Raw genomic sequence first — 56,109 nt, 5'->3', positions numbered from 1 at the left:
AATAGATTTTTAAAGTACACCATCCCTGTGTTCCTGCAATAAACCCTTCTTGGTCTCACACACACACACACACACACACGCACACACACTTGCACGGATTCTGCCAGATTCAGTTTGCTAATATTTTATTTAGGATTTTAATTTTATAAGTGTGACTGTCCCTCTTTCTCCATCGTCTGGGACAGACGTATTATAAATAAACAAATGGTTTGTAAGAGTTGGCAAAATAGGGATGTCTGGGTGGCTCAGTCTGTAGAGCTTGTGATTCTTGATTTCAAGATCGTGAGTTTCACATTAGGCGTAGAGTTTACTTTAAAAAAAAAGAGTTGGCAGAATAATACATCTGTAAAATGTGTGTGTGTGTTTTAACTTCTCATTCAATTTATTAGAATTTACAGATCTGTTCAGGTTTTCTGTTTCTTCTGAGTCAGCTTTGGCCGCTGTTCATCTAATTTCCCTACCTCTTCAGGACCAAAACCTCCTCTCCCATCCTTGGGTGGCTGGTAAAACATTTCTAAGTTAATAGAACCAATTCTCTCCCAGTCCCCTTCTAGCAACCATGGTCAGCTTATCCTCTGGCTTTCAGTTTTCTCTTCGTTTCTAGAACTTGGGATTTTATTTTTCTTTTGAAAACTCAGTCATGTTTACTTTCCCCCCATATTTTATCCAGTATTTCTAGGTGATGGTACATTTAGATTTTTAATTCCTCCATCTTGCTTGATTCTGTTCTCATTTTATAGGTAACAAAGCTTGGGTTCAGAGTGGTTCAAGAGCCTGAGAAAGGCCACACCACTAATACTTTTGAACACAGTAAGGTTCTGAATCCTGGGCTGTTGCCACATTATTCCATGCTGCCTTCTGCAGTCAATGAGGCAAGACCAGAAAAGGGGATTAAAAAGTTAAAAAGAAAGGATCTCATGGGCAAATGGAGGAGGCCTGGGAAGAAGCCGGGACTGTGGGGATGAATGATGCTAGGAAGTATGGAGGAAGTGATGGTGTTAAGAAAATGGCATATGGGACTCCCGGGCTGCATTGCTGGAGGGAGAATCGTGGCCTCAAACAATCCTCTCTGAGATTCTGAAATATGTAGCCCCCTTCTCCAGATCCTGGCACGCAGGCATCCATTAAGCCAATATTTCAACTCAATATTTATGGAGTGTCCAGTTCGAGGTCCCCTGCATATGACAAGAGCGAGCATCTGCAGACATGATCCCTGCCCTCAGAACACTTACATCTTCCAGGGAGACAGACATCCATCAAATAATGAACAAACACGGAACTGCAACTATGCCAACTGCCTCAGAGGAAAGGTACACCTTGGTGTGGGGGCTCAGAAGAGGGGGATTTGACCCAGGAAGGAAGGTCAGGGTAGTTTTCCTGAGGATTGGCAGAGGAGCTGAGATCTGAGGAATGAAGAGGAGCTAGCTGAAAGAGAAATGGGAGGAAGAGCCTTTCAGGCCTGAGGGCCTAGCCTGCACAAAGGCTGTCTGCGGGAGGAAGTGCAAAGCGGACAGGAAGTGGAGGCTTCAGACTGAGTGGAAATGTGGTGGGAGAGGAGTCCGGAAAGGCCCGCAGGATCACAGTAGGCAGGGCCTTCGAGGCCAGGTTAAGGACTTGTGTCTTTAACCTAAAATCAATGGGAAAGCACTGAATGGGTTTAAGCAGGGTGCCCGAAACAATCGGATTTGCATTTCAAAAAGGCCTAACAGGTATGCGGGCTTGTATTCTCGAAGGCCATTCCCAGCCTCTCCAGCTATTGCGGTGATTCAGAGGAGAGCCAGATGGTCCGGATGGTGGCTGGAACAGGGAGGTGGAAGGATGGACAAGAAGGGACAGACTTGAGACATATTTTAACGGATACAACTGATCAGACTAGAGGTGGATTCAGTATTGACATGCTCGCCATGAACACCTCTACGTCAAACTTTTCAAAGGCAGGGGCTACATCATAGGATGCCTGTTTGTAAGACCCAGGTCCCAGAACAGCCCCTGACAGGTGGTGTGGACTCAGTACACGCTTCCTGAAAAGGTGAAACTGACCAGCAGTCCCCCAAGTGATCCTTTTGCCTCTAAAGGTTCTTTCCTTGCTTCTTTTATGTGTCAATAATCAGCCTCTCTGACACATCATGGGGAGAAATCTGCCAAATTCTAAAGGGTATACTTAGGGGGGAGTTAACCCAAGAACTAAGGTCTACCTTTTCTTTTAACGTGAATGGTAACAATAAACTTACTGCAAGTGTTGCCCAAGGCAGCAACTCCCCCAACAGAACCTTCTAAAAGGGTGAATGGTAGGGGTGCCTGGGTGGCTCAGTCAAGTGTCCGACTTCGGCTCAGGTCACGATCTCACGGTTCGTGAGTTTGAGCCTCGAATCAAAATAGCTCGTGCTGATAGCTCAGAGGCTGGAGCCTGCGTCAGTTTCTGTGTCTCTCCCTCTCTGCCCCTTCCCCGCTCACACTGTTTGGCACGCTCTCTCTCATGAATGAACATAAATAAATAAAAATAAATAAATAAATAAATAGGTGAATGACAAATAAATAATAACAGCACCCTCCTCAGTGCCAGGCTGGGGCCAGAGGCACCATGGGGAGGGGACGCTTCCCAGCGTTTCCAGCACAAGAAGCAGCTTCCCAGCACAAGAAGAGGACATAAAGAAAACAATTTCATGAAATAAGTAGAGATAACAGGACAGAAAGTGCTTGTGTTGGGGCTTGACAACACTGGGGGGGAAGGCACACACTGAAGAAGACGTCCTTGGGACACTTGTACCTGAAGGAGTTCTAAGTTTTTCTGCACTCAGACACACGACCTGCCACGGTTTGGGGACTGAGAAGCCTGGGCGAGGAAAAAGGGGGGAGGTGGATGCGTAACAGAGAGAAAGAGAGAAATTGAGAGAGAGAGAGAGAGAGAGAGAGAGAGGAGAGAAATTGAGAGAGAGAGAGAGAGAGAGAGAGGAGAGAAATTGAGAGAGAGAGAGAGAGAGAGAGAGAGAGAGAGGTTTCCCCCCTCACCCCCCACCCCTTCCCCCACCCCTTCCCCCACCCAAGACTTTCTTCTTCCCTTCTCATTGATCCTGGCTGGCCTGGTCCCACCTCCCCTGTGAGGCCCTTCCTAACCACCCTACAGGCTCCCAGTGATCCCCCTGCTCCAGAGGTACGGAGCCCCTTCTAGGGACATTTGCCATTCACCCTATAAGGACAAAGCTAACATCTCATGGAGCACCTACAGCAGTGGTTCTTTGCCTTGGTGCACATCAGAATCACCTGGAAAGTTTGTTAGAACACAATGGCCCCACCTACAGAGTTTTATGTGTTAGGACCCTCAGTTTAAGTGGCGGGGTGAAGATTTCGTCCCAGGTCTCTCCGACTCTAGTAACCTTTCTTTCTCTATCTTGCTCCTTTGCATTGTTAGTTACCCTCCTGCAGGTATGTTGTTCCTCAACAAAATAGTCCATTGCTTTTTTGTATACTTTGTATCTCTTGCTTTGCCTAATCTATATAGGCAGGCTTAATTGAGAGAGGCTGAAAGATTTGGGGAACTAACCCAGGGAAGCTAGCGGTGCAACAGAATCTGAACTAACCCCCACCCCACAACACCTCCTTCTCCCAGCACTGGGGAGGGAGAACACCTGGTCAAGTAGGGTAGTTATTCTTTCCTTCCTGCGTGGGTGAAGGAGACTTACCTAGGGCAACGGTTTGTTAGGTCTCCCATATGATGTCACCCAAATAAACAGGCACATCTTCAAAGTTCAGTCATGGAGGCAGCAGAGAGGAGACAGGGGTCGAAATGTGAGAAGTGGACAGAAGGGGAGGGTGGGGTGGTGTTGACTGGGGAGCCGGGAGGGACAGAGGAGCCATAGGAAGGGAGATACAGGGGCCAGGGGCCGCTGGCTGTTCCAGAGTTCAGCAAGAGGGCGGGGGAACAGAGACCGAAGAGGCTGCGAGGGAATGAGCAACGTGAGGCTGCGCTGACGCTCCTGGCAGCGCCTGGAACCAGAAGAGAAGCCGGGTTCATTACATACGCATCAACTTCCACCTCGGTATCCTTCCATCCTTCCCGACTCCTCCGCATCTGTTTCTCTCTCTCTTCGAAACTTCAGGAGCAACGCCCACCTCTCCTCCCGCCCCACCCACCGTCCCGGGAGCTCCCCAGCCGCTGGATACCTGTGGTTGGAGAGGAGGGGAGCCAAGATCAGGGGTTCCGGGGAGCGGGCACAGAAAGAGGCTCCTACAAGGGTGAAGTGGGTGTTGTCTATTTCTGCAGGGCGAGAGGGCTCTGGGGGTGAGCTCCAGGCCACCAGGTCTGCGAGACTTGCTGGGGCTCGAGGTGCCCCTCAGTCGGTATTGAAGGTGTTAGGGACCAGGGGAAAAGAGAAATCCCAAGCGTGGGCTGGGATGCCCTCGGGTCTGTGGATCAGATCGAGAGGCTGACTTCTTTGCCAGCGGGGCGGAGAACCGAGCGAGCCGCAGGAATTTGGGGCGGGTCGGGTGGGGGCGCGAAGGGCAACGGAAACAGGAAGTGAGGGGCAGAGAGGCTGAAGGGGGTAGAAGGAGCATCAGTTACTCCTGGGGAGGCCCGGTCCTCCTCCCCGACCCCCGCAGTGCCCGAGACCCGGCGCGCAGCCGAGCACCTCGTCCCCCGCCCAGACTTGGGGCCCGGCTCGCTCGCGGAACTCGAAGCCCGGAGCCAGCGATGGCTTCACTTGACGCCCCCACCCCTCAGCTCTGGGCCGCTGCCTGGACAGGCACAGAACTACACCTCCCGCGCGGCCCTCCCTCCACTCAGCCCGCGGCTCGGCGGGCATCGGCTCGCTCACTCCTGGGAACTGTAGTCCCCGGCCGGGTCCGCCTTCTTTGGGAGGCGTCCGAGATGTCCAGCTCGGGGGGGTTCTGGCAGCGCTCCCCACTTCCCTCCCTCTTGTCTTTCCAGCTATGGAAACTAGCTTCTTGCAGTGAGGAAAAATTATCCTCCTTCCAAACATTACGGTGGGTCCCGTTGGAGTCTACCAACATACCTTCCTCTCGAGCCACTTTCCTGCTTTCCCTTTGGTATTTAAATCCTGGATCTCAAGCTGGGCGATTCAGCTTTTAGGGGGCAAGTTTGAGAAGACTTCAGACAACGCTTACCTCTTCACCCTGTCCCTTTCAACTTCATAGGTTGGTCCCCGCTAGTTTCGAACATATTTGCTGATTTGGGGACTCAGAAAAATGGGATTTACATACCGTGAATAACCGTTGACATTTCCTCCCCATTTCCAAGGTTGATTCCACATGATTTCCAGCTTGTCTCCCCAATCTCCCCCCACCCCTTCTAGTACACCCGTGATAAACACACACAGAACTGCAGGTTTCAAAGAGGAAAAGAAGCAAATTTGTTGTTGGTAGGGGAGCATGAAGGGGAGGGTTCTTCACCTTCCCCAACATCTTGTAGAGATGGGAGGTTGAGGGGCAATAGAAAAGGCAGTAGATGGGGGCGCATGCCCCACTCTGTACAATATAGAAGAATCTGATATAGACACTTTGTATAAAAGCCACTTGTCCTCATTTGTGTCCTCTTGCTGACTGGCTGGGCTGGGGGGCACTGGGGAACAAAGAAGCTGGGGTGGTAGGCCAGGACACAGGGACACCCCCTGGTCCCCATCCTCTGGCGTCCCCTTGTGGGGTCACTTTGGATCCTTGGTGGGGGCATAGCAAAGCTCCAGTGGCCGGGACACCTTCCAGAACTTCTCATTCACCAGTTCCAGGGTCAGCGAGCCATTCAGTGTCTACAGAGGGGGTAGAAGAGAGAGGCAGGGTAAGAAAAAGTTGGAGAAGGTGGTAAAGGATATGAATGAGAGGCAGAAAGTGACCAAGGGAGGAAGAAAAGAAAAAGAAATAATAAAAAAGGTGGGGTAAAGCAGGGGCATAGGGAGTGAGTAGGAAGAAGATAAGACACAGACGTGAGATGAGAGATGCAGAGGGAGAGTGGAGGGTGGGCTAGTTAGGTCAGGATCCAGGGTCTGTGTGGCCCCAGGCCATCCTCCCAGCCTCTCCCCTCTTATAGCACTGCCCTCAGAGGCTCTCACCGTGAAAGCTCCACCCCCGGGGGCGATGTAGATGGTGTACTGCTTTTCACTGACACCTTCCAGACTGGGCAAGGCAGGCTCCTCAGGGCCGTCACCTCCTCCGGTACCCCCACCCTCTCCACCACCCCCATCAGGTCCCCCGGCATCAGAGGCGCCCCCTCCAGGCCCTCCTGGCTCCCCGGCTTCTTGCTGCTGCCTCCGCTCAAGGGCAATACGCAGGGCCAAGTACTTGGAAAGATGGTCCACTGTAGCATTCCCAGTTGTCTTCACATACCTGAAGTGGGAAAGAAGGCACGTTTAGGGGACAGGAAGCCGCAAATGGAAAAGGGAAGTAGGGGATTTTCCAAAAGGGCTTCTGGGTTAGGGTTTCTTTCTGGGTTTGGGTGAAGCCCACTTCTGATGGACATCTATATGATCTTTTTGATTTCTCAGAGGTCAGGGGAAAGACAGGGCTCTCACCTAGTCTGGCAGTATTCTCCCTTCTCCACGAGCAGGGGGTGGGGCCGGAACACGAGCTCAATTTCTCCGCCTGGCTCCGGGGGACTGGGGGCCCCAGGAGGGCTTGGGGGGCCTAGGGTTCCCCCTCCCAAAGTCCCTCCCCGGTCACCAGAGTCTTCAGAACCGGCGCCCCCACCCACCCCGCCGGTGCCACCTCCCCCTGTCCCTACACTGCTCCCCCCTGCACCCCCGCCACGGGGTCGCTTGGGAGCAGGGCCTGGGGCAGAGTCAGGGGCAGAGTCTGAGCTCACATCCTCTCCATCCCCCTCTCCCTCCCCAGGCTCTCCTTCCCCCCCACTCATCGTGGTGGTCTGATCTGACCCGGGCATCGGCCGCCTCACACGCTGGGCCCTGTAGAAGCAAGTGGTTGAGGTTAGAAAGCACCACAGATAAGGGGTTTAAACTTTAAACTTAAGAGAACAAGAGATCAGGGAAATCTTAATGATGACACCTAATATTTATTAAACACTAACTACACGCCAAACACACTGCTAAGTATTTTGCACTGATCGCCTCACATAGTACAAATCTTAGAAGCAGGTGATTATATTCTATTTATGGTTGAGAAAACTGAGGCTTAGAAATGTTAGAAAACTTGTGTGCAACCACAGCCTCTTGCCTTTCCACATGGACTCCAAGAACCAGTCGCATAGGTTTGTACAAATGCAGAATTTCAGGCCCAACTCCAGACCTACTGAATTAGAATTTGCATTTTTCACAGACCCTCTGGTAATCTGGATGCTTACTAAAGACCGAGCAATGCTGGCCTAGAAGGTCATTTAATTCCCCGCAAGGTGAATCCAGAGTTTATGCTCAAAATCACTCCACTGTTCTAACTTCTAGAGAGTTAGAGGGTGAGATAATTTTTTCTTAAGAATAGCAGTACCAGTTGCTAACTAGGAAGCTGCAATTTACACCCCTGGCTTCCAGACCTTGACAATCAGGCTGTGGTTAGCTATTAAGATGCTAAGGTTTAGAAGCTGGCAGGCAGCAAAGACGGCACCAGGAGTCTGACCCACGGATCTGTCCCACCAGCCCTGCTATCGCCTCTCTCCCGGCCCGAACCTGTGCATGGCCTGCATACGCAGCCCCTCTTCAATGCTGGAGCTCAGTGCCTGTTGGTTGTGCAGGCGACTGAGGCGGATGAGCACCCGGTCTTGGTGGGCCTCATATTCCTCCCGGCTGGGATAGATCTTAGAGATCAGGGCATCAAAGTTGGGATCTGGCCGCAGAGACCGCTTGGATACCAGCTTCTTGCGGCAGGTAGGGCACTCCTTGTTCCTGGGGTGGGAGAGAGGAGGCCCTCAATGAGTCAGTCTCAGTTGCTAGGACACTGAGGCCCCAACTCTGTACCCTTCACCCCATCTCAAACACATCCCTCCCATTACCCGCTCCGCAGGGCCGTGACAATACAGTCAGAGCAGAATCGGTGGAGGCACTCCTTGGTGGTCATTGTATTCTTCAGCATGTCCAGGCAGATGGGGCACATGAGTTCTGAATGCAGTGACCGAGGGGAAACCGCAATCTCTGTGCCATCCATGATGGCTTCCTGGAGACATCAGTGAGTGGAAAGGTGATGGTGGGTTGGGGGGAAAGGGGTTTTAGAAACAGGTGGTCAATGGAATGGGAGTTTTGAGAAATACAGTGAAATAACAGACTCTGGGTACCCCGTGTTGACCACTTGAGGAAGACGGGAATTCTGAGAAAGAGGAGCTAGTGACTTGGAGAGAATGGAGAACAGAAAGGAGTAGTGTCCATTAACTGAAAGTAGGAGCTTTGCAACAGGAGGATCTGAGGTTTGGTCAGAGGTCTGGGGCAGAGGTGGCACAGATGTGGGGTTTGGGGAAGACTTTTTCAATCTAATTTCTTAAAGTGTGGTCTGGGTGCAACCTGTATCAGAATACCCTATGGTGCTTGTTTAAAACACAGATTCTGGGGCCCCATCTCATGGTATCAGAATATTGGCAAGGCGTGGTGAGGGGGTGGGTTGCGCAGGGGAGGGCTCCCTTTCTAGTAAACTTGGAAGGAAAGTCTTATATGCATTGACCTTTGACACTGAACTGAGGAACACTGAAGGTAATGTCTATGTGTTTACTATTTTTCAGATGAAGGCAGTCATAGTCGCCCTACATCTGTGGCAATAGCTGATGTGAGAATGAAACGAGATAAATGTGAAAGTGCTTGGAAAAGATTAAGGTGATTCAAAGGTGGGGTCAAGGGAGTCTGTGACATCCGGCAGGGTCGGCAGAATAGGGCGAAAAATGGAAAAGAGGCTGTGAGATAGGGGTCTGTTTGAAGGGTTTGGGGAAAGGGAGTAAGCTGTGAAAGGAAAGTCCCTATCACCTGCGGGGTCCGGTGGAGCTCGTATAGACTCAGTTCCCACGTTTTGCTGGCATTCTGGGCATTCGCCGGCGTCGTCATGGTGACAGGGCACAGACCCCCCACCCGGGCTCGGCAGCGGTGGAGGAGGAGAGGTAGGCTGGGGAAAGGGGGAAGGGGGGGAAGGGTGTTAGGGGGGCCGCCCTCGCGCAGACCCCGCCCCTCCTGTGGCTCCCCCCACAACCTCCGCCCCGCGCCGCGCTGCCCCTCACCGGGCTCCAGCCGTCCGCGCCCCGTTGCCGCAGCGCCTCTCACTGGGCCCGGGCTCTCAGCCCCAGTTCGCTCGGTCCGCAGCCGCTGCTCAGACAGCAGCTCCCGCCGCCGCCGCCGCCATGGCCCGGGCGCTGGGGCCCTACGTCACTTCCGTTTGTCCCTCCGCTACCCCCCCCCCCCGCCCCCGCCGGCGGAGACGTCACTCGCCACTCCGGGCTCGGGTGGGACGCGACGTGGGCTCCCGGGTTCCCCCGCCTTCGGGCGCGTCCGCCTCGCGTGAGGAGCCGGCGTCCCCGGAGTCCCCCGCTACGTGGGGACCGCGGTCTCAGTCCCCGGGCCGGCACCGTCGCGCTGCCAACCTTAGCCACCGTTCCCTTCCCGAGGTCCCCACCCGGGGCCTCCGCTCCGGAGGGCGGGGCCTGGGATCTCTTGGACCCCGGGAGAGTAGAGAGGGGTTGGAAAAGGGGCCACCTCCCCCACTCCGCGTCCCCTAGCGGCTCTGGGGGACAACTGCCCCCCTCCCCACAACTCCGTAACCCCAGCCCGGCATTCCGGGGAGGGGAGGGGGAAGGCTGGAAAGGATCTTCGGCCTTTTCAGTCCTCCAGTCCTGTGAACGCAACTAAATCCGGATGAGCCCGGGATTCCCCTTACCACCCTGGGGACTTGCTGCACCCTTCGCTTTGGCTCTCCCTAGACCCTCCGACCCGCTCTCCCCTCGAGGTTTGGGGACAGCGGCTCGGGACGTCCAGACTCAACTCTCGGCCGGAGCCATAGACTCGAGAATTGCGTTTGGACAATCAAGAGCCGCGGCCCGGGGCGGGGGAGGGAGGCGCACGGGAGGAACAGGGGAATGGAGACACCACGCGGAAGCAGGGACACACACACACACACACACACACACACACACACACACACACACACACGATGGGGCCCCTATAGGGGAGGGGGTGTGCGCGTGTGGGTGGGTGGGGGCACAAGGGGCAGAATGTCTGGAGTGGGAAGCGGACAGAAGCCTCCTCCAGGACTTTTCTGTAAAGGAAGGGGACAGGGAGGAAAGAGAAGAGGAAGGGGCAGAGCGATCCCCATTGAGGGCAGGGGATGAGATGTGGGGGGGCGGGGGCGAAAGACCGTAGTGGGCGTCCTGTCTCCTCCAGCCTGAGCTGGGGCTCCCGGACTTGGGCTGCAGCTGCCAGGGGGTAGCCTGTTTCTGGGACAAGGCAGCAGTGGGTCCCCTCGCCCCCTCCCCCAGTTCCCCCCTACTTCCCTGTCCTCTCCTTCAGTCCGTGGCCAGTCCTTATGTGGGCTCCAGAGTCGATTAGCGCGGACCCCCTCCCCTTCCTCCTCCTCCTCCCAGCCCCCTCCCTTCTGCTCTCCTCCAGCCCCTTTCATCGGCTGGTCCATTCCCCTAATCCTGGCCCCCTCCCCTAATCCCCCCCACCCGACCCCAGGCCGGCTGCAGCTATTGTAAGGTGGAGAGAAAGGGGGGGGGGACTCAGAAAAGGGAGGGGGTAGGGGAGGGCCACCTGTTCCAAGACCCCCTCCCAAGGCCAGACTGGACACCAGGATGGGGCCATGAACAAACCACCCTTGGGGACCATAAGGACCCAGGGAATTGGGGAGAGGGTACTGGGGCTGTAGGACCAGTGGAAGGGGGTGGGAGCAGAGACCCCCTCCCTCTATAAAGACCCAGAATGTCACGCATACACAGTGACATACACTCTCTCCTCTCACACCCGGCGGCGGGGGTTGCCCTGGGAGACCAGGCAGTGAAAGGGAACAATCCTTCGGGAAAGGGAAAGGAGGGGGAGGTGGGGAAGGGTCTGAGGGCTTAGACACAAGAAGAACCGGAGGTGGCAGGGAAGAGGATTTGGAATTTATTAGGGTCACAAGCACCCCTGCCTCCCATATTCAGCATTCCAGAGCCATACACTGCCACCCCTTTTGTAGCCTGGGAACTCAGAGTCCTCATCAGCAGGAGGCCGGGTGGAGTGGTGGGGGAGTGAGCAGAATCCAGGGTCCGTGAAGCAGTTACATGAAAAGACCTCCTGGGAGGGGCAGAAACATTTGGACAGATGCATAGGTGGAGACAAATGGGCTGGGGCGGGGGGGGTGCCCAGTTCAGTCCCTCGCCTATGGGAACTTCTGCTCTTCCCTTAGTGGCTCCAGACTCCCTTCTCTTGCTTTCTCTTATCATCTGGGTTCCACTTCTCTGCCTTCTCCCTCCCCATGATGGCCTCATACCAGTGACTTCCACTGAGGCCCCTGTGATGTATCCACTGTCTTCAGATGCCAAGAATGCGACCACATCTGCCACATCTATGGGAATGGTGGGGAAAAGGCAGAATCCTATTCACTTTCATAGATCCAAAGTCATCACCTCCGACCAGAACCCTTCCCCACCAACACACACACACACACACACACACACACACACACACACACACACCCCAACCACCAGTCCTGGTGAGATCCTTTCAGATCCCACAAAGTTTGGCATTTCTTCATTCAGGCCCCCTCCCTAACTCCTTTTCCTTATTCAGTGCTCACCCTCAGGATCCCCCAAATGCCCCATCGGGATCATTCCAGTCACCTGTAAGAAAACACTCATACATGTGTAAATGTTTCTTTTACTTTTTTTTTTTTTTTTGGTAGGCTGTCTGTGGCACCTTTTTCTTTTTTCATTCCTTGTACACTTATTGAATATCTACTATTTGTCAGGCCCTGTGCTCAGCATTCTCTCTGAATCCCAGAGAGATTGGGTGTCTGAATAACTCTGCCCTCTACCCACAGCCTCCTACCTTGTCCAGCACTTTCTGTGGCACTTTCTGTGTCATAGGTGTTGTAATGAACCCTGGGAGGACAGAGTTACAGCGGATCCCATGTCTGTGGAAGGGAGAGTGGCTGCTGACTCTGGAAAGGGCTCAACACGGACACACCCCCTCCCCAGACCTCCCACATGGCTCAGCAAATCCCTCTGTACCCCCAGCTGTGTCTGACTAACCGGCCAAGTTCTCGAGCTGCAGTCTGGGTCAGCCCAATCACTCCAGCCTTGGATGCTGCGTAGTTTGTCTGTCCCATGTTCCCCACCTATAGGTGAGTCAGAGATTTGGAATGAGTCAGGAGTCCCAAGGAGGGGCCCTCCTCTCTGTGCCCAATTGGCTGGCTGACCTTCTCCTAACTCAACCTGACCTTCCCTGTGATGCTACTGATGTTGATGATGGAACCATGACAACCACTGGACACCAGGAGTTGGGCTGCAGCTTGAGTGACTAGAAAGATGCCCTGGTGGGGAAAGAGCAACAAGGCAGAAAGGAACAGTTGGGTGACAGTCCTCCTCCAGCTCCCTCCCCCAGGCTAGAGAAACCAGAAGTCACAGGTTCAGAAGTCGCCACCTTGAGGTTGACAGCTATGACTTTGTCCCAGTCATCCTCAGACATGTGGAGCAGAAACTCATCCCTGGTGATCCCAGCACAGGACACAACGACGGACGGTGGGCGAGAAAAGCAGGCCTATGGAAGGGGGCGGTTACACACCAAAACCCAAGTAGAGCCGGGTTAGTGAAGACAATCAATGTTGGCTCTTAAAAGGGGGCGAGGTCGTCTCGCGTTCACCTGTACTTGTTCCAGCAGGCGCCTGACCGCCCCGGCCTCAGACACGTCAGCCTGGAAGGCTGCGTGGCCCCCGCAGGGCGCCACCTCCTCGCTACCCCGCCCGCCCAGCAGCCGCACCGTCTCGCTTGCTGCCGCCTCGTCCAGGTCGCAAGCGGCCACGGCGGCCCCCTCTCTGGCCAGGCGCACACTGACAGCTCGGCCGATGCCGCTACCCGCGCCTGAGGTGGGAGAGAACACACGGAGTGGGGGGAAGGGGGGAAAGGGAGGAGTAGGCGGGGTCAGGGGTCAACAGGGCGCAAAGTAGTAAAATTCGGACCAGGGGCCAGAGGTCACAGCGGCTGCAGACCCCAAGGGCGTCCCCGGACAACACTCCGGCACCCCGACCCGCCCTGGAAGAACATTCCCTCAACCTGTGACCAGGGCCAGCGCCGAGCGGAGACGGAGCTGAGACGCCATGTCCGCCGGCGGGTGGGCGGGCACTGAACCCAGCACTGAACCAATCCTAGCGCAGAGGAGGCGTGGCAAGAGCAAAGCCGCGCCAACCTAAGCCCGGCCAGCGTTGAGCCTTCGGAGGCCACCAGCACAGGCTGACCCTCCACCGCGGGGGCGTGGTCACGCGCCACCGCTTGGGGGCCTGGGGAATGGGAAGATGAGGGGCCCTCATTCTTTCAAAAAAGACAAAGACCGCGTTTGGGGCGGAAGATCAGAGGACTTTATTTCCGGTTACCACCCCTACCCCTCAATTCAGTGATATCAAAAGAATAGGAAAAAAAAATCAGGCCACGAGATTGGCAAGCCCACCTCCCCCCCCTCAATCACTCCCAAATCAGGACACACGATTGATGTTTAATTGATGTATATCCCCCACTCTTCCTGCTACCCACTCTGTCCAGGACTCTGGTCTTCCCTGAAGCTTCCACCAACAGGTGGGAAGGGAGGGTGGACCTTGGATAAACCTGCTCTTGGTAGCTTGGTTTTCTGCAAACAGGTTCGGTAGGGGACACGGGGTAGGCTGTCATCACCTCTCTTCTCCAGCCTTCTTCATGGCCCCATTTAACCCCCTAAACCCAACAACATGGTTAGCACATGACTAACACTATGGTCCCTCTGACTTCTCATTCTCACTTCTGCAGCTCTTATAAGACTGCAAAATCTTGATGGCCCTAATGCCAACGTTACCACTTCCCTAGCTTACAACTTCCTTCAGCAGACATCCCTGGCCAGGGTCCCCAACTTCCACAGACCCTGGACCTGGAAGGCTTACACACTAGAGATTTAGGGCTGGAGTGGGGACGGTTTACCCCACCTCTCACTCGAGGTGGGCAATCAGCACCATCATGACAACTCCCCCTAGCAGCCCCAGCACCTCCAGAAGTGACTGCAATGGTGATGCCTCCCTCAACAGCTCAGGCAACACGGACACCGTTGCTACATAGATGAAGCCACCTGCAGTGAATGGCAGAACCCAGCCAGGACCTGTACCACTTGCAACTTCACTGCCCACTGCCCCTCCTTCAGTTAGGAGGGCACAGGCTGTGCCTGCCAGTGCCCCTATTGCCGTCAGTAGTTGCAGACGCATCGCCTGGTGGGCAGAAAAGACAGAAAGGCATTCAACAACATCTAAAGATGATCAGTGGTTAGGCATGCTTGGTGGGGTACAGGTATATATGGGAAGGGTGCAAGTCTTTGGGACCTGAAGAATAAGGCAAAAAGAGGAGGATCTAGAATCGACACTTTCTGAAAAACCTAAAAATATCAGAGAGGTCCTTTCCACAGAACTTCTGACTCGGAAGGTCAGGGTGGGGGGCAGTGTAAAACACCCTCATAAACCATTCAGACGGTTTGTGGACTAGAATTCAAGAAATACTGAGCCACAGGACAAAGAAACAGAAGTTCTTCTCCCTCGTTTCTAGAGGCTGTATTGTTTCTAACAGTACCAACTGTCTGAAACTAATGCGAGGCGATCTTGGGTTTTGGGTGGGTGAACAGGAGAGGTAAAGACTGAGGCAATCGTGTCTCGCGCACATCATTACCAACCTGTTTTTTGCTGCACCCAGACTGGACCAGGATGGCAAAGTCCCCAACTTCATGGGGCACTTCATGTAGCAGAACAGTCATTGTGGTCAGGATCCCTAGCCCCCGACCTCCTCTAAATGAAGCACCAATAGCCAGACCATCTGTGAAGTTGTGTGCCAGGTCAGCAGCTAGATTCAGGTACCCTGATACACGCAGATCTTGTACAAGTAAAAAGGAAGACAATGGTTAGAGTCATCTACCACCCCTTGTCCCAGCCCTTCAGCCATTATCACATCTCCCCCCAGAGACCACTTCACATCCAGCCCCTTCACGTTTCTCAGACACCTGCCATTACCCACAGTGTATATTCCATGTGATTTGTGATATCCTTTGCCCAAGTTTATCCATAACCCTGGCCCTCACCTGAACCTTTTTTTTCCTCTTCAGAATTCTGAGGTCTCACTGGCCCATCTTTGAGCCCTGTGCTCCCTCCTCTCCTCTTCCGAGACCCACCTGCTTCCTTTTCTTCTTCCTCTGAGCTCTGTTTCTCCTTTGAAGAACGCTCTGAGGGAAGAAGTTAGTAGAGTGGAGAACAGAAATCTCCAGAAATGTCCTCAAAAGGGAAGTCCCCTCCTGCTGAAGAGCCGTAAGGTAAGGGGATTCTGCAGCAGGCAAGGTGGCTTTCAAGGAAAGCTGTTCCTGTACTCACCCTGTCTTCCATGCCCATGACCTCCCTGTGTGTGACCATGAGCGTGTCCACGTCCGTGACTGTGTCCATGTCCTCCTTTCACATGTCTCACAAATTTCTCCACCACAAGAAAGGCAACAATTCCACTGAGGACCCACAGTCCCACAGACAGAATGGGTCCCTGGCCTGGGAATAGAGACATTGAGACATTAAGGGAGATATGGATTCCAGACTCCTCCTCCCCAAGTGCAGGAAGAGAACAGGGAGGGAAAGATCTCGCTCAACATCCCAATACATCTCCATCCACCCCTTCCTCACCACTGTGGGAGTGTCCATGTCCAGGCTGCTCCAGAGGGTGGTGAGAATGAGGTTCTAGAGGAAGGGGGAGAAAAAGCCAGATGAGTGAATACCCTGCCCAAGGGGCATGCATTTGGGGGAATATTGGAAGGTCAAGGATCACAAAGGATGAAGAACCCTTCTGCCCAGAGAATAAAATATGTTAAGATTTGCAGTAGTGGCCAAAAATCACTTACCCAGGGCATGAGGAATGAGGTGCAGAAAGGCATCTCCCAGGAGCCCACCGGAAGCAAAACTGAGCAAGATCTGGAGCAGAGAGCGGTGCCGGGGGGAGTTTGATTCCACAGGGATAAGGAAGAGGACAAAAAATGGAGCTGCGGAGATCAGCACTGTGGCCCCCAGTGCCTGGTGAGGGGAGAGTCAGGGGTCAAGTGGTGTGGGGTTTCCCAACAATCCAGAACCGGCCCCTCTCTCTCCCATCCCCTGGGGACTCACATAGGCCCAGAGAGTGACAGTATCCAGGTCCTGCTTGATGCCTGGAGCCCCAGACTCCCCATAGCCTCCATGGCTGTGCTCATGGTCATGTCCATGTCCTCTGTGGTAGAGGGTCTCATGGGATTGGCCATGGCTATGGCCATGGTGCAAATCCTCATGTGAATGTCCATGTTCGTGACCGTGGGTATGCCCATGCCAGATGCTCTCGTGAGTGTGGCCATGGCCATGGGCATGACTGTGTCCATGGTGAAAATCCTCTTGTGAGCGCCTGTGGCTGTGGCCATGGAAGTCTTCGTGCAGGTCCTGGTGCAGGTCGCCATGACCCCCGTGTCCGGCCACTAGCAGCCCCAAGGCCGCCCAGGTCAGCAGTCCCATGGCCACCCAGTGGGGAGCCCCCAGGCCCCTGGCCATCACGCTGACCAGAGGGACAGAGATAGTGACTCCACTTGACCCTCAACTCTACACCTAGGCAGGGTCAGTTTTACTCCGTTCGTGCCCTCCGTCCACTTCTATGGGCCGCTCCCCCATTCCGTTCTGTCCCCACCCACATTGTTCCCAAGACTCGGTCTCTTTATCTCGAACCCCCTCCCGGATGTAGGGCCCTGGGACACCGCTCTAGGCTTTGATCCTCCACTTTACGGACTCTCTGGGCCCTAGTCTCTATGATCCACTAGAAGATGGAAAAGGTCTGGAAAGGACGGTAGGGTAAAGCAGGGAATTCTCACCGGCTTCAGGATCTTCTCCTTTCCCGGTTTGCTCGGACGTGGCAGTCCCGCCTCTGGCTCCCGCGAGAACAGGAAGTTCCGCTCCACCTCCGTCCCGATACCTTTACCAAGATGGCGACACACCAGTGGCGGCGAGGCCACGCTGCTCTGGCGCGCATGCGCAGGTGTGGAGGTTATTTGAGGGGAGGCTGGGCGAGGCCGGCTGACTGGGCTGAGGAGACCGCCTCCTCCGTTTCCAACTAGACGAGGGGGCGGGAACTAGCACGGAGACTTCCCGTCTATACCAAGATGGCTGCCATATCGGCGCTGTCATTTTGGTACAGAGCAGAGCGAAGCGCTTAATTTGACCCGGTTCAGGCCAGAGTCTTTTTCTCTGGGGCTTCCTCGTGCTCAGCTAGTCCCCCGGTCAATACGTGGGAATCCCTGGTACCTCTACGGTATCCTTGCACTCACCCAAGAGTCATGTCTTGGGCTGCTCGCCCGCCCTTCCTCCCCCAGCGGCATGCCGCAGGGCAGTGTGGGCCGGTGGGGGTGCGAAAAGAAATGCATTGTGGGGTCGCCTCCCGGTGGCGGCGGCGACGGCCCTGGCTGGATCCCGCGGCGGCGGCGGCGGCGGCAGCAGCCGGAGAACAACAAACCCCGGAGCCGGAGCCAGGGGAGGCTGGACGGGACGGGATGGGCGACAGCGGGCGGGGTGAGTGTCCTAGCGGACGGACCGGCGAACCAGTCACCGCGTTATCTGCGACCCCTCCCCCCCGTCCCCTGGAGCTCTTTCCCTGGCGCTCCCGCCCCCTTGTTTGTAAACATGCGTCCCCTCCCTCCCGAGGGCCTTAGCGCCCTCCCCCACCGGGGCGGGGCGGGGGAGCTTCCGCCCTCCTAGCTTTGGCTGTTTGAGGCCCTACAATCCAGAGGTCCCGGGCATGGGATTTGAGTCCTCGAGTTTGGGAACTCTGGTCGTTTGAAGGCAGATTCTGCGTCCTAAGAAGGGTCCCTTCCATCTGTTTTCCTTGCACGCTCTGGCTACACGCTGGGAATGGAGGGGCTGTCAGTTCCACCCCACGTGCTGCCCCACCCACATAAGACATGTCTGGCTTGGGGTGACCAAACGGATTGCTTGGAATTGGCCCTCACTTGAACTATCCTGCCTTTTGTTAACCCCCTCCCCTCACCACAATTAGGAGTTAAACCGTTGTTTGACAACAGGGTGTTTCTGGACTTGAGGATGGGTGGGGTGGGTTGGGTTGGGGTGGGGCCCGGCGGGGGATTAGAGAGAATTAAAGTCTCCAGTTGGATGATCTAAGACTCATTTTCTCTTTTTGTCTTTCTGTCTGTGTGTCTCTGTGCCTGTACGTACCCCTCCCTCAGACTCCCGAAGCCCAGACAGTTCCTCCCCGAATCCCCTTCCCCAGGGGGCCCCTCCCTCTTCTCCTCCTGGCCTACCCCTACCCCCTTCAGCAGCCCCAACCCTTGGAGGTTCCGGGGCCCCACCCCCACCCCCGATGCCACCCCCTCCACTGGGCTCCCCTTTCCCAGTCATCAGCTCTTCCATGGGGTCCCCTGGTCTGCCCCCTCCAGCTCCCCCAGGATTCTCCGGGCCTGTCAGCAGTCCCCAGGTGAGAGGTCGTGGCTCACTGACTGCCTCTCCACTTTCATTTCCTTGTTTTCCTTGTGACCCCAGATCCTTGTGTGAACTTCCCCATGGCCCACTGACCTTCCAGTCCTCTAATCCTGGCAGGCCTGTGGTCCTTGTGAGACCCCTTGCCCTTCCTGAGGTGACTGATCTTTCAGTGCATGCTTCCTTCCCAGCCCTATAAAACAACCCGATATTCTGATGTCCCTTTCATCTATCAGTTATTTTTCTGCCCTTTTTATCCCATCTGCCGTCCTGAGATATATGCCCTTCAGGGCCCCTGTGTTGCACAATTTCAAGGAGAACTGTATGTCTGATTTTTGGGGGGTTGTGCTCCAAGGGTGGCCCTTCACATAGACTGCAATGTAAATAATGTCCTCTGTGATGTGCAATGCAGGGCCCTGCCTAGGTGGTAGGGGATGATTTCCATGACCTCTGAGAGATTCTCCTTCCCAGTGAGTCTCCCTGTGACTTCCCTATTTCCCCCATCCCAGATTAACTCAACAGTGTCGCTCCCTGGGGGTGGGTCTGGCCCCCCTGAAGATGTGAAGCCACCAGTCTTAGGGGTCCGGGGCCTGCACTGTCCACCCCCTCCAGGTGGCCCTGGGGCTGGTAAACGGCTATGTGCAATCTGCGGGGACCGAAGCTCAGGTATGGGGCTCAGAGATCATCGGAAAGGAAGAAAGAGAGTATCTGACATTTACCATCACCTGTGGGATTCCCAGGGGCTCATGGGGTTGCATTGGAGCAAGTGGATGGGAGGAAGCCTGGTGATGACTAAGGGACCTGAAGCTCAGATGGGGGATGGGGGATGGTCAGGGGGAAGAGGGGGCTGGTATAGGGTTTTTGAACAGTAAGGAGAGTGGGACTGGGTCATCCCTCATGCCCTGGTTCCCCATCTGTGTGGATGGATTTAAACTAAGTTTGCTGGGAGGGAAGTTGGCAAGGGACTTGATTGTGAGGGGTCTACATGCGGCCTTGCTGTTGCTGTTCCCATCTCCTTCAAGGCAAACACTACGGGGTTTACAGCTGTGAGGGCTGCAAAGGCTTCTTCAAGCGTACCATCCGTAAGGACCTGACCTACTCGTGCCGGGACAACAAGGACTGCACAGTGGACAAGCGCCAGCGAAACCGCTGTCAGTACTGCCGTTATCAGAAGTGCCTGGCCACTGGCATGAAGAGGGAGGGTAAGGGCCTGCGTCAGCCGGGCTTCCTTAGCTACCCTATGGGAGAGGAGGGAGGAGGTGGAGGGAAGACTGCAGGAAACTGCAGACTGTACCTCTCAGGACTGGACTGTTCTCCCTCCTCCTCCAGAGGGCGATATTTGATTTCTCTCTTCCCTCCTCATCAGCTCTTGTCTCTCGAATTCTGCTCTGTTCTCTTGAGTTTCCTTTTTTTAATGGGGCTGCTTCTCTGTGTCCGGCACCCATGACCCCTCCCATCTGGTGCTAGGGTAGGATAACTATTCCTTACCCATGATGAGTTTCTCTGTCTCCCCTTCACTAACCTGAATAGTTCCTCCTCTTTTGACCAGTGCTTGTGTGCCTGTGATTTACCTCTCCCTCTCTCTCTGTCTCCCTGTTATCTGTGATTCCTCCTCCAAAGTCTGGGACTCTACTCTTTGAAGCTGCGGACTTTACTGAAGACCTCAGGGCTGCCTCCCCTTCTCTTTCTCTTATCTTCTTAAGTCTAATGCTGGAATTTTCAGACACTTTAAGGTATCTTGGTCCAATGCCTCATTTTAGAGAAGATGAGCCTGAGGCCTGGTTTTTCTGGGGTCATGCAACGAAAGAGGGGGCAGGGCTGCAATCAGAACCCACAAGTTTGAAGACCCGGGCCAGTGATCCTTTCACTGTGACTTTGTTGAATCGGAAGAGCACCAGATTTGCAGCCAGGCACACTTGGATTTAGATGGACCACTTGCTCTATGTTACGAGAACTTGGACAAGCTGTCTAACTTCTCCAAGCCCTAAAATTTTCATCTTTAATAACAAAGATAAGAGATCCTGGAATTTTCATGATAATTGAGTGAATGTTAAAATGTATTTGGCCCATTTCTTAGACCCTAGGTTTAAATGTTAGTTTTCTTCCTAATTCCTTTATCCTGCCTTCCTCTTCTCCTTCTTGGCTTATTTATATGCTCTTTTATAGCCCCTGCTTCCAGACTCCCTAGTCTACCATTTTTAGTGACTTCTCTAATTTCTATAAATATCTCCTAAGGGCCCTGAGAACCCTGATAAGGCCCTAAAGACATTTCAGAACCCTTCACGGCTGACTGTTGACTTTCCACTTTTTCTTCTCCTCCCCTCCCCCCACCCCAGCGGTACAGGAGGAACGTCAGCGGGGGAAGGACAAGGACGGGGATGGGGAGGGGGCTGGGGGAGCCCCCGAGGAGATGCCTGTGGACAGGATCCTGGAGGCAGAGCTTGCCGTGGAGCAGAAGAGTGACCAGGGCGTTGAGGGTCCTGGGGGAACCGGGGGTAGCGGCAGCAGCGTGAGTGATGGGGTCAATCCACTCTCTCTCCTGATGGGGGAGGGGGGACGGGAGTCTAGGTTGGTTCTATTTCCCTCTCCCCTCCCTTTACCCTCCATCCCCCCTAACACTGCCTGGGACTGGAAGTGCTGCCAAACAAGGTCTCTCAAACATCTGAGGTGGGTGTGATAGCTTTCTCTGTCCCCATCCCAAAACAACCCAGTGGTAGAACCATGGGCTAGTCCTAAATAAATAATTGTTTTCGCGAATGCCAGAAGAGAAGCCTGACTAATGGGGATTGGTTCAGATGGGTTTGAAGGGAGACTCTAGATAAGGAGGTGGTGTCAGAAACCTCTTACAAGGGGGGGACTTCCAGCGTACCTCCAGACCTTCCGTAACTCTTACCTCCCCATCCCCTGCAGCCAAATGACCCCGTGACTAACATCTGTCAGGCAGCTGACAAACAGCTATTCACGCTTGTTGAGTGGGCGAAGAGGATCCCACATTTTTCTTCCTTGCCTCTGGATGACCAGGTCATATTGCTACGGGCAGGTCAGTGACCTTGGATCCCCTTTACCTCTTGATATTTGATCCCTGTTTGACCTCTGACCTTCAGTGACCCCAGTGCATACTTACATACCAAGGGAGCCAAGTTCATTGATTTCCTCACTTCTTCTCTTCCCCTGATATGCTTTGAATCCCATGGTCTGAGCTCTGGCTCCTGACCCTTGCCGCCCCCCACGCAGGCTGGAACGAGCTCCTCATTGCTTCCTTCTCCCACCGATCCATTGATGTCCGAGATGGCATCCTCCTCGCCACAGGTCTTCATGTGCACCGCAACTCAGCCCATTCTGCAGGCGTGGGAGCCATCTTTGATCGGTCAGTGGCCTTCGGCTAGGCTGGCCTGTAGGTAGAGGGGGTGGGGCTATAGGCTGGTCCGTGTCCAAGGCTGGCTGAGCTGTGACCTTTGAGTGACCTGCAGGTCCCTCTCCAGGGTGCTGACAGAGCTAGTGTCCAAAATGCGTGACATGAGGATGGACAAGACAGAGCTTGGCTGCCTGAGGGCAATCATTCTGTTCAATCCAGGTAAGAGGAGGATTACCCCTGTTTCTCAAGACCAAGGCAACCTTGGAGCCTCCTCTTCTCCAGAGACTCCTAAGTTACCCAGCTATCCCCCTCAATCTGGAACTCTCCCAGCTGACCAAGAAAAACCCACATGCACTGATACGTTCCCCTTTGGCCCCATTCCACAACTTAGCCGGGCACCTGTTAAAGGGCCAGTAGGTGGGGCCCAAAAGGGACATCGTATGGGCCACATCTCCACATTTGTCCTGATTTGTCTTCTTCCTTCTCTCTTCCCTACCATCCCAGATGCCAAGGGTCTCTCCAACCCCAGTGAGGTGGAGGTTCTGAGGGAGAAAGTGTATGCATCACTGGAGACCTACTGCAAACAGAAGTACCCTGAGCAGCAGGGACGGTGAGATGGAGCTGTGGGGGTGTGGGGTTGGGGGGTGCCATGAAGTTGTGTTCAGAGCCCGTGTGGTTCCAGCTGTCTTCTTCCACCTCTGCTTCAGGTTTGCCAAGCTGCTGCTACGTCTTCCTGCCCTCAGGTCCATTGGCCTTAAGTGTCTAGAACATCTGTTTTTCTTCAAGCTCATTGGAGACACCCCCATTGACACCTTCCTCATGGAGATGCTTGAGGCTCCCCACCAGCTGGCCTGAGCCCAGACCTACACGTGGTGCTCCTCACACTTGAGGAGTACACATCTGAGAGGGACTCCAGCCTTGGGGGCACGGTGGGGAGGGGCCGTGTCCTAGAATCTTGGTGGGGTGAGGAGTACGGGGCAGAGTTGAGACCTCCAAGGGGATCCATAAACCCTCCAAGAGGTTTGCTTGATATCCCAAGTCAGAGGGGACCCCAGATCCTTGTGAGGGCTGGACCTCATCCTTCAGTGACCTTGAGTCTCTGAATTTGTCTTGGGTCTGTCATGATTTGGGGTGATTTCTTACCCCCTGCCTGGAACGATCTCTCCTTCCCCCAGCACAAAGCACTGGCCTTGCTCACAGGACCTTGCTTCCTTCTCATCTTGCCTCACTTAGCTACCCATGTGAAGAGAGAAAATGGGAACTCTCCCGGAGATGGATACTGGGGGGCAGGCCCCCCAAACTGATGGACATGGGAGTAGCACTCTGACAGGCTTTCCTCCAGGCCTTGACAGCCTTGACAGTAGCCCAGCAGGTGGGGGCTACTCTGGAAGAGGGAGGAGCCCTGTCACTGTCTCCTGTTCAGAGCCCCCCTCACACTTCACCTCCTGCTGCAGTCAGACTGAATAAAAAGGTGGTGGTGGTTAAGGGGTGGGTGAAGATGTAGGAACCGATCTGCTATTTTTAATTTCCTCTGAGGATAGAGACTTGCAGTTAGACTCAAAGAAGTACTGTACTTTCCCAGGTTGACTAAGAAATGCCAGTGGTGGAGGTGGTGTTTGGGAAAGGCAGGGCCCTGAGATGGTCTGTCCCTGGGGCCCTTCAAGCACTGGCCTTCCCTATCCCCTCCCCCGTCTCTTGTCTAACTTGGGGAAGGGGCCTGGGATGTGATGGCAGGGTGGTTTGGTGAGTAGTCCTCAGGCCCTTCCTTTCACAGCCTTCCCCCAGACCTGGGCACAGTGTAGACTGGGGACACAGGACCCTGGCCTGAGAATTGAGGGGGGGATGGTCAGCCTGCAGAGATAGGGTGCTGGGGCTGCATGATTTTTGCCTCGCAGCCCTTCTCTCTGGGTTTCCTTTCCCTTCTCTTTCACTCACACATAAAATAGCTTTCAAATTAAAATCAATGTTTTCTGGACTGAGGTGACTGTGTTGGGGGGGGGGGAGCAGCAACTGCGTTGGCCGCGTGTGTGTGGGGGGGGCATCCGGTCGGGAGCTCCGGACGAGCTCCCTTGACGCCGCCGCCGAGGTTCCCCGGGGCCTGAGAGGCGGGCACAGGGTGGGGGACACAAGGCGCGCTTTGTCGGGGAGGGGGGAGAGGGTGTGCCAGGCTGGGGGCGGGGCCGGCCGGAGGAGGAAGAGGGGGGCAGCTGATTCTCAAAGGCGCCTTGTTCGCTTGCGCCCTCCTAGCGCCAGCGGGCGGCGGCGCCTCGGCTCGCTCCTGTCTTCTCCGGCCGCGCCACGGGCTCCGGGCAGACCCGGCGCCGTGCCCGTCCGTGGGGGCGCACTGGGCGTTGAGCGCGGCGGCCTCCTCAGGCGTTGCCCGCCCGGAGGCGGCCTCTCGTCCCTGAGTGACCCTGTTTCCCCGGACTCTTCCAACTAGCGTCGATGGCCCCCTGAGTCCCTTGCCACCTGGGCTCCCGGACTCCCTGACCTCGTCCCCCCATTTTCATCTCCTTGGACGTGTTTATCCTGTGTGTGTCGGGCTGTACAGCCTCTGGCTCTCTCCGCCCCCAAACTAAGTCCCTCTGCCTCCCCTCTAACCACCTGGGGCCCCCCCCCCCCCCCCCCGCAGCCGTCGGGTTGCAGGTCTCCAGTCGCTATCTATAGCCTTGTCTATAAATACCCCCACCCCAGGCCGGCTCTGTAATTACACTGGGCGGGGCGAGGGGAAGTAATTATGGAGACCTGTTGGGGGGAGGTAGAGACCCCCAGGCCCGCCTCTCTCCTCCCACAGTGCCCTAAATCCCGCCCAGGACTGCTGAAACGGGGCTCTGGGCCCTTAACGGGGAGGGAATTGAGGTGGGGGCTTTGACTGGACGTCTGAGTCTTAGAAAAGGAAGGGGCAGAGGAAGAGATATTGGGGTTCCCGAAAAAGGAATCTGGGGTATAGGCCATTCAGCCTCTGCAAGGAGCAAGGGTCATTGAACGAGGGCTGCTGTCTCCCACCGCCCCCCCCCCCCCCAACCAGGTGGAGATCGAGGGTGGGGTTTCCCCTCGGTGGCTGTGGGCGGGCGGTTGGAGGCGGGGGCTGGGCCGGGGGCGGGGGCGGGGTGGGGGCTGTGGGCCGCCGGGGTGGCCGGGGACACACAGGAGCGGCGGCCACTGAGGAAGGAGCAGCGCCAGAGCCCCGACGGCGCCTCGTTGCATGGAGCTGGGCCGCTGAGAGCTGTTGCTACCCGACAGCCTCTGACCTCCACAGGACCCGGGCGTCCGAGGCTCAAAGCCTGCTCGCTCTCTCCTGTCAGCCTTGGGGGCGTTCAGCGTCTCCGGCCGCCCGTAGGTCCTTGGGACCGGGCGTTCGGGTCGCCAGCCATGGAGCGGTGCAGCCGCTGTCATCGCCTCCTCCTGCTGGTACCGCTGGTGCTGGGGCTGAGCGCCGTCCCTGCCTGGGCAGGTAAGAGGAGTCCGACGCCTGGGTTCTTGGAGTCAGGCTGCAGCTCTGAGTACCCCCCTGGGTAGGAGATAGCTGATGCCCGAGGCAGAGCTTCTAAGTTCAAAAAGGGGATTTAGGGGGCTAAGGGTCCAGACTCGAGGGCAGGTCACTCGGTTCCCTTGGAACAAAGATAGGGATCTCTTTGCCTCCTTGGAGTAACTGGGAGAGGGCAGGTAAAGCTGAAAGGTGGAGGCTCACCTAAAGAGGGGACTGGATGCTGAGGTACTCAGGGAGAGCCAAAGCTGGCCAAAGCTGGTGCAGTCCAGCCAATGCTGGGGTGGCCAGGTAGATGCCAGTGTTGATGGGTGAGGACGGTGTGTATATCTTCCGGGCTTTCTATCTATATGTCTGGGGTGAGGGGTGAGCATCTGTGGGTCAGAGCAGAGCCTAGTGAGTAGAGAAAGAAGGGATGCCTGGACTGTTTGTCCCACTGGCTTCCCCGACAGTATCCCCTTCCCCCTCCCTGTGCCCTCGATGCTGCCACGCGGCTGGCTCTGGGGAGCACTGGGGCTGGCTGCCAACAGGACGGCCGCTGGACAGGCTGGGATCAGGTGTCTGAGGCGAGAGCCAACTCTTTGCATTCCTGCCCCACCCCTCCCCCTCTGGCCAGCGGGGCTCCCCTGGGACCCTGGTGTCCACAACCCCAATCTTTTCCTTCTTTTTCCCAGGATCCAGAAGTCCTGGCACCTAGGAAAGGGATTTGATGTCAGACAGGAGGGGGCTGGGAGCACCTGGGTCCTAAGCAGGCAGGAGCCAGCCTCCCACTCATAGAAACACTAGAGGATAATTTGCATGTAACTCCACCATTCATTTCTTCTCCGATGTGGAGAGAAAATGGTCAGAATAGCAGCATAAAGGATTTAGATTAGATTACAGAAGGAAAAACTTTCAAGATGTGAGGAGGATGAGGCGGAGGGACTGGAAATTGAAGTGTGTGATGTTTCTGGACTCTTGGAATCTTTCTTAAGGAGGAAAGGAACCCTCTAGCATGGAGGCAGGGGATGGCTGAGATGACTGTCTCTTGTTTTGGGGCTGAGGGGCTAGAGATGGGACTCTGTAGGTAGATAGGCTAGTGTGGACTTCATTAGAGTAAAAAATGGGGCACTTGGGGGCCAAAGGTAGAATGGTGGGGGTGATGGGGCTACTAGTGGGGAGCGTGTGGGGCAGACTGAGGCTGGAGTCAGTGGGGCACGTATGTGGCCTGAGGTGGGCAGATGGGTGGGCAGTCCTGTGGGTAGACCGTCTATAGGATGGAACTGTACTCCTGTGGGGTTTGGTGAAAGGCGGGGGCCTCTGAGGTCTCCTTGGCCTGGGGTCTCTGTGAGTCTCTGTCTCTCTGTCTCACTCACCCTTCCTTTCTCAAAGCGGCCCTTGTGTGTTGGTGTTTGCGGAGCTGCCACACTCAGGGGCCAGGCTAGGGTGGGGGGGGGGGATGTTGGTGAAGGGGAGGGCACGGCCGTGGTTTCCCCGCGCCTGGACTCAAAGGGCCTTTTCTCTGCCTGTCCGCCCCACCTCACCCACCCCACCCAGCTCTCCTCTCCTGATCACTCTGGCCCCTGCCCTGCCCCATGCTTCTGTGAAAATTTTGCTGGACTTTTTTTTGGAATTTTTCCAATCTGGAGCTGATGGCGTGAGGAGTGCGAGGGAGAGGTGACCTTTGTCTTCCCGGGAGTGTGAGCCTTGGGAAGCTGAATTCAAGGTGGATAGGGCTGATGGCCTGGGTCTTGAATCTTTGGATCCAAGAGGTGGGGGTGGTGGGGCAGGGTTGAAGTTCCAGGTGTGGGGAGCTTGCCCGGGTTTTGGGCAAGGACTCTGATGGGATCCACAGATGTGTGGCTCAGGGCCCTGGACCTGCTCCGGCTCCTCGTGGCAGCTTCAGCTCCCACCCCCGCCCCCCCCCCCCCCAGCCCATCTCCCAGCCAGGGGTATAGACTCCTGGGGTGGCTCTTTCTGCTCTCTCCTTCCTCAGCGTGGTCCTCCCCACCTCCCCAAACACGGAACTGAAGCAGCCCGAAGCCCCGTTCCCTTAGATCTGCCTCTCTGCTCCCTGCCTGGTGGCCCCCCTGCACCTCCTGTGCCCAGGATGATCGATTGCCCAGATGTTGTTTGTGCTGGAGATATGGGAAAGAGGCCAGAGACCCAGGGACCAAGAGATACAGAAAGGGAGTGAGAGAGGGAGAAAGACAGGGAGACACAAAGATCAACAGATGTGGAGACAGGGAGAGTAAGACGGAGAGAGAGAAGGGGAGATGGTGGAGAGTAGAGAGAGATTCATAGGCTGAAAGACAAAGATCAGAGGAGACTGAGTGAGACACACTGAGAGGGAGAGGGGCAGGGGTCACATGGAGCTAAATACAGGGCCAGTGCTGCCCTTTCCCAGGTGACTCTGATTTCCCGTCCATTTAAGGGGCATTCAGAGACAAGTACGGAAGAGGTGACCTTTCTTTTCAGGGAGTTTGAGCCCCAGGAAGCTGAGTTCTAGATCCCAAATACCCCCATATCTTGGCCGTCCTGAGGGTGTGTCCCTTCTCCTGATCCTTATGGACTTTCCCAGGTGCACCCCCTGTGGATGTGCTCCGGGCCCTGAGGTTCCCCTCCCTTCCTGATGGTGTCCGGAGGGCGAGAGGCATCTGTCCAGCTGATGTGGCCTACCGAGTGTCCCGACCTGCCCAGCTCAGTGCACCCACCCGCCAGCTCTTCCCAGGTATGGGTGACATGGTGAACTAGTGAGAGCTGGGGTAGGTCATGGGGTGGGGTCTGGAATCAGACACCAGAAGGGAAGGGTTTTCTGGCTCTTTGTGCCTCTCATTCCACCTGGTTATGTCTCTCCCGGGTACCAGGAGGTTTTCCCAAAGATTTCTCATTGCTGACTGCTGTCCGGACCCGCCCTGGCCTCCAGGCTCCCCTCCTGACTCTCTATAGTGCCCAGGGTGTCCGACAGCTGGGCCTGGAGCTTGGCCGACCCTTCCGCTTCCTGTATGAGGACCAGACTGGAAGGCCTCGACCCCCTGCTCAGCCAGTCTTCCGAGGCCTCAGCCTAGCAGATGGCAAGTAAGTCAGTTTGCTCCTCTGGTCTGCCTGGACTACACCTTCAGGAGCTCCCCTCTGGCCACTGCCCCAGAACCCCTACTCCCTAAACTAGGAAACCTGCCAACGTTTTTGGCCACATGTCACCAACCTAGCGACACTTCAAGCCCAGGTTTTGGGCTTCAGCTACTTCAAGCCCAGATTTTGGGCTTTAGAGTTTAAATCCTTGCCTGTGCCTTAGGCAAGTTACTTAACTGTTTTACGTCTCAGTTTCTATGGGCTGTAAAATAGGGATGAGAATCATGAGAATCAAATGAGAAAAGTAGTGCCTGGTGCATTGTAAACACTCAACAAATGGTAGCTGTTATGATGCTACTACGATTACTGTCATTGGCTCCAACCTTTCCATCAATTGCTCCCCAGCCCTGTTGACTCCCCGCCCCCCGTCCGTCAGTCACTTGAACCGCTCCCTCCATGACCAGGTGGCACCGTGTGGCAGTGGCTGTGAAGGGCCAGTCTGTCACCCTCATAGTTGACTGCAAGAAGCGAGTCACCCGGCCTCTCCCCCGAAGTGCTCGTCCGCTGTTGGACACCCATGGAGTGATTATCTTTGGTGCCCGTATCCTGGATGAAGAAGTGTTTGAGGTAACAGAGAACAGAGAACGGAGGTATTTCTGGTCTCATATCTTGTGTCTGTTCCCCTTCTGGGACCAGTACTCCATCTTCTTATGCCCTGACCCTTCATTTGACCTCTTATGAGTTTGTATTTCCATATCCTATCCTCAGGGGTGATTTTCTATGTAGGAGAAATAGGTGCCCATGTGTATGGCAGGACAGATGTCTCCATCAGTCTTCGTCAGTCCGCCTATCCATTCATCTCTTTAATATCTCTATCTGCACCCACCCATTCATTTACTCATGTAATTCCCACTCATTCATTTATGTGCTCACACACTAATCAAACATTCAGGTTTGCCTCTGCCCTGCCACTTTCTTCTTCACTCATCCATCAATCTATCCATCTTGAACCCATCCATTAGTTCCCTCATTCATCCACCCACCCAGCCCATCTACCCATGCACATGAGGATGCATGTATTCATTCATCCACTCATTCACCCACCTATATCCTCACCCAACCACTCTCCATCCAACCATTCATTCATTCACATGTTCCCTTCCATCCACCTACCTACCTACCATTCTGTTTCCTCTATTTCTCACCTCCATTTATCTACCCACCAATTCTTTCATTCATTCATTCGCTCACTCACCATCCACCAACCCTCCAGCCAGTGGTGCATTTGAGCCCCCATTCATCCATCCATCCATCCATCCATCCATCCATCCATCCATCCTCTCACCTAGCCAGTCAATATTCTCTGAATACCTGCTGTCCCAGTTTCAGGGGGAACACAGAAGAGTAATATAAGGTCTCTATTATTCTTAGCAGCTCCTGGCTCCTCTTTGAAGATGAGACAATAACCCCAAACTACAATATAAGGCAGCCTTGTGCTAAGTACCATGTGTGGGCACAAGTAAATGCCATTGGAATTCAAAAATGGCTTCCCTCTCCCCCATTTCTAGAGGTTCTGAGAATTATCATCATCACTGCCATTGGCAGGTCAAAGCAACTAAGGTTGGGCCATTGTTTCCAGGGCCTTTGTGAAAAAGTTGATGCATTACCATAGGGGCAGGAGGTAGGCAAACAGTGTTGGACTTAGAGTTGGAGTGTTTGAATTCTAGTCTTGAGTCTACCATTGAAAGTGACCTTGGGGGCAGTCATTGTCCCTTTGAGCTGTTCTGAATGGAATATATCAGACAATAGGCATAAATATCCTTATCCTACTGACTTTTCCCAGTTGTTGTGAAGGTCCAATGGGATTATGGATGAGAGGGTCTTCTGAAAACTGAAAAGGCTGATAACGATCTTCTCCCATTATGTTGTTTTACATAGGATTGGCTCTTACCTTGTGTCCCAAACTCTACCTTCTGTTTCTCTCTGAGGCCCTCTCTGCCTCCCTCCATTGGTGTTTCTTCCTTGTGTCTTTGCAGGGTGACATCCAGGAGCTTGTCATTGTCCCAGGGGTGCAAGCTGCCTACGAATCCTGTGAACAGAAGGAGCTGGAGTGTGAGGGAGCTTGGAGGGAGAGACCTCAGAAACAACACTCTCACAGGGCCCAGAGATCTCCAAAGCAGCAGCCACCAAGACTTCATAGGCCACAAAACCAGGAACCCCAGCGACAGGTGAGAGAACTGGGTGAACCCCAAACCACAGCATACCCCAGGGAGGGAAGATACCCATACACCTCCCCAGGGCAATTCCCCCAATGTTCCAGAGCTCCCCATACTATTTTGGGCTCCCATCCTCCCCTCCACTAGGGCTGCTCTCTAACCATACCTCCCTATTCTCATCACTCCCTCCTCCCAGTCCTCATTCATCAACCTTTTTATTTTCAATTAAAAATAAAAAGTGTCATTATGAAGAATTCATGGCTGGGAGCTGTGTCCCCTGCTCATGTCTCCTTTCCTCTGCCAGTCTTTCTGGGACTGCGTCCTTGGGTTTCCCATCCCTTCCTTGAATTAAGAGATTGGGGGACAGTGTGTATGTGTGTGTGTGGGGGGGAAGATTTGGGGACAGAGGATGGCAGATGGGAGAGCATGGAAGGGGAGAGACAGAACGAGCGAGAAGGAAGCTGTTATGGTAAGACCTAGGAAGAGAAATGGGAAGGAGCAGGAGATAGAGAAAATCCCAGAGGAGGGCTGGGTCTATGGAATTCTGTGTAGGAGCCCAGTCTCTGGCCCCCTGCACATGGACATGCAGAGTAAGGGGCTGTGGGGGAGGGGAGGGAAAGGAATTCTGGATTGGGTAGGGTCCAGATGGTTAGGGGTGAGATATGATCTGGGGTCAGTGGTCTGAAGTTTAGATGGTCAATCTCTTAATCATGTCTCTGCTTCTGTCCCACATGTGGGATCCACCCCCCCTTCCCACCTCTCCCCATCTTCTCCTGACCCCCTGACCTCTCCTTTCATCCTCAACTCCTACCCTTTTTCCAAACTCCCACACTATCTCATTTCCCTCTCCTCACTCTTGCACCTCTACCTCTTCCTACTATTTCCACTGCCCCTTCCCGAACCCCAGCCCACTGAGTCTTTCTTCTATGACTACGAGACCCCCTATTACGATGAGATGACTACAGGGACGACCCCTGATTATCAGGTAAACTTGAGGGACCCCATCAGTTCTCCCCTTCCTCCTGCCACCCCTTGCAAACATCTCCTAGGACACCTTCCTCCCCTCTTAACATGTGGGAAGAGACATTATATATTTAGATTATAGGAGTTTCCTCACTGCCCCCTCCCATGTCTCTCTGCTGCAGAGGCCACCGAGCCCCAACCGCAGGGTGCTCCCTTCCCCCAGGGGGCGTCGGACCCCTCCCAGAAAGCCTACCCCACCTGCCAAGAGGTCAGCAGCCCGGCAGGCGCCCCCCTCACCAGGCCGGAGGCCCTCTCGAATTGGAGGTTCTGGCCAAGCACGGGGCCACCCTCCCCCCTTCCGACGCCCAGCTCGGCGGGCAGCTCCCCCCACTGCCCGGGCCCCCCCCAGGACCAGAGGAAGCGGTTACCGGCAGGTAGAGCTGGGGCATCCAGATCTGTGCCCCCAAACCTCTATGACCTCGGAGATTCACTCTCCCCAAACTGTCCCCCCCTCTGAAGGGGCTGCAAGATCTGAGATAACCCCCACCCCCCCAGCACAGACAGACATTGCCCACGGGGTGAGGGGGTGGGGGGACAAGGTGCTGCTTTGCCTCCTTTCCCACTAACCTTTCTCTTTCCTTTCCCACCCCATGCTACTCTTCCCCTTCCCCTTGGGGTTAGGATCCCACCCCAGGTGGAGAGGAAGGAACCCTGGAACCAAGCCCTTTGCCACCCCAAGAGGAGGTAACTTCATCCCCAACCCTAACCCCCGCTGGGGGCAGTGGGCATCTGTGACCCACCCCCCTTGCCCCATGTCATCTTGGTGAATCAGCCATTCCTCTGGCCGGAGGGTTCTTTGTCACGTCCATTTGTGGCCTTCCAGTCACTCCAGACCTATTGGTCTGCTTGTCTTTCTAAGTATAGCCATTTTTCTTCAGTGTCCATGTCTCCTTCCATTCTTTGATTCTGGAGTAACCTCTCCATGTTGATGTCAAAAAGTTTTATTTTCTGTATTGTATTTCTCTTCCCAGGAGTCACTTTCTGTCCAGTGCTGTCACATTTTCACTTCTCTCAGTTTTTCCATCCATTTCTTTGTTCTCTGGAATCCTTTGTCTACCATTGTCTCTATGGACTGTTTACTCTGTGTCCAGCCCTCCGGCCATCCTTCTTTCTTCTTGTAATTTATCATTTCTTCCCACCAGGCCCATTTTTGGGGCATCCCTCCTCATTTTGAGTCTTTGATGGCCATCCCCTTTCTATGCAACCACTTCCCTTGCTCTTCTTGGGGGAAAAACTCCAGTCCCAGTTACCCTCAGAATCCTTTAAGGCTAGAAGTTGCCACACCCTCGGGTCCAGGGAAAACCTCCTCTCAGCCCTAATGCCCCCATCTACCCCTCTCCCTCCCCATCCCCGGGAAGGAGCAGACAGATCTCCAGGTCCCCTCCACAGCCGACAGGTTCCTGACAGAGGACTATGGGGAGGGTGGCACAGACCCCCCAGCAGGGCCCTACGATTACACATATGGCTATGGGGACGATTATCGTGAGGAGACGGAGCTTGGCCCTGCCCTGTCTGCGGAGACAGCCCACTCGGGAGCCGTAAGTGAAAGGAGCTCCTCTTCCATTCTTGACCTCCAGTGGTAGCTCTAAGAATCGCTTCCTGTTGTTTTTGATTCTTGTCTGTTGGCTGCAAGCTACTTCCCATTGATGATTTGCCATTTTCTGTTCATATAAGTTGTATATGTTGCTTGAAAGGATTACTTTCTGCTTTCTCTTGCCAAATACCTTGCCTTGTGACGCCTCATGGATTCCTCTTCCCAGGGAAATTGGTATTTTCTTTCTTTTTTAATCCTATGGCCACCTCCTGTCTTTCTTGGCCACTTTCTGTCTTAATAAAGCTGTATTTCAGAAAGCTTTTGGTCACTAAGCCCCTACTTTGTGTCCGTTTTCAGTCTGTCTCCATCATTTCTTCTTGGTAAAAACAATTTCTTATCCATGTTGCTGCCAAATGATCTAATTTCCTGTGTCATATTTTCTAACCTACAGCCACTTCCTGTCTGCCCTTTTCTGTCTTCTCTGGCCATGGCATCCATCTTGGTGACTGTGAAAATTTGTACTGAAAGGGACTTATTTATATTTTGCTTCTAGTTTTTCATGCTGTCTTCATTAGCTTTCCTTTGCTAATAAGCCACTTCCTGTGTGTCTCAGGTCATCCAAATCCAAAAAGTTTCCATTGTGGGCCTAGATATTTGTCATGGCTACCTCCTCTGTGTTCTAGCCTCAATGTTTGTATTTTCTGGAAGAATCACATTTCATTGTCATAATCCCCTTTCCAGGAGTCACTTTTTATCTGTTTTGTGAATTTCTTCTTTCTCTTGGTCATGGTAGCCATGTTGTTGTTGAAGGTCCACTTCCTGGATCCTCTTTTCTTAGCTGTTTCCTGTCTGTCCAACCACTTCCTGTTTGTCGAGTTCATTTTCTAGCCATCTTGGCCATGTTTAATTTTTCTTGGCCCTGGCATCATTCTTGTTTCCAAGTGTTTGTCCCTTTGAAATGTCTCCCTTAATTGTTTCCCAGGTCTTCGACCACTCCTTCTCAGTTGGGATATTTCCTGTCTACTCCATTCATCTTTTGCCTGCCTTGCAATTAGAGCTGCCTCCTCTACACTGCTGCCTCATCCCACACTTCCCTTCTCTAATATTGACACTCTGAACCCTCTGCTGCCTTTCCCTTTTGCTGCTTTTTGGAAATTTGGGGTTGATCTGGGATTTGGGAAAGTTCAGAAGTTGGTCATTGCTGTTTGGCAGGATGGAGGTGGAGGGGTACATTCTGAAGATCTTTGCTGGGAGAGTTGGGGGTGTTGGGGAATGATTTCCATTCTTCCCATCCTTATCTTGGTTTTGGCCTTAGTGTTGGGAGCGGACATCTGAGAAGTGTAGAAAAGCAAGAACTGGTGGGCTTGGAGTATATATGAGGGCCAGAGGAAGGGTGTAGTGTCCCTGCTGGGAGAAGAACGGGGCCGGGGGAGTCTGCTCTGGGGCTTGAGCAACAGTCCAAGTGCTGTATTTTTCCAAAAAAACCAGTTATGAGGTCTGAGTTTGGCATATCAGGGGGGCCTGATCTCCAAATCTATTTAGAGTATGGATGTTTAATCTCTGGAGAGTTTTGAACTTTGTGAACCCCTTGAAATTCTAAGAAAAATTCTGTGCACAAAGGCGTACACCTTTTCTTTTCTGGAAAAGACTTCATGGATTATATCTGATTCTCATATGGATCCATGCCCTCCCTCCAAACCCCGATAAAATCAATCCACAATCTTAGAGAGATTCTTATTTGGTGGATTGGGGTAAGGGTAAGGATGTTGATGTTTTCTTAAAGTTCTAAGTATTCCTGGGGTCAGAGAGAGTTTGGGGGAGGTTGGGGAGTTTGGAATCCCAGAAAGGGTTGGGGTGAAAACCTTCCTGAAAGAGGTCCTAAGGGAGATGAGGAAGTGTATTTGCTAAGGTGGGGCTGGGAATTGGGAGGTGGAGGGCCCTGAGGTCTCCTTGGAAGGCTTGGGAGGTCTGGGAAGAGGGAGTCTTAGGAGAGGGCTGGGAGATTTTGAGGGTAGGGTTAGGGAGGTGTCCAGAGGATCTGGGAATGAAAGAAAGTAGGAGTTAGGATGGGGGTAGTATTGGTGTCCTGGCTGCTCACCGGTCCCACTGGGGGTTACATGTGTGTCTTCTTCAGGCTGCCCGTGGACCCCGGGGGCTGAAGGGAGAGAAGGGGGAACCTGCGGTGCTGGAACCTGTAAGTTGGTCTGTTGATCACTGAGCTGAAGGCAGGGGGAAGAAGAAAAAGAGGTGGGTTGCTAGCCCTGTAGCCTCTGACTTTCAACCTTTGGCTCTACAGGGTATGCTGGTGGAGGGGCCTCCTGGCCCAGAAGGCCCTGCGGTGAGTCTAGCTGTGACCTTTAGCCTCCATTCTTTTCTCAGAGACCCTACTTACACAATCATCTTTGCCTTCCCCACATATGATCAGGCTTCCTTCTTGGAACTCTGGAGAATCCTTCCAAAGCTTCCCAGATCCTCAAATCTCTTTTATAGAGACCACTCTTCAGCCACATACCCCTCTTCTATGTGAATGCCCACACCTGACCCACTCCTCATTTGTTCCTCAGGGGTTGATTGGTCCCCCTGGCATCCAGGGCAACCCAGGCCCAGTTGGAGACCCTGGCGAGAGGGTAAGGGAGCAGCGTGTGTGCGCATGCACACGTGTGTGTGTGTGTGTGTGTGTGTGTGTGTGTGTGTGTTATGAGGGAAGGGCTGCAGAGGAGCCTCTAGAACCCAATGGGGGCACCATGCTCAATAACTCCTCATTAGTAGATTGATTAATGAACAAAGGGCTGGTGTGCTCTCCAACACCCAGAAAGGAGGACAGGCTCTGGATGGGGAGGGGAGTAATCTGGTGTCTCACTCTCATTTTTCTCTGTGGGAGTGGGAGGGTTCAGGAAAGATCTAGAAAAGTCTACATTTATCCTGTAGATGGATTCACAAAGATGCCAGGACCCTAACATTCCCCAACTGTCACCTATCCTCATTTTCTCCCCACTCCAGGGCCCCCCTGGCCGAGCAGGGCTCCCTGGATCAGATGGGGCCCCTGGACCTCCTGGCACATCGCTCATGCTCCCAGTGAGTTGTCTTCTGGGCTTTGGAATGGGGAAGGTAGGGGAATCATGTTCTGTCACCAAGAACCAGAAGACCAGGAGAGCAAAGGAGGATTCTCTAGAGACCATCAACTCAAAGAGATTGATCTTTCAGGTGGATGGACTAGATCTCATTAGATGACCTGGAACCAAACATGGATCATCTAGAACTGGGCAGAAAATCCTATATTTCAGGAAGTCTAGAACTTCTAAAAACTCTAGGAGAATTTTCCCAGAGGAAGAAGCCAGAGAGTAGGGGAGGAAGATGCGAGTAGTTTCTGAAAATCTCTATGTGATTATCTGGAAAACTTCTGTGGGAGACAGTGGAGGAAGGCATGGGGTGGGGCTGTCCCCGAACCTGGGAGATGGGGCAGAAATTCTGGATGAAGCCTCTGGTTGGGAGAGTCTCATGCGTTTCCTGGAAGAGAACCTACACCTTCCCTTCTCTCTGCCCCTCAGTTCCGGTTTGGCAGTGGTGGGGGTGACAAGGGCCCTGTGGTAGCAGCCCAGGAGGCTCAGGCCCAGGCGATTCTGCAGCAAGCACGGGTAAATAAGGCTGGAGGGGCATGGAGGGCAAATGAAGACTTTAGGAGGGATTGGAAGGGTAGGTTGGAGTAACTATGGAGGAGGGTAAGGTCTGGGTTAGTTTGAGGCTGAGAGTAAGGTTTGGGGGAATACAAGGAGTGGAAGTGCAAATTTGGAAGGTGGAAGGTGTACTGGGGTTGGGAGTTTCCAGCTACCTCTTCCTCAGCTCTGCTGTGTCCCCTGCTTCCCTAGCTGGCGCTCCGAGGACCCCCTGGCCCCATGGGATACACAGGCCGCCCTGGACCCTTGGTGAGTGAGTGAGGTATTGGGGTACAGAGTTCTTTGTGTGTGGGGGGGAGTAGGGATAGTTCTAGAAAGGGACCGTGTTGAAAGTTATTTTGCTTATTTTGGGGAGGGCTTTGAAGTCACTGTTGGGTGTATCATTTAACATAGCCACCTCTCTTCTCTGTCACAGGGACAGCCTGGGAGCCCTGGCCTGAAAGGAGAATCTGGAGACCTAGGACCTCAGGTGACAAGCCCCACCCATTTGATCCCCCATCCAGGGCCTCCCTTTCTGTCTATGCCCTTTAACCCTGCCCCTGACTCTTCCTCACCAGGGCCCCAGAGGACCTCAAGGCCTCACAGGCCCTCCTGGCAAGGCTGGGCGAAGGGTGAGTGGGGGTGTGGTGGGTGTGGGTGGGAGAGAGGGCACACACAAAGTGTGAAGGAATGTGCCTCTGTTTGCTCTGACACTTCCTTTGCACCCCAGGGCCGAGCAGGTGCTGATGGAGCTCGAGGGATGCCTGGAGAACCAGGAGTGAAGGTAACAAGTATGGGTCCCTCTCTGATGTCTGTGGCTTCTAGCACTATCTAAGCTCTGGGGATTACTGAATTCCCCAGGTTTCCCCATGAAGTGACACTCAGGACAAAGTAGGGATGGATAGGGTGGGTAAAGGGCTGGGACCTCACTTGGGCTGCCCTCTTCCCCTAGGGTGACCGAGGTTTTGATGGACTCCCAGGGCTACCTGGGGAGAAGGGACATAGGGTGAGTATATTGGGGGTAGTGCATTGTGATGAGGGGTAGACCTTCCATGGAGGGGTGGGGAGGTAGGGATCTCAAGGCAAGAGGAGGAGGCTGAGGGTCCCAGGAGGAACTCAATGGGTGAAACTGGTTAATTAAAGAGGGTCAGTATCTGCCTGAATTGGGGGTTCTGAGGCCCCTCTTATCTCTTCCCCCATTTTCCAGGGTGATACTGGTGCCCAGGGCCTTCCTGGCCCCCCTGGTGAGGATGGAGAGCGGGTAAGTATTGTGGCTAGGGCAGGGGCTCAGTATGGGAGAAGTGGGGAAGGTGAGGCTGCTTCATCATGTCTTCCTCCTCCAGGGAGACGATGGGGAGATTGGGCCTCGGGGACTGCCTGGAGAATCAGTGAGTGTCTAGGGGTTTGGGTGAGGGGGGTCTCTGGGGATGTCAGGGGCGCGGCATGGGCATGAAGGAGACACATTACCTCTCGCCCACACATGCCATATCTTCCCCTCACCTGATTGCAGGGACCTCGAGGTCTCCTTGGCCCCAAAGGCCCACCTGGTATTCCTGGACCCCCGGTATGTGACTATCCCTGACTTCTGACCCTGACCTCACCCCCTGACCTTTCCAACTCTCCAACCTTTCTAGCTGCCTCTTCCTCCCACACTTTTGTTTCCCTCTCCCTTCCCCCCCCAGCCCCCAGCTCTGCTCCAGCCTTTACTCCCAGGTACTCTTACAGGGCCGTATGGTACACTGTACTAAAGGCTCTGAGGGTAGCTTAAAAAAAATTCTGAAGAAAAACAAAACCCCACAAACCCACAGACCCATAGACCTACGCCCTGTGGATCTGGGCTGGCTATGTTTGCTTAGGTTTGGGATGAATTGGAGGTCTGACCGATGTCAGGCTGCCCCGTCCCACCCTCTGAAATGACCGGGCCTCTCAGAAACCACAGGTCCTTCCAGGGCCCTGGCCCCATCTTCCAGCCTGCTCACGCCCCTCTCATGTTTCAGGGAGTCCGAGGCATGGATGGTCCCCATGGTCCCAAAGGGAGCTTGGTGAGTAATGGGCACAGAGACACCACCTGGCCCTGAGCCAAGGTCCTGTTTCCATTTTGACTCCCTGCTTGGTTCTGGTTCTTGCCCTCTTGCTGCCCCTGCTGCGACTCAGCTCTTGGCCCTAAGTTTGTTGTCACCATCTTCTTTTGACCCTTGCCTGGTTGCTTGTTTCTAGGGACCCCAGGGAGAGCCAGGACCTCCTGGACAACAGGGCACTCCTGGAACCCAGGTGAGTTGTCCTGTCCAACCCCTCCCCATCTTTAGCAACTTCCCCTGGGCTTCCACAGTGGTTCAGACCCTGGATGGAAATTAAAGGTCTCAAGCCTTCACCACTCATGCTCTGAATGGGGATGCTGGCTATAGGAGAGAGTAGTCCACCCCTGTGGGGCTCCTGTGACTCCTCTCTCTCTCTGTATAGGGTCTCCCTGGGCCCCAGGGTGCCATTGGCCCTCATGGAGAGAAGGTAAGTGACTAAGTGATTTGGGGGACAGGAGATACACCGGGGGAGGTGTAGGGAGAGCCTTAAATGTGTGGCTGGGGCTTCAGCCATGGTGTGACCTGATCCCACTGGTGACCCTGAGCCTCCTTGTCTTCCTGCAGGGTCCCCGAGGGAAACCAGGGCTCCCTGGCATGCCTGGCTCAGATGGACCTCCGGTGAGTGGGTCCCTACCTCTTAATCCAAATTCCACATGACCCTCCACCCCAGTGAATGACCTCCAAGTGCCTTTGGTGACTATCTACATAGTGTGTTCCTTACACCAGGAGGTCACTGGTGGTGCCTGCCCATGGTCACTAGGCTTCATTAGGGTCACAAGGGAAAGCTGGGCTAAAGAAGTGAAGGAAGGGGTGCAGGGAAGGTAACAGTGGCCAGATGTCACATTCTCCTTCCTTTACCTGCAGGGTCACCCGGGGAAGGAAGGTCCCCCTGGAACCAAAGGAAACCAGGTGAGATGGTCCGTGCCTGCTTTCATCCCTGGAGGAGTTTCTACCCAGACTCTGGGGCCTCAAAATCCTTGGAATTTCCTTGGCTTATCATTCACGTGTGGCTGAAGTATTCTTGGTCCCATGCCTTGTATCCCTATCCAGATTCCAATGTTGTCTCTTCCATTTCTTCCACCCCCAAGGCCTCCATAAGTCACACCCTGAGACCCCTTTACAGGTATCTCTCTTTCTTCTTCCAGGGTCCATCTGGACCTCAGGGTCCTCTAGGATATCCGGGACCTCGAGGTGTCAAGGTAATGGACAACCAGGCTGGGAAATAAAGCACTATGGTTGGGGGAGGCAGCTGGGATCTCAGGAGCTCAATCCTTCCCAACCTCCATCCCCGATCTCCCTGTCTCTATCTCCCTTCTAATTCTAGGGTGTGGATGGAATTCGTGGTCTGAAGGGCCATAAGGGTGAAAAGGTGAGCAGCGTGCCTCCAGCTTCCCAGCACCTCCCTCCATTCTGCCCAGCACCACCCCTTTGGTCCAGCTCTTCCCCTACTTCCTGTCCTCCAGCCTGCCCTGTGCTGCTTTCCAGCTCTGAAATCCACCCTTCCACCCATATTTTCTAAAATGCTCTATTTTACCTCCTGACCCCCCCCCCACCTTCCACATCATCGCTGATGAGCTCTCACCCCCATTTTTCTCAGGGCGAGGATGGCTTTCCCGGGTTCAAAGGGGACATGGGTGTGAAAGGTGACAGGGTGAGTAGAAGCCCACACACTGGCCCCCCAGTCCTAAGTCCTGATCCTCCTCCATTTTGGAGCCCCCAATCACTAGCCTATTTCCTGAAACCACAGAGTCCCCATCCAGTGGTCTTTTCCCTTTAAAGCCTGGGGGGCGCGGGGCCCCCGCAGAATGACAACCCTACAGCTGAGTCCCACCAGCCCGAAGATCACAGCACTCTCCCTTTCCCTGTCCTGCAGTAGCTCTGGGACTCTACTCAGCCTCACCGAGGCCTACCTCTCCTCTTGGAGCCCAGCCCATACCCCCAGTCCCTGACACTTGCCTCTTCAACCCTCTTACCCAGGGAGAGGTTGGAGTTCCTGGTTCCAGGGGAGAAGATGGTCCTGAGGGACCAAAGGGACGTACTGGACCCACTGGAGACCCTGGCCCCCCTGGGCTCATGGGCGAGAAGGTGACCGGGGATGAGGGAGTCTGTGCCTACATGCTCTAGGGACATGGAGGGGATGAAGGCCTGGGCACTAGGATCAGGATCGACTTTAGGGTGCCAATAGTTGGAGTCAGTTAGTCATTTGAAGACCATTAATTATTCACCTCTCTGTAGAAGGCTCCTCCTGGCCACTGACAGTTAGGGGTGGGGGTGAGGATGTATAAGAAGTCAAGGAAAAGTTCCTGTCATGAGAATTTACATGACATAGAGGTGAGGACAAGGCATGAGGCTGGCATAAGGTATATGGGTGCAAGGCAGAGTGAAAATGTGTCTGGACTCAGAGCAGGAGAAATTCCAAGAAGGGAGAGTCAAAGAGGAGGTGAGCCAGACCTGCAGAGCTAACTCCAGCAAGCCCTCACTCACCGAGTGCCAACACCCCACCTGCTTGTCCTATCAGTCCTGCAAGGCAGGCTCCACTACAGCCCTCTGTTTCGGAGAGCTTTCAATGAGGCACCAAGAGGTTAAGATGCTTGTTAGTCACACAGCCAGTGAGGGGCATAGCCTGGGTTTGAACCCAGGCAGTCAGGCTGTAGAATCCCTGCTCCCAGCCTCTGCTTCACAGTTGTCCGGGCAAGGTGGGCCCTGAAGCATCAGGAGGAAGGGGTGCATGTCAGGGGGATTAGGGGTGATGCAGAGCATGGGTGGGGGCAGAGGCGTTCCTGAGTGTGGTGTGTGCGGGCCTGCAGGAGGACTGGTCTTGATGGAGTAGAAGTGTGCGCTGGGCAAAGGGAGCTGAGGTTGAAGGGTAGGCAGGGGCTAGATCACAGTCCTGAGGAACTTGATGGAACTGCAGATTTAAAGACACAGAAGGGGTGAGATCCCACCACCCGAGTTGGGGAAAATCTATTCTCAGGAAGGAGAGATTACAAAAGCCAGGCAGCCTGTGGAACAGGAGATGAGGGGTCAGGGGCTGGAAGTTTGCTGGGGAGCCTTGCCGGGTAGGGGCTGGCTCCTGTCTCTGGGGCTTGGGGTCTCTTGGGGGCAGGGATGGAGTGGTATCTGTGGCTCCTCTTGCTCCTGACTGCTCCCTATCTCTCCACAGGGCAAGCTGGGTGTTCCTGGTCTGCCTGGCTACCCTGGACGCCAGGGTCCCAAGGTGATATGATGCCCCTTTTGTGACCTTCCTCTTCCCTTCTCTGACCCATGATTCCAGGAAGCACAGACTGACAGAGCAGTGGGGGACCCTAGAGTGAATTTAGTCCACCCCCATTCCACAGATGGGGGAACAGAGAGCCAGAGAGCAGCAGGGGTTTGCCCAAGGACACCTAGTTATTGGCAGAGCATAGTCCTCCCTTCCTGCTGCCTCTGTCACCAGTTCTGACTCCCTATTGACTCTTCTAGGTCCTCCCTTTTTATGACTTTTCAATTTTCTCCTTCTCTACCCTCACCAGGGCTCCCTGGGATTTCCTGGTTTTCCTGGCGCCAGTGGAGAGAAGGGAGCCCGGGTAAGCTGGGGGAAGGGAGAGGGCGTAGAGGGCAGAGCTGCTCTGTTGGAGGAGTCATGCCCTGGGTGATGTGGTGTCTCTGCTTCCTTCCTACCAGGGCCTGTCAGGGAAATCAGGGCCTCGGGGAGAGCGGGGCCCCACGGTGAGTGCAGGGGGGCAGACATGTGGCTCAAGATCCAAAGAGGTGCGTTGGGATTCTTCTGACAACTCCCCTCCCCTCTCTCTAGGGTCCACGGGGTCAGCGGGGACCCCGAGGTGCCACGGGGAAGTCTGGAGCTAAGGTTAGTGGTCTTGGCAGGGCTCCATCCACCATCTGGCCCTTAGCCCAGCTCCCCGTTGACTCCTCTGACTTCCGGGATAGCTAGAAAGCAGCTCCTCTTGCTCTCTGACCCTCTTTCCCCCCACAGGGAACATCAGGTGGTGATGGCCCCCATGGGCCCCCTGGAGAAAGGGTGAGTGTGGTTTGAGTCTCCTGATCCCTAATGCTCCCCAGGGAGCTTGAGTGGAGCCCGTGCCCTCTCACCCCAGGGGGGAAGCTGGATCCCCTGCCCATTCTCCTGATTCAACCCAGCTCTGTCTCTAGGGTCTCCCTGGACCTCAAGGCCCCAATGGATTTCCTGGCCCCAAAGGACCTCCGGTAAGCTGACCTCTGACCTGCCTTGGTTCTGTGAACGCTTCTTCTCCATCCTCCTTTCCAGCTCAGAGTTCACCTGACATCTGAACCCCTTCCAGGGTCCCCCTGGGAAGGACGGGCTGCCAGGACACCCAGGCCAGAGAGGAGAAGTGGTAAGTGATGCCCCTGGCCCGCTGAGACCTTCAACTTCCAGAGCTGTCTGGAAGGCCCACCAGGGAGGTTCTTCTGGCAGAGTGGAGATCAACCTGGTGCTGCTCAGATCCATGGCCAAGGACCTGGTGGTGACCCTGCCGTTCCTCTGGGAACCTGGGGTCCATCCCACAGTGTCCGTGCCTGATATGCTTTGACTGTTCTCTCCTCTTCCTCTCTCAGGGTTTCCAAGGGAAGACTGGCCCCCCTGGCCCTCCAGGGGTGGTGGGACCTCAGGTATGTCTGCCCTCTGAGAGAATGGACCCCAGACCCTGGAGTTAGTCTTTCTGCCCCTTTTGTCCCCTTTTCCAATCACATGCCCCAGCCCCTGCTTTGCCTGACCTGCCCCCCACCCCACCGGGGCTGGAATTTGGAGCAGGGACCCCAACTTCAGTCTGGTTCCTGGGCCGCTTCTCATCTTCTTGAGCCTCAAAGGGGCAGTTCCCCAGTGGGGACACAAGTGGTGTGGTTACTCCAAACTGGGGAGTTAACACCAGCACAGTAGCCTAGCAGAGCCCTAGGAGTCTCTCAGTAGCTTTGGGGCACAGCTAAAAGGGTTCCAGAGGGGTCATTTCAGGGTGGCCAGAGTGGCCTGTTTGGGCAGGGAGACGGGCAGAGGATCTGAGATGGAGTCTTTCTGTCTCTTTCCCAGGGAGCAGCAGGAGAAACTGGGCCCATGGGGGAGAGAGGTCACCCAGGACCCCCAGGGCCCCCTGGAGAGCAGGGACTGACTGGAACATCTGGAAAAGAAGGAACAAAGGTCAGTAAAGGGCCAGGCAGAGGGGAACTTGGGGGGCCAGGGTTGGGGTGCTGAAGGGAGCAGCTAATTGGGGATTTGAGAAAGGCCAGAAATCTCTCTGTCCAATCTGGGAGCATAGCTGTGGCTCATCACTTTTTGTTTCATTTCAGGGTGACCCTGGTCCCCCAGGGGCCCCAGGGAAGGATGGACCTGCTGGTCTGAGGGGGTTCCCAGGAGAGAGGGGCCTCCCGGGCATTGCCGTGAGTGTGAACCCAATCTCCCAGCCGCATTGCCTGAGAAAAGTTACTGCTGTCCTGGCATCCCTCAGTGTCACCCCACTCCCATTTCTCTGAGCCTGCCCCCCCTCGACTTTCATCCTTCCCTGCATGTCTCTTGGACGCTCATTCTTGTTGTGTCCCACCCTCCCGTCTCACATCTGTTGCTCCAAATCTCTGGTTCATAGGGTGGACCCGGTTTGAAGGGAAATGAAGGTCCCGCTGGTCCTCCTGGCCCTGCAGTGAGTCTGGGGACCCTGGGGGACAGGAGGGAGGACCCAGGAAAGAGTGGGTGTGGAAGGATGAAGAGTGGCATCTGGATCTAGGCAAGACTGTGGGACTGGGCAGAGGGAACCTAGGGTCAGCCATAGTGCATCCAATTTTGGGCTATTCTCCTGGGAACCATGGTCAGGGGTCCTCTGGTGTGGGCGGGCTGTGGTCTCCTCCTTGGGGGTCTGACTCCATTTCCTGTTTCAGGGCTCCCCTGGGGAGCGAGGTGCAGCAGGATCAGGGGGACCCATCGGCCCCCCAGGGCGCCCTGGCCCACAGGGTCCCCCTGGAGCTGCAGGAGAGAAAGGTGTCCCGGTGAGTGTGGGGTCCCTGGGGAGACACACACTGGGGAGGGGTCTGTGAGCTGTGAGCTGCTGGGCTCTGGAGGGTTTCCTGTGAGGGTGTTTGAAGGTGATGATTCTGGGTCATGACTCCTTTCTTCATTTCCTACAGGGTGAGAAGGGCCCCATTGGTCCAACTGGCCGAGATGGGGTGCAGGGCCCTGTGGGGCTTCCTGGTCCCGCTGGACCCCCAGGCGTGGCAGGAGAGGATGGAGACAAGGTGTGGGAACCCACAGACCCTGGACCCAATCTTTCCAGATGAGATCGATGATCTGGGCATACCTCCCATCCCCTTTCCTGTCTTAACCTCCCTGCCTCATCCAGGTCCTTTCTCTAATATCTCACCTGCCTTCTCCCTGCAGGGTGAGGTGGGAGACCCTGGACAGAAGGGCACTAAAGGGAATAAGGGTGAACATGTAAGTGGCCATGACTTTTGACTTCTGACCTCTGACCTTTAGCCTCATTTCCACCTGGTCTCTCTTCCTGTCTTTGGTGTCTTTGACTCTCCTTTTCCCCTGCAGGGCCCTCCTGGACCCCCTGGGCCCATTGGTCCCGTGGGGCAACCTGGAGCAGCGGTGAGTGACTGATGCCCTGTCTGCCCCCACCAGGGGCACTGGCAGCCTCTAGTCTGCCCTCAGTTCCGCTTTGCCCTGCGGGGGCTCTGGGGCTGCTGCCCAGCTCAGTGTGGAGTTTGTGAATAGAGAACACCTGACCCATGACCGTCTCTGTGTCCTTGTCCCTGCCCTCTCTCCACCTCAGGGAGCAGATGGGGAGCCCGGAGCTCGGGGGCCCCAGGGACACTTTGGAGCCAAAGGCGATGAAGGAACAAGAGGATTCAATGGGCCCCCGGGACCCATTGGCCTACAGGTTAGTTGGAAGGTAGAGGCAGGGGCTGAGAGGTGGGGTCAGGATGGGTCTGATGTCTGCCCCAGACCCCCACCATCCCCTGCTGCTGAGGACTAGGGGGCATGTGGGATTGGAGGGAAGGGCACTGTCTATCTAGGGGGTTGGTCATCTGGGCACGTGCTGTGTACCCCCACACAGGGTTTGCCAGGCCCCTCGGGGGAGAAAGGAGAAACAGGAGATGTGGGCCCTATGGTGAGTGTGACCCCCTAGCCCCAAGCCCACCTATAGTCACCCCCCCATCCAGCAGCCCCAACACCCCACTGCCACCGATGCCCCTGCTCCCTGGTAGGGTTGTCCCCGTCCCCTGCCACCCCCAGGATGTCTGCCTCACCCAGCCCCCTGCCATTTCTGTGTGCCTAATGCTCTTTCTCTCCCCTCCCCATCTCTGCCCTCTCTGCTTTCCCCAGGGACCTCCGGGCCCCCCAGGACCTCGAGGCCCAGCTGGACCCAATGGAGCTGATGTGAGTCCTCTTAGCTTCTGTCCCTTCAGATCAACGTGGCCAGTCCTGCCTCCCTTTCCTCAGACTATAAACTCTAGTCTCATCTCAGCTGCTGAGAGAAGCCTCTGGCCTGGAAGGCCTCCCACTGTCTCACTGCTGTGACCTTGGGGCGCTCATCCAGGCTCTGTCCCTGGAATGGCACCTCCTTCCTTAAGCAGTTACCCTAACTTCTGTTCCTCTTTCAGGGTCCGCAAGGTCCCCCGGGAGGTGTTGGGAACCTGGGTCCCCCTGGAGAGAAGGTAACTGGGAAGGGGGTGAATGAATGGACTCGCCTTGGCGGGGGTATGAGGGTTGGATCGTCTGTTAGTTTTGGTTGGGGGTGGCAAAAGAAAATGAGATGGGGGGGGAATAGCAGGATTTTGGGGGAGAAGGAGGTGTTTGACCCCAGTCTTCTTTCAGGGGGAGCCAGGAGAATCAGGATCTCCAGGGGTCCAGGGCGAGCCCGGTGTCAAGGTGAATGAAAGCTCTGAGGCCTTGCTCCCTAATCCCCATCACCTTCCTCAACCTCAGCGCCCCACCCCCGATGTGTGATCTGCTAGAGCTGGAGCTCTTCTACAGCCCAGGAGCCTGTGCTCCCCATACTCAGGGAGATTGGACCCCTGGGTCTGAGTGAGCCCCACACTCTTTCTTTGAAGGGAAGAGGGACCAGATGATTCCCTGTGGGCTTGACTTTCTGTGTGCATCCTGCTGTCACTGAGGGGACAGAGGGGAGGCTGAAGGTGTTTTGGAAGCAGGGGCTGCATCCTTGATCTTCAAGACCCCTTTGGGACCATCTGTACCCTCCATTCATCTTCCAGGGCCCACGTGGGGAGCGTGGGGAGAAAGGAGAATCAGGGCAGCCAGGAGAGGCCGGACCACCAGGGCCTAAAGGCCCCACCGGTGATGATGGCCCCAAAGGGAACCCTGTGAGTTTGGCGGCGGGGGGGGGGGGGGTGCAGGGCTGGGAGGAGGGTCTTGGGAATGAGAGACCTGGGAATATGGGTGTGTATGAGTGGGAGGGTCTTGGAGTGGGGAGAGCCCAAGGATGGGGGGAGTACTTGGGAGGAAGTCTCTGGGAATGAGATCTGGGAGGGATGTATGGGGTCTGGAATCCAGAGACAGAAAGTGAGAGATGCCTTCTAATTAATTCCCTGAAAGCATTAGAAGGCATAAAGTGCATGAGGTGAGAAAAGTGGGTGCAGGAGACCATCTTCTCAAGGGGTGCAGGCGGGCCTTGCCTATAGAGAGGGAGGGTGTCACATGTGCCCATGGGGGTCTGTGTTGGCTCTGGGTAGGCTTAGGGGGTTGTGACCTTGCCTGTTCTTTTCTGGACTAGGGTCCTGTTGGTTTTCCTGGTGATCCTGGCCCTCCTGGAGAAGGTGGCCCTCGGGTGAGTCCTCCTCAGAGAAAGAGGGGAAAGAGGGTGGGCTTCTGTACGGAGCCTCCATGTGGCTGATGCGTTTTGAGTGTGAGAAGCTGGGGGCGGGGCAGGGCAGGTGGAGGGATGGGAGGATTAGCAGTTTTGGGCTGATGCCAGCTGGGTTGGGGCAACCCTTGACCCTGGTTCATCCCTGCAGGGCCAGGATGGTGCAAAGGGTGACCGAGGAGAGGATGGCGAGCCAGGACAGCCCGTGAGTGACCAGTGACCCCTCCCTCCACCATGGAGCCCAAGCCTTCAGGCCCATTGCCCCCTTTTTATGCCCTACTCCTGAGGGGTCCACTGGCTGGAGGCTAACCACTCATTTACCCCTACTTCCCCCTCCATAGGGATCCCCTGGTCCCACTGGGGAGAATGGACCCCCTGGACCACTTGGGAAGCGGGTAAGTGAGGTGGACACCTGGGAACTTGTGGGGCGGTCCTTAGGGTGGGTAGAGGATGGGACAGTAACACATGGGATGGGCAGGGAGGTGCTTGGGATCTAGGCTGTCCTTGGGTGGGGTGCACATGTGTGTGAACATTTGTATTTTTAAGTGTCTGTGTATAACTGAGTGTGTCTGTTCTTGGGTTTTGCTATATATATTCTTGCCAGGGGCGGTGGTATTCACCAACTGATCAGAACAGACACTGGAGGAAGGGGCTAGCTTTCCTGGAGGGCCCCTGCTAGGCCAAAGATTAACCCTCTAGTTGCTGGGGCAGGAGGTGGGGCACTAGATGGTGTGTGGGCAAGTGGCTTTTTGCGAGATGCACAGAACTACTCGGTATTTTAACAACGGGTGCAGCTGTACCAGCTTGTCTGTGGCTCAGCTTCTGTGACCGCGTCTGTGCATGCCCAAGTGTGTGTGTGTGAGTGCGCGTGCATGCTCGCTGGAGCCCAGTAGGACAGGGAGGAGAAAGCGGCTGAGCCTGGCTATTCACTACCTCACCGACTTTTCCTTCCTTGTATCCATCTGCAGGGTCCCGCTGGCACACCTGGTCCTGAGGGGCGGCAAGGAGAGAAGGGGGCCAAGGTAAGGGAGAGGCTGGAATATTCCCTCCATCTCCTGGCACCTCTGGTTCCTCAGACTCCTCTCTCTAGATGTCTACCCTGTGTTGACCTCCTCTATGTTGAGCCTCTTGTTCGGATGGGGGTTCCGTTCCTTATACTTACTCCTGCTCGAGGGGCTCCTGGGGTTTGACCCCTCCTCTCTGCTTCATCCAGTCCGCCTTGGACCCCCTACCACCACCCACACTCCCTTCCTCTACCCTTTAAGGCTCACTCCTTGTATGTGTTTCAGGGGGATCCTGGCGCTGTAGGTGCCCCGGGGAAGACAGGCCCCGTGGGCCCTGCAGGCCCAGCAGGGAAACCTGGTCCTGATGGGTTAAGAGGTCTCCCAGGCTCAGTGGTGAGTAATGGAATGGAAAGGCTTGGCTGGGGTAGGAGGGGTGAGGGGCCTTGAGGGGTACCTGTGTGGGGACACTTTTCCTCACCTCTGTGGCCTCCTTGAATCTGCAGGGTCAGCAAGGCCGTCCTGGGGCCCCAGGCCAGGCTGGGCCTCCAGGTCCTGTGGTGAGTGACTGTGGATTAGTGGGGTGGGTCGGGGTGAGGATGCTGGTTCCCTGGGGCAGGGGGAATCCAGCTGAAGCCCTGGAGGAAGTGGGAAGTGGTGGTGGGAGGGCCTGGTCCCACCCCTCCCTGGAGAGAGTGACTTCCTGTCTCTCCACAGGGACCTCCGGGGCTTCCTGGCCTCCGGGGTGATGTCGGAGCCAAGGGAGAGAAGGTGAGTGACACAGATATGCGGCCAAGTATCTCCCCTCACCCTCACCCTTGAAGCCTAGGGGGACCCTGAGTGCCCACCACTATGCTTCAGGGCTCCAGCACCATCTCTGGGGGTCCTTACCCAGTGACGACCGTTCACAGGCCCTGTTCTGTCAGACCCTGTGCCTAAGTCTCTCTCGCCTTCTGCGCTCTCACCCCCATGGGCTCCTTCTTCTGCATCCACGTGTCTCCTCTCTGCACCCCCCTGACCACTTGTCCCTTCTCCAGGGTCACCCAGGTCTCATCGGACTGATCGGGCCCCCTGGGGAGCAGGGAGAGAAGGGTGATCGGGGACTTCCTGGCCCCCAGGGCTCCGCTGGACAGAAGGGAGAGACGGTGAGGACATGGTCCTGAAAGGTCTGGGAGGATGAGTGTGGGGATTCGTGTTGGGGGTGAGGGTGGAGGTGGAGAAAGGGGTGAGGGAGGGGGTGTGGAGGAGGAGCCAGTTGAGCCACGCCCCTCTCCTTCCTAGGGTATTCCAGGAGCGTCTGGGCCTATTGGTCCTGGAGGGCCCCCTGGCCTCCCCGTGAGTACCCCATCTGTTCCTCACAAAATCCCCTAAACCCCACTGCTCCCCGCTCCATAATCCCCCAATGGCTTCCATGGCAACCACCAGCCTAACCAGCATAGGTCCCAGGGTCCTCCATATGTCCTTACATCTGCAGCATTTCCTTCCCCGTCCTTTCGGGGCCTCCCAAATGTCGCCGTGTTCCCTCACGCCTGCCCCTCCTGTGGTAAAGCCAGGGTCTGTGGACTCATGACTTTGCATCTCCATTCCTCCATATCCCAACCGTCCCCTGTGCTGACCATCTCTGTCTTGTAACCTCATTTCACAGGGACCTGCTGGCCCCAAAGGAGCCAAAGGAGCCACAGTGAGTGACCCCCAGCCAGCTCTGAGCTCTGCCCCCTTCCCCCAGCTGGACTTGACACTTTCTCTCCCGGGCAAATGTGCTCCCTCCAGTGGAGTTCCTCCCTGGCCTGGAGACTGACCCTTCTGTGACCCTGATCACATGCTTGACCTCTTGACCCTTCCATGACCTATCTACTCCTTTGGCAGGGCCCAGCTGGACCCAAGGGAGAGAAGGGCGTCCAGGGTCCTCCGGGACACCCGGTAAGTTACAAGCCAGGGCTTGCTTCTCTGACTGTCCCTCTCTGTCCCAGTGTTTCTCCATTTCATCCTCATATCGACCTTGCCTGTCACCCTTTCCATCTGTCTCTCCACCCAGGGCCCCCCGGGTGAGGTGATCCAGCCCCTGCCCATCCAGATGCCCAAAAAGACTCGGCGCTCCGTGGACGGAAGCCGCCTGATGCAAGAGGATGAGGCCATACCGGCTGGGGGGGCTCCGGGCAGTGCTAGGGGGCTGGAGGAGATCTTTGGCTCACTGGACTCCCTGCGGGAGGAGATTGAGCAGATGAGGCGGCCGACAGGGACCCAGGACAGCCCCGCTCGCACCTGCCAGGACCTGAAGCTCTGCCACCCGGAGCTGCCTGATGGTCAGTGCCGGCCTCAGGAAACAAAAATAACAGTGTGGGCTTGAAAAGCAGAATGGATGGAGGGGGTTCTTGGGGAAGGTGTGGGGTGGGGGTGAGCGCTGAGGGGCTTGGAAGGGCAGCTCTTTGCCAACTAGGTCAGAAGTATTGCCATATTTCCCAGTTGATCTGGTCCTCCCAGTGCACGGCAGCTCATCATCAGCCTGCTGCCTATGGGAAGCGACAAACATCCACACGTGTACACATGTGCTCACATTTACACGGATGGCCATGTGTGCGAATCTACAATCACGTGTTGTCTCCCCGTGAGGATGTCAGCGCTCCTGCCTCCTCCGTTGGGAGCCTGGGGGTGCTGCTGGGGGAGGGGTGCCACAGACGGGCAGGGGTGTAAGCGACGATGGAATGTGAAGAAGGGTGGGTGGTGGTGTGGGGCTCTGGGGGAGAATGGGACGAGGAGACTGAGGGCATGGTGGGGAGGGTATGGGGGGAAGGTCATGGGAGGGAGGTCAAGGGGGGAGGGCATGGGGGGGAGGTCATGAGGGAAGCATGTGGGGAGGAGGTCAAGGGGGGGAGGACGTGGGAGGGAGTGCTGGGGTTTGGAGCAGCATCAGGGGAGAAGTGGGAAGGGAGGCAAGGAGCACCTTGGGTCCCACCTGTTGGGGCGCTGACCCTTCCTTCTCCCTCACCCAACAGGAGAGTACTGGGTCGACCCCAACCAGGGCTGCGCTCGGGATGCCTTCCGGGTTTTCTGCAACTTTACAGCAGGAGGGGAAACATGTGTGACGCCCCGGGATGATGTCACACAAGTGAGAGCTGGCGCCTGACTGCTCATCCCTGCCCCATAGCATGGCCCAGTCAGGGCCTAGTGGTGTCTAGGTTTATGTGACAGGCACCCTCACCCCTGCGGAGCCTGCTGCCGCTTCTTTCCTTGAGTCTTTCCTTCTCACCGGCCCTCTGCCGCTCACTGTGTCTCCTTCCCTTGATAACCCAAGACCAAGTTTGCCTCTTGTTTACCCTCAGTCAGTCCCTGGCTCCCACTCTGGCCCCTCATTTCTCCCCCAGCCCTTTCTGCCCACCCATTCCCTGCCCCTGACCGTGGCCCAGCTACCCTGCGTCTGTAAGATGCCCCGCAAGCCCGTCTCTGTCTGCCCCTGACTGTGGCCCTCTCTCCTGCCAGTTCTCTTACGTGGACTCAGAAGGCTCCCCGGTAGGTGTGGTCCAGCTCACCTTCCTGCGGCTGCTCAGCGTCTCAGCCCACCAGGATGTCTCCTACCCGTGCTCTGGGATGGCCCGAGATGGTCCCCTGAAGCTCCGGGGGGCCAACGAGGATGAGCTGAGCCTGGAGACCAGCCCCTACGTCAAGGAATTCAGAGACGGCTGTCAGGTGGGGACCGGAAGAGCTGGGTGGGGGTGGATCCCAGAGTCAGGCTGGGGGAAGACCTTTTGGGCAGAGGCACCAGGAAGAGCAGGAGGAGTCCAGCTTCTCGGTGTCAGATATGCCTGAGGGAGCTCAGACGGGGGTGATGGGGGGCGGGGTGGAAAGGATGGAAGGTGGGGTTCACCTGCACGCACACACCAGCATCACCCAGAGTGAGTCGTGCAGGCTCGTGCACTCATTTACACAGGCTGCCCAACAGAGGCACACGGGGGTGCAAATCACCCATTCCAGGAAGGCACAGGAGGACCCAGACACCCGTCGTCTGTACATACGTCCCCAGAATTGTCTGGACAGGGTCACACGGGGAAACACAACATGTGGAATCATGTCAGATGTTATCACACGATTGCACCACGGACACGTGTTTACACATCGCTATGGAGTCCCACAGACTCACACAACCACCACACGTAGACAATCTCAAGGACAAACCCAAGGCTGCACAGACTCGTTCAGGAGCACAGATACGCGCACACGTTCCCAATCCTGATGCTCTGGAAGAAATTCGAAGAAGAAAATCTAGCAAGTTGGATCATGTGACAGGGACTGGGGGCATAGCAGCTAGGGGCGCTCAGGCCTGAGGCTGGGGGACCCGTGGGGCGTGTGCACGCCCCCACCATGCTCACTGCTCCCTCTGTCCCGTCTCCCCCCTCAAGACACAGCAAGGCCGCACGGTGCTGGAGGTGCGAACACCTGTGCTGGAGCAGCTACCAGTGCTGGACGCCTCCTTCTCAGACCTGGGGGCCCCCCCGAAGCGGGGAGGGGTGCTGCTGGGGCCTGTCTGCTTCATGGGCTAGGTCCTCCTCTGTCTGACCCTGTCCGTCGAAACCAGGCCCACCTGGAATCCCACAGCATCAGCTCTGTGCCACCTCCCGAGAGGGCTCCTCACCATCTAGGTGGCTTCAGGCCAGGGCTCCGGGAGCCCCCAGCCAGGGGCAGACCAGGGGAGGGGTGAAGCGGGTGCCGGGATGCCCCAGGGGAGGGGTGGCATCTGGGGCTCTTGGTCCTCCCACTTGGAGCCTGTGACCCGTTGGACAGCCGAGACCCTTATTTAAAACGCACCTCCCAATCACCCCAAACAAGCAGACGAGAAGAGAAAGGACACTGTGTATTTTGTATTTAAAAGTAATTATATTAATTATTTAAAGAGTGGAAAACAAAAGAACAAACAAGATAAAGAGAGAAATGCCAACAAAAATCAGCGGACTTTGGAGACAGGGCTCTCCAGGGGTGAGCCCCGGCACCCTCCTCCTTGCCTCAGGGCTTTCCTCAGTGACTGTGGGGGGAGGTTTTCAGGCCAAACCCCACCTCCCTCACAGCCCGCCTGTAGCACCCACTGTGAATGTTGGAATATATGGTCTCCTTTGCCTCAGGGTCTGACTCTCTCTGTCCAGTGTGGGGCTTTCTCCTCTCCCCCTACCGGGTGTTTGGCTCCCTGACCCCCACACTGGCTGTCTCTCACTTGGTCTGGGGCTTGCAGGAACCGCCTGCTACTTGGGGAGCAGGCCGAGCCCCCAGGGGCGAAACAGAAGAGTGAGGGGTGAGTGCAGGGCCTGTATTCAGCGCTGTTGAAATATCGAAATGCTTCTGCCTCATCAGCTGGTAAATGGCCACGACTCAGCCCGCTGAGTGTTCCACCGCCAGCCTGGCCACCCTGGTCCCACCCCTGAGCCTCCCCCACCTCGCCTTCCCTGATCCCGCAATGGAAGGGCTAGTGCGTGGCATATGGATGGAAGGGACTCCCAGGACCTTGTCTAGCCCCATGCCCAGTGTCCTTTCTGACTGATGGTTAAATAATGTGATTGTCCCCTCCTGGGCGTATGAGTGTGGTACTTGTGTTGTTATTTCAATCCCCACCCGGGCCCCCATCCAAAACCCCTCTTTGCCTGCTGAGCTGTTACCAGAAATGGAAGGCTTAATCCCTATGCCCAGAGGGCCTGTCCTTTTGCGGTGTCAGGGCCCAGAAAAGAGTTCATAAAACCTGGCTGACAAGTGCGGACCGCCAAACTGATCTCCCGGTGACATGAGGTGGGAGCCCAGGGTTCTGTCCCACACAGGTGCTGGCATGTTTCTGGGTTCCTTGTTTCCAGGTCCAGCACAACCTCCCCCGCACCCCAATTCCCCATTTTTAGGACATCAGGGCTGGAAGGGGGTGCTTAGAAGGTCTGGTCTAAACTCTTTGCAAATAAGGACCTTGGGCTCCTTCCAAGACAGCGTTTCCTGCCCCTGGACCTCTGGTCACCTCGTGTCCTGCCCGTACCTGTGTGCATTCCCAGCTACGTAGTGCCGGGCTTTTCTCTGTGTCAAGGTGCACAGTCCTAGTCTCATCGCATGCGGTGCTGCCCCCGCTTCCTCCTTCCCCAGGGGCCCCTCTTAGGGCTTATTCAGCGGCTCTGTGCCCTCCGGGTCAGGTGTCTGGGTAGGTCCCTTCAGTTCAGGGCAGCCGCTCAGCCAGGCATCGCTAGCTGGCCTCCCCACCTCCCGTGGGGCTGCTCATCCTCACACAGGATTTCCTGGCTCCTGCCCGTCCTCATCTCAATCAGGACACCCCTTCCTCGCTCGCCGTCCGGCTGCGGGTGTCCGAGCGTGTGTACGGTGTCCCGGTGGCCGCAGACCCCCTGGGGCGGGCCTGGGAGGGACCCAGGGCCCCCGGTAGGCAGCGCCCCGCCTCTCCTGGTGGATCCCGGACGGCACAGCCTTGATCGTCCCCGTCCCCTGAGGACAGAACCCCGATCTTTGAAACCCTGGAGTGGCGGAGCTAGCTCATTCTGGATCCAAAGAAGCTCTCCTATGGGGCCTAGAGGCCCAGCCTGGCAGAGGCGGTGGGCAGGGAAACCGTTTGCAGGTGAAAAGCCCCTCCGCGCATCTCTCCGCCTCTGCTGCCCCCTGGTGCCAGCGCCAAGCCCTCGGCCAACTAAAGGGCAAGCGGAGTAAGACCTTCCTAACACGTTGTCCCTTTCTTCGTCCCCAACTGAACCCTCCTCGCTCCCTCAGCCCAAAAGGCCGAGTGGAAGCCCCCTGATCTTATCTTTACGGGGTCAGGCGGTGGACGGGTTTTTGAGATCACTCGCCCTCGGTCTTAATCTCCAAGTCCTGAAGGCTTCCGACAACCCCCTTCCGGAAGCTTCCTTCTGGGCCTCAGCTAAAAGGAAGATCAGACGGAAATAGATCTTGCCCGCACTCACCCCCAGCTAAGCTGGGCCAGCGCTGAGGCTTCTCCGCGCTTTCTCTGCAATTGGAGCCAAACCCAGAGTTTGCCCCCAGAACCCAAAGGGGAATGTCCCCAAAGGTCACTTTTGGTCAGATGCTCTGAGCTTAGAGGGCTTTTCTCCATGAAAACAAGGCCATACATTCACTCAAATAACACTTATACACGGCAGTTGGGTCCCAGGCCAATCCGCAAAAGCCTATTTAGCTAGAATGCTAACCAACCCCGGACAACCGTTTTACCAGCGATTCTGTGCCAAGTTGCAGCCGAGGATGCCGGAACCACACAGCCCGATCCTTCTGCCTCCTGGCTCCCCAGGGCGGGGGGGGGGGGGGGGGGG

At 55.6% G+C, this 56,109-nt stretch overlaps 5 protein-coding genes across 19 annotated transcripts; 2 read left to right on the top strand and 3 right to left on the bottom strand.

Moving 5' to 3' along the window:
• Positions 1-5,345: 5,345 nt before the first annotated feature.
• Positions 5,346-9,300, bottom strand: RING1 (ring finger protein 1). Its single transcript, XM_040473179.1, has 7 exons — positions 9,152-9,300; positions 8,904-9,039; positions 7,949-8,109; positions 7,626-7,841; positions 6,522-6,911; positions 6,063-6,336; positions 5,346-5,762 (listed from the first exon to the last, which is right to left on the bottom strand). The coding sequence occupies exons 2-7, from the start codon at positions 8,979-8,981 to the stop codon at positions 5,661-5,663; spliced, it is 1,221 nt and encodes a 406-aa protein (XP_040329113.1). The 5' UTR covers positions 8,982-9,039; positions 9,152-9,300; the 3' UTR covers positions 5,346-5,660.
• Positions 9,301-11,004: 1,704 nt separating this feature from the next.
• Positions 11,005-13,273, bottom strand: HSD17B8 (hydroxysteroid 17-beta dehydrogenase 8). Its single transcript, XM_040473180.1, has 9 exons — positions 13,175-13,273; positions 12,765-12,982; positions 12,546-12,662; positions 12,343-12,435; positions 12,155-12,240; positions 11,952-12,036; positions 11,701-11,743; positions 11,395-11,469; positions 11,005-11,198 (listed from the first exon to the last, which is right to left on the bottom strand). The coding sequence occupies exons 1-9, from the start codon at positions 13,218-13,220 to the stop codon at positions 11,182-11,184; spliced, it is 780 nt and encodes a 259-aa protein (XP_040329114.1). The 5' UTR covers positions 13,221-13,273; the 3' UTR covers positions 11,005-11,181.
• A 180-nt stretch (positions 13,274-13,453) lies between these two features.
• Positions 13,454-17,533, bottom strand: SLC39A7 (solute carrier family 39 member 7). 2 transcript variants are annotated; one of them, XM_040473177.1, is made up of 9 exons: positions 17,439-17,533; positions 16,986-17,086; positions 16,261-16,675; positions 16,002-16,170; positions 15,787-15,840; positions 15,490-15,654; positions 15,204-15,344; positions 14,802-14,998; positions 13,454-14,346 (listed from the first exon to the last, which is right to left on the bottom strand). In XM_040473177.1, exons 3-9 carry the CDS (start codon positions 16,669-16,671, stop codon positions 14,074-14,076), a joined length of 1,410 nt encoding a protein of 469 aa, XP_040329111.1. In that variant the 5' UTR covers positions 16,672-16,675; positions 16,986-17,086; positions 17,439-17,533; the 3' UTR covers positions 13,454-14,073. The 2 variants fall into 2 exon arrangements, with proteins under 2 accessions (XP_040329111.1, XP_040329112.1); XM_040473178.1 differs by lacking the exons at positions 16,986-17,086; positions 17,439-17,533 and having other exon boundaries at positions 16,002-16,154; positions 16,529-16,580.
• On the top strand, positions 17,171-23,930 carry RXRB (retinoid X receptor beta). 4 transcript variants are annotated; one of them, XM_040473172.1, is made up of 10 exons: positions 17,171-17,679; positions 18,351-18,757; positions 19,110-19,266; positions 19,623-19,802; positions 20,937-21,109; positions 21,511-21,640; positions 21,835-21,967; positions 22,071-22,174; positions 22,460-22,565; positions 22,663-23,930. In XM_040473172.1, exons 1-10 carry the CDS (start codon positions 17,448-17,450, stop codon positions 22,808-22,810), a joined length of 1,770 nt encoding a protein of 589 aa, XP_040329106.1. In that variant the 5' UTR covers positions 17,171-17,447; the 3' UTR covers positions 22,811-23,930. The 4 variants fall into 4 exon arrangements, with proteins under 4 accessions (XP_040329106.1, XP_040329107.1, XP_040329109.1 ...); XM_040473173.1 differs by having other exon boundaries at positions 17,172-17,679; positions 22,083-22,174; XM_040473175.1 differs by having other exon boundaries at positions 17,179-17,679; positions 18,351-18,598.
• A 708-nt stretch (positions 23,931-24,638) lies between these two features.
• On the top strand, positions 24,639-54,380 carry COL11A2 (collagen type XI alpha 2 chain). Of its 11 annotated transcripts, XM_040473161.1 has the most exons (68): positions 24,639-24,996; positions 25,261-25,409; positions 28,003-28,152; positions 28,289-28,499; positions 28,958-29,120; positions 30,530-30,721; positions 31,617-31,694; positions 31,855-32,106; positions 32,354-32,416; positions 33,091-33,270; positions 35,401-35,460; positions 35,563-35,604; positions 35,831-35,893; positions 36,267-36,341; positions 36,815-36,901; positions 37,133-37,189; positions 37,356-37,409; positions 37,498-37,551; positions 37,650-37,703; positions 37,872-37,925; positions 38,127-38,180; positions 38,263-38,307; positions 38,430-38,483; positions 38,917-38,961; positions 39,137-39,190; positions 39,380-39,424; positions 39,562-39,615; positions 39,862-39,906; positions 40,143-40,196; positions 40,322-40,366; positions 40,595-40,648; positions 40,975-41,082; positions 42,161-42,214; positions 42,510-42,563; positions 42,661-42,705; positions 42,791-42,844; positions 42,971-43,015; positions 43,147-43,200; positions 43,296-43,349; positions 43,570-43,623; positions 44,039-44,146; positions 44,296-44,385; positions 44,589-44,642; positions 44,878-44,985; positions 45,124-45,231; positions 45,374-45,427; positions 45,533-45,586; positions 45,771-45,878; positions 46,056-46,109; positions 46,325-46,378; positions 46,603-46,656; positions 46,817-46,870; positions 47,215-47,322; positions 47,733-47,786; positions 47,974-48,027; positions 48,164-48,217; positions 48,791-48,844; positions 49,112-49,219; positions 49,330-49,383; positions 49,541-49,594; positions 49,861-49,968; positions 50,105-50,158; positions 50,469-50,504; positions 50,690-50,743; positions 50,859-51,126; positions 51,817-51,929; positions 52,301-52,507; positions 53,218-54,380. In XM_040473161.1, exons 2-68 carry the CDS (start codon positions 25,328-25,330, stop codon positions 53,356-53,358), a joined length of 5,463 nt encoding a protein of 1,820 aa, XP_040329095.1. In that variant the 5' UTR covers positions 24,639-24,996; positions 25,261-25,327; the 3' UTR covers positions 53,359-54,380. The 11 variants fall into 11 exon arrangements, with proteins under 11 accessions (XP_040329095.1, XP_040329104.1, XP_040329094.1 ...); XM_040473160.1 differs by lacking the exon at positions 24,639-24,996 and having other exon boundaries at positions 25,088-25,409; XM_040473162.1 differs by lacking the exons at positions 24,639-24,996; positions 31,617-31,694 and having other exon boundaries at positions 25,088-25,409.
• Positions 54,381-56,109: the final 1,729 nt, after the last annotated feature.

The sequence above is a fragment of the Herpailurus yagouaroundi genome, unplaced genomic scaffold, assembly GCF_014898765.1.
Source record: "Herpailurus yagouaroundi ecotype Mexico unplaced genomic scaffold, PumYag 139, whole genome shotgun sequence".
Classification (NCBI taxonomy): domain Eukaryota; kingdom Metazoa; phylum Chordata; class Mammalia; order Carnivora; family Felidae; genus Herpailurus; species Herpailurus yagouaroundi.
The sequence above is the reverse complement of the archived record's forward strand: the minus strand, read 5'-3'. Positions and strand labels throughout refer to the sequence as shown.

What these genes read in the sequence shown, in the direction of transcription:
- COL11A2 (XM_040473161.1), top strand. Translation starts at nt 25,328, where the DNA reads ATGGAGCGGTGCAGCCGCTGTCATCGCCTCCTCCTGCTGGTACCGCTG. An exon ending in CTGGAGAACCAGGAGTGAAG is followed by an intron (nt 37,704 to 37,871) that starts GTAACAAGTATG and finishes CTCTTCCCCTAG; the next exon opens with GGTGACCGAGGTTTTGATGG. An exon ending in AGGGCGAGCCCGGTGTCAAG is followed by an intron (nt 46,871 to 47,214) that starts GTGAATGAAAGC and finishes TTCATCTTCCAG; the next exon opens with GGCCCACGTGGGGAGCGTGG.
- HSD17B8 (XM_040473180.1), bottom strand. Translation starts at nt 13,220, where the DNA reads ATGGCGTCTCAGCTCCGTCTCCGCTCGGCGCTGGCCCTGGTCACAG. An exon ending in TCATAGCTGTCAACCTCAAG is followed by an intron (nt 12,436 to 12,545) that starts GTGGCGACTTCT and finishes TTTCCCCACCAG; the next exon opens with GGCATCTTTCTAGTCACTCA. An exon ending in GCAGCTCGAGAACTTGGCCG is followed by an intron (nt 12,037 to 12,154) that starts GTTAGTCAGACA and finishes TCCCTTCCACAG; the next exon opens with ACATGGGATCCGCTGTAACT.
- SLC39A7 (XM_040473177.1), bottom strand. Translation starts at nt 16,671, where the DNA reads ATGGCCAGGGGCCTGGGGGCTCCCCACTGGGTGGCCATGGGACTGCTG. An exon ending in CCTCATTCCTCATGCCCTGG is followed by an intron (nt 15,841 to 16,001) that starts GTAAGTGATTTT and finishes CCCTTCCTCTAG; the next exon opens with AACCTCATTCTCACCACCCT. An exon ending in CTGGGTGCAGCAAAAAACAG is followed by an intron (nt 14,347 to 14,801) that starts GTTGGTAATGAT and finishes TCTGCCCACCAG; the next exon opens with GCGATGCGTCTGCAACTACT.
- RING1 (XM_040473179.1), bottom strand. Translation starts at nt 8,981, where the DNA reads ATGACGACGCCGGCGAATGCCCAGAATGCCAGCAAAACGTGGGAACTG. An exon ending in GTCACGGCCCTGCGGAGCGG is followed by an intron (nt 7,842 to 7,948) that starts GTAATGGGAGGG and finishes CTCCCACCCCAG; the next exon opens with GAACAAGGAGTGCCCTACCT. An exon ending in GGAGAATACTGCCAGACTAG is followed by an intron (nt 6,337 to 6,521) that starts GTGAGAGCCCTG and finishes TTCCCACTTCAG; the next exon opens with GTATGTGAAGACAACTGGGA.
- RXRB (XM_040473172.1), top strand. Translation starts at nt 17,448, where the DNA reads ATGTCTTGGGCTGCTCGCCCGCCCTTCCTCCCCCAGCGGCATGCCGCA. An exon ending in CTGCGGGGACCGAAGCTCAG is followed by an intron (nt 19,267 to 19,622) that starts GTATGGGGCTCA and finishes ATCTCCTTCAAG; the next exon opens with GCAAACACTACGGGGTTTAC. An exon ending in CACTGGCATGAAGAGGGAGG is followed by an intron (nt 19,803 to 20,936) that starts GTAAGGGCCTGC and finishes CCCCCACCCCAG; the next exon opens with CGGTACAGGAGGAACGTCAG.